Source organism: Ictalurus punctatus, chromosome 16, assembly GCF_001660625.3.
Source record: "Ictalurus punctatus breed USDA103 chromosome 16, Coco_2.0, whole genome shotgun sequence".
NCBI classification, from domain to species: Eukaryota; Metazoa; Chordata; class Actinopteri; order Siluriformes; family Ictaluridae; genus Ictalurus; species Ictalurus punctatus.
Window position 1 is genome coordinate 13,344,937 of NC_030431.2, and position 72,089 is coordinate 13,417,025.

The 72,089-nt window shown below is 38.2% G+C and overlaps 2 protein-coding genes across 3 annotated transcripts; both read right to left on the reverse strand.

The window, feature by feature from the left end:
* Positions 1–25,219: 25,219 nt before the first annotated feature.
* Positions 25,220–31,567, reverse strand: si:ch211-103f14.3 (zona pellucida-like domain-containing protein 1). Of its 2 annotated transcripts, none has more exons than XM_047161040.2 (11): positions 31,470–31,567; positions 31,246–31,362; positions 30,811–31,031; positions 28,862–29,046; positions 28,508–28,580; positions 28,245–28,342; positions 28,031–28,111; positions 26,746–26,914; positions 26,073–26,187; positions 25,934–25,960; positions 25,220–25,756 (listed from the first exon to the last, which is right to left on the reverse strand). In XM_047161040.2, exons 2-11 carry the CDS (start codon positions 31,334–31,336, stop codon positions 25,605–25,607), a joined length of 1,212 nt encoding a protein of 403 aa, XP_047016996.1. In that variant the 5' UTR covers positions 31,337–31,362; positions 31,470–31,567; the 3' UTR covers positions 25,220–25,604. The 2 variants fall into 2 exon arrangements, with proteins under 2 accessions (XP_047016996.1, XP_053542839.1); XM_053686864.1 differs by having other exon boundaries at positions 31,503–31,539.
* A 5,209-nt stretch (positions 31,568–36,776) lies between these two features.
* Positions 36,777–44,607, reverse strand: zpld1a (zona pellucida-like domain containing 1a). The gene is made up of 10 exons (XM_017488480.3): positions 44,252–44,607; positions 43,813–44,033; positions 43,049–43,230; positions 41,820–41,892; positions 41,262–41,359; positions 39,962–40,042; positions 39,651–39,822; positions 39,407–39,509; positions 38,289–38,318; positions 36,777–38,030 (listed from the first exon to the last, which is right to left on the reverse strand). The coding sequence occupies exons 1-10, from the start codon at positions 44,355–44,357 to the stop codon at positions 37,855–37,857; spliced, it is 1,242 nt and encodes a 413-aa protein (XP_017343969.1). The 5' UTR covers positions 44,358–44,607; the 3' UTR covers positions 36,777–37,854.
* Between the last annotated feature and the right edge of the window lie 27,482 nt (positions 44,608–72,089).

Here is a 72,089-nt window from a genome sequence, read left to right on the forward strand (position 1 = left end):
ACCGTGATCAAGTGACGTGGCAATTTAGCATGTCACAGATATGAAGATATGAAAATGGCACCTGTGAACCATGCCATCAGCCTCTATTATCTGAAGCGAAGATGCAATTCACAGGCAGGCCACAGTATGACAAAAGTATGCAACATCTCATTCCCTTGTCAGGGAACAGGGTTATGTGTGTTAACCCAGACATTCCCTTTCAAAGGAAACTCAACTTTATGTGAGCTTCACGCTGTGGAACGAATATACCCCCTCCCTCATACTGAGGGCATGGCCTGTTCAAAAGATCTGAGCCCAAGGGTCACTGCAAGTCACTCGAGTCCAGGGTAGAATTTATATATTGAATGAATGTTTGCAGCGTATACCACCCCACCACAGCACACATACCAACACAGCACCACCTCTACTGTCACTGTCAAAGCAGATCAGCAGCTGCTCTGAGTTACGCCACTGGCTAGAGCAGTAGACGTAAGTACAGAGAGCCCTTACTAGACCCAGAAAGTGGGTCATAGACATAGGCACTTTCGGAATATAATCTGGCCTAGGATATAGGAAGGCCTGTGCTAATCCAGGGGCAAAGTCAAGGCAGGAAGGGTCAACAGAGAGAGCTTGTAGATCTCCTACTTGCTTGAGAGATGTCAGGACCAGCAGAAGAGCTACGTTTAGAGTCAGAAGCTTCTCTGAGGCTGACTCTAAGGGCTCAAATGGGGCACCTGATAGACCTTCCAGGACCACAGAAATGTCCCAGGAAGGTATGCATGGTCTGCAGATGGGTCTCAGCTGCCTGACACCACGCCTAAACCTCAATGTTAGAGGATGTTGCCCCACAGAGGCCCCATCAATAGAGGCATGGCCAGACGAAATGGTGGCCACGTAGACCCTGATTGTAGATGGAGCCAACCCTTCTGAGACAAGTCCTTGCAAGACCTCCAGGACTGTAGCTATTGCACAGTTTACTGGGTCAAGCTGACGTTATTTACAACACGAGACAAAAAGTCACGACTTGACCGCATACAATTTCCTTGTGGATGGTGCTCTGGTGTTCAACGTAGTCTCTACAACCTCAGTTGCAAGACCAGAATCTATGAGCTGGTTCCCCTCAGGGGCCAGACACACAGTTTCCATTGTTCCAGCCAAGGGTGAAAAATCAGCCCTCTGGCTTGATAAAGGAGATCCCTGTGAATGGGACTCTCCCAAGGAGTGCCATCTAGCAGGAATATTATTTCTGAGAACCATATTTGAACTGGCCAATAAGGTGCTACTAGAAGCAGACATAGACAGTCTTAGTGAACTCTCACTAGAACATGTGGGAGCAGAGTGATCGGGGGGAAAGCATATAGATGTGACCTTGGCCACATGTGGACCATGGCGTATAGCCCCAATGGTGCTGGAGGAGCAAGGGCGAACCACAGCGGGCAGTTTGTTGTCTCCTCGGAGATGAACACATCCACTTATGCTTGGTTGAACCTCTGCTATATGTACTCCACCACTTGTTGATGGAGCCTCCAATCCCCAGGCCTCAGCCCCTGCCCCGACAGGATGTCTGCCCACACATTCTGGTTGCCTGAAATGTACATTGCACTCACTGACAAAAAACTTTCCCTCTGCCCAGAGAAAAATTCATTGTGCCTTCCTGAACAGGGGGCATGAACATAACCCTCCCTGGTGGTTGATATGTGAGTCCACATCTGTGTTGTCTGTCACAACTAATACAGGGTGACCTCTCAATTGGGGAAGAAAGAATTTCAGTGCTAGAATTACTGTCTGTCATTACTGTATGCGATAAGGAGACACCCTTAGAGTGTGACCTGAGGCTTGAACCTGGGGGTACCTCCAAATTCTCATAGCACATAGGCATCGCTGCGTGACACTGATTACTCCCACAAATTTCACACATGGACGAACCCCCCGACTTTTCAGCCACCACTGAAATGGTCTCATGTGCAATAGGCCGAACAGTATGGCATTGGCTGCTGCTGCCATAACCCCCACAGTCTCTCGTAGAGACTGGAGGGGATGCCCAAATCTAGGTTTATCTTACTCAATGTTGATAGGATTGACCCTACATATGTTGGGGTATAGAAATGCCCTTATCATTGTGGAATCCCATATAACCCCTAGAAAATTCATACTCTGCACTGGAGAAAGCATACTTTTCTTGAGGTTCAACCTGAGCCCCAAGCTCTTCATGTGAGAGAGAACAACATCTCGATGTTGAATCGCCAGTTCCCTGGATCATGCTAGAATTAACCACTCGTCCGAGTAGTATAGTACATGGATGCCCTGGAGTCACAAGGGAGCCAGAATGGCATCCATGCACTTTGTGATGATGCAAGGGGATAAAGCTAGCCTGAAGGGAAGAACCCAATATTGGTATGCGTTGCCTCTGGAACCTCAGGAACTTTGACGTGGCAATATTTCTATGTGGAAATATATGCCTTTTAGATCTCTCATCACAAACCAGTCCTCGAACTGAATCTGTGGAACGATAAGTTTGAAAGTCTGCATCTTGAACCTGTATGTCCGAAGAGTACGGTTCAGATGACACTGATCTAAAACTGGCCACATACTCCCATCTTTTTTGCAGACCAGGAAATAATGGCTGTAAAAACCTCCCTCTCTCAGGGAACAGGGTACATGCTCTATGGCCTCTTTGTCCAAGAGGGATCTTACTTCCTGCACTAATGTCAGGCTTTCCTCTGTGCTGACTACTATGGTGAGCACCCCTCTGAACCGGGGGGTCGAGCTCTGAACTGGACCTGGTAACCCTTTTCTATGGTAGACAGAACCTATGGAGACACATTTGGCAGTAGTTTCCACATTGCCAGATGATTTTTTAGTGATGTTAACTCTTCCACATTCTGATGGAAAGAAATCATCAGATTTTCGTTGCCCTGTGACAGCTCGCTGACCAGAGAAGACTGTGAACTTGGGATAGCCTTGGCTAGGGGGGGCCCTAATGGTGGCTAACTGCCCTAGCAACCTCACGTACCTTGATACATCCCTATATAGCCACTCAAAACCACTCTTTCTTTGTCTGCTTGGCCTTTATGATAATTCTCAGATCTGGCCTATTAGCAGGCTGTGACTGTGGCCTCCTGGTTCCCCTGGCTCTCCAGGGGGGGAGGCAGACAACCACACTTGTCTTCTGTGCCTCCGTCGCACTAGCACTGGCCCGGGCTCCACTTGTGAATGCCCAGGCGAACTTGACATGGTGGGGAAGGAACTGGCTGAATGCTGCCGTATGTCGAGCTCACTTAGTGGGTCTGCTTGGTAGGCCTGCAACACTGCCATTGTATGCAGTGTCCCACAAGTGAGCCGCACTGCTGCATAGGCCTTGCCCACCAATGCTGAGTTGGCCTTACATGGCTTGGATGGCAAAGCCAGCCCACCTAAATTACCTGCCGTCACTGGAGAGAGGTAGCTCGCAAGCACCTTCTCTACCTTCAACATAGCTAAATAGCCATGTCATTCATTCCCCACAATGGCCCAATAATCCAACATCACGGGGTTATAAATACAGCTAGTGTGTGGTTTTCCCCAGAAGCGTGATATTTCATCATGCATGTCTGGAGAAAAGGGAAGTTTTCTGCGATGTGAGGAAGATTTATTTTCACTGGGAGAAAGCCCGAATCAAGCTTGTTATGAGCACTTCCTCTTCTCCGGGTCAGTCTAGATTTAGTTTTTCAATTGCCTTAGTAATCACTTCAAGCAGCTCTTTATATGCTTGAGAGCTGCTTACCATTTTTGGCACCCTCTTCTGGTCTCTCAGTCAGAGAGGTTTTTTTTTTGGCTATCCATAATGGAAGGAGTAGTCACAACGCGAGCTACAAAGTTTGGCGGAGAGCCGGACCCAGAAGACAGAGCAAAAAATAAAACAGTGCTCGTCTCGACCTCCTCTTCCAGATACATACGAGATCCCCCGGACCTGAACCGGCTGGATGCCTCGGAAGTGGCCAGCCCAGATCTGAGAGGTTCTGAAACCCAACTCCCTTTGGCCAAGAAGAGAGCGAGCCACAAGCGGAACTGCCTAGTTGTAAGGCGTTCACAATGCACACAGTCAGACCTCTCGAAGGCTGCCCTGGCACGCTCCATCCCCAGACACTTCACACAGAAGGTGTGTCCGTCCCCCCAGTGATGGAACGGGAGCAAGGCGTGACACACTTCTTGAATTTTCTCTCACTCCTTTTATTTTTAAAGGGACAGAAAAGTAAAGAGATTTTTTTTCTTTTTGTGAGCATTACACAAACGACCGACATGCAGTCTTGCTGAAAATAATAAGTCTGACGGCACAGTTCACAGGTTTTTATATCACACGATGAGCTTAATTGCCTTGTCACCTGATCATGGCAGGCCTATAAATGGGCATGATGTTACACAAGCTTCAGATACAGGTCACACGTGAGGGCACTTTCTACAGCGTGAAGCTCATGCAATGTTGATTTCCCTTTGAAAGGGAACTAAGGTTGCTGCTGGAAGTAGTATTAGGGAGGCCAGCAGGGGGTGCTCTTCTTGTGGTCTCTGTGGGTCCTAATTTCCCAGTATAGTGACAGGGACACAATACTGTAAAAACAGAACTGTCTTCTGGATGAGATATTAAATCGCAGTCCTGACTCTCTATGGTCATTAAAAATCCCAGGACACTTCTTCTAAAGAGTAGGGGTATAACCACAGTGAACTGGCGAAATTCTTGCATTGGCCCTTATCATGACCCCCTAATAATTTCCATGCCTGAATTGGCTACCTCACTCTCTTCTCCTCTCCAGCAATAGCTGGTGTGTGGTGGGAGTTCTGGCACACTATGACTGCCGTCACATCATCCAGGTGGATGCTACAGACTGGTGGTGGTTGAGGAGTTTTCCCCCATACAATATAAAATGCTTTGAGTGCCTAGAAAAGTGCTATATATATATATATATATATATATATATATATATATATATATATATATATATATATATATATATATATATATATATATATATATACACACACGTGTATATATATATATATATACACATATAATATATACTTGCTACACTACACAGATCGACCGAGGTGCATGCTGGCTATCAGTAAAATGATTTTAACTAGGTTGATTAATTAGAAACCTTGGATGACATAGATGCTTTTCTGAACCAGATTAATTGACAAACCTGAACAAATTGAAGCTGTCATAAAACTCTCCTGAGAAAACATAGATGTAAACCAGACTCAGATATTTTCATGTAAAGTAAGGACAGAACACCACATTTAATAGCTGACGCTTTTGTATGGAATATTGTGGAATATTCTACTTTAGAAACTTTTTAAAGAAGAGTACAATGATTAGCTACACAAAGTCCACAGGAATCTATATACCCCTTCATTTCCCTTAGTCTTTATTAATGTTCTTAACAAGATTTATTTCACCATATGTTCTTACATTATGTTTACTACCACTTTTTTTTTTTTAGCCTATTCAGTTAGGTTTCTGGGCAATTAAACATGGGACTGGGCAGCACACTGGAACTTTTACTTGCTTTATGGGCTAGCAAATGAATTTATGCTTTGTCTACACCCATATAAGCATCAACACTCAAGGCACAGACCTACACAGTGAAACTATTCTGGGTTTAGGTTCTGTTGTGGATGCCAATAATTCCGGACTAGCACCAAGCAACTGATGGGAAGGTTGTGAGTTCAAATCATCCCCAAACTGTTGGCTCCTTGAGCAAATTCACCTGTTCACGTGTATCCTGTCTCAATTGTACATCCCTTTTGTTAAAGGCACTGACCACATGGGTTAAGTGTAAATTTAAGTCACAAAGATAGTTTTCCCCATTATTTCCTCTGTTAAGTGCGTCAGTTCTACTGCTGTTATTTTTTCCCCTCATACCAGCACTGCACTGTAATTTCTGTGAATCAAACCCTAGATTTGGTATAATGGAACTCAGCATGTATTTAGACATAAATGCCTAAGCTGAAGCACACATATACTATCCAGATATTAAACCATGCACCTGCATATTTGCATGGCATCTGTAAATTGTATTTATAAATAAATACATAAATAAACAAATAAATAAACAAATAAATAAATAAGCAATTAGCTTATCATCTTACAGTGATTTATTGTTTTACTTTAGTCAGTTAAGTAAAATATGACCTCTCCTCAATGCCACAGTTGGTCCATATACTTTGGATTGAATATGCATGGCTGGAGATAACTATGTGACAGTATTTAATTTATTCATCTTCACTAGCTGTGAGGCTGGAATGCACACTGGATGGGACACCAGTCCACAACACGGCACCATGCATACACACATTCAAACCTAGGGGCAATTTCGGATAGCCAATCTAGGAAGAACATCTGCAGTGAGAGTAACCTGGGCTTAGGAACAAAGCCAGGACCTGTGCAGCAGTAAAAATTATTATTATTTTTTTTTTTTTTTAAGTAATAAAAATAAGAAAGAACCTCATCTGATGAGCCACTACTGCCACTTGACTAATTCATATATGCTTGTTTACAGAGGCAGTGTACCTTTAAATCACTGAAGAATAATTTTTTAATTCACTTTTATGGCACAGCTTTGCTTTTTAATTATATTTTCCTTGTCATCCATATTCAGACACTCGATGGGTAGAATTGATTTGGGATGGCTCCAGATGGAAATGCCATTATGTGTAGAAATTGGATTTACTCAGTGTTGACCACTCATTGCCCATTTGAGTGACTTTCCATTCACTGCCAAGCCTGAGAGGGAGCATTGAAGACGTGTCTTGGATAAAAACACACCATGTGCGTAATCGGACAGAGAGGGAGACAGAAATTAATAGCGCGCGTGTGTGTGTGTGTGTGTGTGTGTGTGTGTGTGTGTGTGTGTGTGTGTGAGTGTATGATTGACTGATTTTTTTTTGTCCTAGCTGCCACTGAAAGGTTTATAGTCTTTTTTTCTTTTTAATCTAATGAAGTTAACTTTAGAGCCATATAAAATTGCTGATTTACAGCATGTAATTCACTTACCAGAGCGACACTTGGGACATGTGTGAAACCTTGTGATCCTGATTTACTCAAGGGTTCTTTTTTTGATAATACCTAGAGGAAAATGAGAAGGGGTGTGGCCTTTTGGCTTCTTTTTTGATAAACGTGTCTTCACATCTTATTCTCTCAGCATTAATAATTCACCTCTTCTCAATTTCAAATGAGCTTTAGCAGAGGTGACAGTCTGGCCTTTCCACCACTCCTCTGAGTGAGCTTGGATGATATCACCCCTCAATGTCAGCAGCTCTTCAGACAACAAGCACACACTCAGGATTAGATCGTTGGCTGACAAAGTGTTTATATTAGTTCAAGCATTATTCACAAGGAGAACAGGACAAGGGCACCAGGAAAAACAATGTGAGGGAGAGAGCGAGAGAGCGTAGCATTTTCAGTCAGAGAGAATAAAAGTGTGTTCATTTACTGAGGCGTCACTTTGGTCAAAGCGTACAATAAAGCTTTGAATACTGGCTTCATGAGCTATAGGAACACACACAGATAACTTAGCATGTGTATTTTTTTGTGTAAGTTGATTGAAAAAAAGATCATTGTGCTTTGAAAAAATTTTTTTTGTTCTTTTACATTTCCAGTAGGTTGATTTAAAAAAAAAAAAAAAACAACTATGGAATAAGTACTGCATCAGACTTGCAAAAAAGAATTAAAACCTTATCCTGAACACTTTTCCAACAGACTTGTTGTGCTGTGCATGGCTTGGATCAAGAATCATGATTATGGTTAATATTAGCCATGAGCAAATGAAGCACATTGAAAAAAACAACAACTGTGTTATTCTAATTATGGCACAGGCATTTGGAAATTGTGCTGTTAATACAATAACTCTTTTCACGAGAAGCCAAAAAATGGACTTTTCTGCCTGTTTTGCGGTGCCGGTTTCATGATGTTACAATCCGCAGTAGTGGTTCACATGAAAGTAGATACTGAGGGCTTTAAGAATTTACACCTACTTTTTTTTACCTAGCCTACTAGGTTTAAATGCCATAATTTTATTGTAGTAGTGGTATACAGTGTTTTACTATCAAAAACATTTAGTTTTTTTTTGTGTGTGTAGTCCATTTTATCTCTTTACCAATGTTATTGTGGAAAGGTGTGAATTGTTTGCCCAGCAGGGGGCTCACACCCCTCCCATTTCCCATGGCCCTGCTCACCAGCAGCTAAACACAGAGTCATGATTCTCTATACACAGAAACCCTAACAGTGTCCTGATTAATCTTGAAGCAATAAAATAACTTATGTTTATACTGATTGAAAATGTTGGATAAGCTGATTTGGAATGGAACGCCAGTGTACAGGTTAAAGCATTGACATCTTTATTTCTCTTTTCTACTCTCATTCACTATAATCCCAGCAGACTGACATCTCCTCTCTTTGTATTAACCTACATAAACACACATGCAGCCTAGGCCCTACCATACAAAATGGATTTTTGTTCTTTAAATGTCAATGCAATTAGTTTTGAGAAAGGAATCAGGTCAGAGGAAAAGAAAACTTTCTACCAATAGTAATATAGAATGCCTTTAACAAAGTCTACATTCACCATATAGCATATAACAACTTAGATTTATTGAACAAATATATTTGTCTCTATGGATAAATGTAGTACAGTAGCATAACACAATGTTGCTGTGGTAGCCTTGTGTTGTACTCAATCCAGTTGGAAGGGATGACATTTGTTAAAATGACTGTGGCAATAAAATTCCCCCAGTACCCTTAGGAGAAATCTTTTCCTTCACTGTCCTCTCGGTTTTGTGCCTACTCCTGTCACTCTCTCCTTCTCGCTTCCATGCCTGAGTACTTGAGCAAATTACCAATTAAAACTGTTATCCCAGACTGCTTATTACACTGCCAGTGGTAAACACAGAAGTATGTGATAGGTAAATGACTTTATGTGGCCCGTTGGCAGAGATTAATGGGGTGAGTATAAAGGGCCCAGGGCCTTCCAGCCGAGTTCCTGTGGATATGACAGCACAGAGAACAGCGAGGGACCACAGTGCACTCCGCACACATTGCACGGCTCCACTGTGTTTATTAAACCTACAGTTATTCACAGTAAATTATCCTTTCACTCCAAATAGGTGAAAGTGCTATCCAGAAGTTTCACTCACTCACTCACTCACACACAAACACACACACACACACACACACACACACACACACACACACACACACACACACACATTTGTGTCCTTTCTATACTTGTGAAGACTGTCCACAGGCATAATTATTATATGTGCCTAATTAATGCTATGCCTTTACCTAACCTTAACCTCAGAAACCAAAAGATTCTTTTGGATGTCATTTTTTTTTCCAATAAAAGCTGAATTTTTCACAAAAAAATGGAGATTTCCTTGTGAGGACCAGCCAAATGTCCCATGAGGTCAAAATTGTCAAATATTCCTATCTTTATGGGGACATTTGGTCCTCACCAAGATATAAAAAACATGCTCACACAAACACACATACACACACACATGATTTGTTCAATGATCCGGTGATAATACTTCCTATCATTTACTTCGAATTATATAAGTAAATACTTTGAACAGATTTTCATTTGAAATTTCTTTGGCACACTCACACTGTTTTCTGAGAAAAACCATTAAAAAATTTGATTTAATGTAATCTTCAAAGGCTGAGAGAGCATCAAGTATAGGCGTATTGGTTTACTCACGGGAATGTCATTCAGTATTTGCAGAGCTTATTGTTTTTATTATTATTGCAGCTATGTTATATAGAAGTGTAATAATTTTGAATCTCTGGTGCAGGGAGGTAGAGTTTCCTTTACACACCTCATTACTGTAGCATCTCAGCCACAGAGCATCTACTGCATTTGATGACGAACTGGAGGTTAACTATTAATGTGCTAATGGTCAGTGTCTTACTGTCAGCTGTACTCTGCTGTAATTTGCCAAAAACAAAAAGGGGGCTTAATCTTCAGAAGGCCATTGCATAAATACAGTTGGAATGTCTTATAGTCTTACATGTGGGGTTTGTGTGTTGAGCTTTTGTACTGAAGAGATTATACAGTACTTGAACTTGTACTAATTATGCATCACATATTAGCATGTGATTCATCTCTCCTCTCATCTCTCCTCTCTTCTCTCTCTCTCTCTCTCAATTTCTCAGCATCCCACCTTCTTCGGTCATTATATCCCCAGCATTAACCCCCCCCCCCCCCCCCCCCCCCCACCCCTTCCCCGGCAGTACTGCAGTGGTTCATGACTGGCTCCTACTGGTGAAACAGCAGAACTATTGTACTAGTAATCAAAAGTCCTTTATTTCAGCCTTACACTGGCCTTATTCAAGACTACAAAGATAAGTTATTTAGATTTTCTCTGTTTGGAAGTCTGCCTGCATCTAGTTAAATGAATCATGACTGGAATAAAACATGTCAGGGCGTGCTATTATAGGAAAGTAATCAATGATGAATTTGTGTGATTATAAACCTGAAGTACATTAGATTAATTTCTAATAACTTGTCATGTTACAGAGAAACCATAAAGTCCTCTATCATGAAGACTCTGGTGGAAAATTTTACTGACTGTTACAAAGTACTTTCCTAAACATTAAATAATCATCTCCTTACAGAAAGCTTCACGTTATGAATGATTATAGATTTTTCTTTGTTAAATAACAACATTCTTTAAATCTATTTTTAACCTTAGATTATGTGGAACGTCTGCCATATATGCCCTTGTGAAAGAGATGTTACTATAGAAATGACAGTCTTTTAGAACAAGCATATTAATATACCTGTGATTTGAATTACAGCTGGCGCTGCTGTCAAAGCTGTACTGTTTAAAAAAAAAAAAAAATTCAACACCTTCTGATCAATGAGAATTGAGAATTCAAATGAATTGAAGTATGCATTTTAATTTTTAACAATACATTTATGTCTGACTTTCATACAGTACTGATGGTGATGGCTGGAGCTAGCTGCTTTGAAACTCAAAATACAAACAAAAATACTGTACATCCTTTCAAAATCATGCTCCCAAAACAAGGTGGTTACACGAGAACACCTAAGTGAGACAGTAGAAATGCCTTGTTGTCCTGATTTCTTGGATGTTGGTAATCCACAATATTTCATTTTATTCTCATTGGCAGATTGGAGAGTCACAGATACCAGAGTTTATCCTAGAATGTGAAGAATTTACTAAATGTGTTTTGATATAAAAGTTGCTCGCCCTACAATGAGGTGGCGATTCTATTCGGTTATAGGTCGAAATATACTTTAATCCTCGTCACCTTCAGGCATTCACTGATAGACAGATACCCTTAGAGCAGCATTTCAGAAATACCACAGGGGACAAGTATATGGTATCATTTTTATAGGAGAGGGAGAGATGTCTGAGACAAAGTGCAGGACATAATACTGACCAAGTGTTGTAATGAACTCTTACAGTCTCTTCTCTTCTCTTCCAGGTAGAAGCCATCTAATCACACTGAGATTTCTTTCCATTCTGCTCTCTGACAAAACTCAATTCATCTCACGTATGTTCTCTCACTCTGTCTCTCCATCTCTCTCTTTCTGTTTTTCAATCACACTAGATCTGTGTTGATGAAGCTTTTATTTTCACAATAGACTGACCACACTGATAAAGCGTCCACCTAGATAAAGAAGTTCCACCTAGAGTAATATGAAACTGGCTGTCATTTATATCTCTTTCTCTCTCTCTCTCTCTTGCTCACTCTCATCTGTCTCTCTCTCTCTCTTTCTAATTAATAGAATCAGTGTTTTAGTAAAATTAATATTTATTAATATTACTCTGAAAATAATCAATTAAATGCTGACTGGTTGCTGATGCTTGGGTACACTGCTGATGTCTCATAAATACTGCAGTTCTACTAAAAGGTCTAGAAAATCATGTTGTGTTATTGAAGAGCCATTCATGATTCTCAGTGAGTCACCTGTATAATGGCCTACTTTGATGCTCTTACTAGTTTTTATGCTTTGTTAGCCATGCTTGTAGTCGTGTTTTTGAGTAAAGTGGCTTTGAACCACCTAAACGAGTTTTTTTTTTCTCACTGGTGTTACAGACCTTAACAAATGTATGTGTGTGTGTGTGTGTGATAGAGAGAGAGAGAGAGAGAGAGAGAGAGAGAGAGAGAGAGAGAGAGAGAGAGAGAGCTGGTGGGGTTGGGGGGTTGGGGGGTTGGGTTGGGTTGGGTTGGGCTGGAGGGTGATGTAGTGGGTGGATGGGGTTAAGTGTTAGTTGTTAGTGTTTCCAGACTTTGATTGTCTAATTAGCATGGTTCTGCTTGACACGGTGGTGAATCTTCTTTTTTAATGAGTAATATGTTTACATATCTCATTATTCAAAATCAAAGTTTTCCTCTTTGAAGCTTCTGGACACTAAGTGGTGATAAAAGGTATGTGTATTTTCAGCTGAATTCTCAGTGCAACAGTAAATGATGTGTTTTATAGACCATAGATCTCTGTGACATTATGCTATCAGTTTAACTGCTATTAACATAGCTGAATTTTAATTGAATTTTTTATCTGTAGTTAGAAAAATGGCCATTACTTAATGTATTTTTGAGGGCTATCATTGCTAATATAATTTCCTTTTTCAATATCATTCGGTTTATTGCCAGTGAATAAGTCTGGAGTTCTACAGGTTTACAGTAGTATAGGCTACAGTTCTGATGGGCTCAAGTTGTTCATTCATCTTCAACTGCTTTTTCCTGGTCAGTGTCACAGTGGATCCAGAGCACCTACTGGGAACACTGGGAGTGAGACAAGGATACAGATGGGATGGGATGAACACACATTCACACCTAGGGGCAATTTAGTATAACCAATCCATCTATATTCAAATGGCTACACTTTGACAAGCCACAGTCCTGAGAGTAAAACTTTGAATTCTATAAATATTTCACAAGCCTCTCTTTTTCTAAATGAAATATTTATTTGGAAGCACCACTTGCCCCTAAACAAATTAAAAGTATTTCTGAAAGCAATCATTTTTATTTTTAGTAGAGTTGCACTGATACAAAATTTCTCAGCCGATACCAATAACCCGATTATTCATAATTATTCATATGATATCGGCCAGTTCTGATAGTTCTACCTTTTTGTAAATTAATAATAATTAATTCCACAATTCTGAAAGAAATGGAAATAAAAACTTTATTCTCTCCATTTCAACAAGTTGTTTCACAGTAACTGGTCTCAAACAGAAAACACATTACTCAAATTAACATTAACATTAAGAATAAGATTCAATTTATCTTTCTTAAATTATTAAATGTTATTAATTCATATTAACAGAATTAATTGACTGAATACTAAAAACTTCTTGTTAGACTTACATTCACTCACCTCAAACAAAAGCATTTCTACTTCATCACTGAACATCAAACTGGCAACATATAATATAAACTTTTTTTTATATTAACTCATATTAACATTAACTGGATATGAAATGTACTACTCTACAAATATATTTTTCTGTGCAATATATACTTTTTTGTCAACTCATCTTCATTTAAATCTATCAACCGTGTACTGGCGCTTTAATTCAGCACGTGTAGTACGGCAAAAAAATGTTTTGACTTGACTCTGAAACTCCCGCTTCACTGCTGCAGTGTCTGGTGTAAAATTTTAGCAGTGCAGAGCTTACAGAGCTTACAAACTACAGTTTTGTCATCATTCCACACAAGAGGCATCATCTTTACACACAGCACGAAATCGATGTGTTTTTCAGCCCTCTTTTGATTGACAGGATGTAATCGGCCCTGATCATCGGATGTTTTTAAACTATCGGCCGATGGCCCATAGCGGGAAAAATTGCCTTTACATCGGTGCATCTCTAATTTTTAGGATTACTGTTAGGATTAGTGCTCAGAGAACATAACTGTTTTGGAATGTGTTTAATAATAGATTAGGTAACACTAAATACATCCAGACGGACAAATTCTGTTCCTGAAGAATTTTGGGCAATGTGATTTTTAAACCATTTTTGAAATGCAAAAATGAAGAGAAAAAAAAGAAAAAAAAGAAAAGAAAAAAAAAACCTTCAGGCTTTCTTTGAAACAGACCTGATAGGGACATGCCTGCAGGGTTGAACTTATTTACTGCATCTGACTGTGCTCAGACAAAGAACGTTTTTTTCTTTTTTGCAGTTACAAATATTCACTTGAAAAAAATTAATTAAAAGCTTATCAGGAATACTTGTTCCAGTTGGCTTTTTGTGCTGTACATGGTTTCTCTCAAGAATGATCATGATTAATCTTTGGTAGGAACAAAAGACGCACATGAAGAAACCAACAATAGTGTTATTGTAATGATTACATGGGCATTTGGAAATTGAGCAGTGTTTTCGGTTTTCATCTTGCAAGCAATATTTCAACATATTTTGTTTTGCTTGGGGTCATCATTACAGTTCTACCTGATTCTCTCTCTCTCTCTCCCTCCCTACATCACTCTCAGTGGCCTTTTCAATAAAGTTTTCTGGTGTTCTCACCAGGAAATTCCATACTATTGTCTTGACCGTTAGAGACACAGTGACAGAGATTAAAGTATCGGGACTTTTCAACTGAACAGTACATATGACCTACAATCAGGATAAAGTTACTAACATGGCCAAGCTCCCAGTCCCATACAGCAGCACAACTCCTCTACTGTATGTGGAATTATTAGGCAGAATTATGCTGCATGATGCATTAGAACAAACATTTTGTTCATATTGTTAGGTTTTCGGCCCTGTCACTCATGTTTTAAAGTTGTAGCATGTAGATTTGTAGTTCAATAATCAAGTAATTTCACAGGCAACTGTGATGCATGTGTTGTAAGAAATACTGACATGTAGGTGTTGCTAGTTTCTTTCAGAATTCAAATTCAAACCTATAGGATGCAAGTACAGGTAAGAGTGTATTTTATTAAGCAGTCAGACAATTCCAAAACATAAGGCAAAATCAGCATGATAAACAGCTCAAAGTCAAGTGATCACCAAACAGAGAATCCAAGGCAAAACAATAATCCACAACGTGAGCAAAGGCAAAGATCAAAACCAGAAAACAATGAGCAAATCAAACCTCTTGATAATGACAGAATAAAAGGAAACTGGGTAATTAATTTGCAGTGAGACTGTAACAAAAAAGAGGCTTAGAAAGGTGCACAGTGATTAGTTTCTGATTGACAACAGGTGAGTGTCTTTAGAAGTCTGGTGACTGTGAGTGTGGAAGTGTAGGTGTGTTGTGGAGTCCAGGGTGGCCATGTTTGTAGGCCGTTGTGTGTGCTGGGAAATGGAGTTTGTGTTGTGGTTTAACGTAACAATATGTAGTTCTAGATGTTTTCTAAGCATATATAACTGTTTAAGGCCTCAATCATATCTGCAAAGAGCTGGTGTCACTGCAGGTTTTTTTCCCCAGCTAAATATACAGTGCCCTCCACTAATATTGTCATCCTTGGTAAATAGGAGCAAAGAAGGCTGTGAAAATTTGGCTTTATTGTTTAAGCTTTTGAGCTTGTGTTAAAAAATTCACAAAAATATTGAAGTTTTTTTCACTCTGCTCTCATGGATATTAAACAATTGCAAATAAAACACAGGTTTATCAACAAAAAAAAAACAACTTTGTTAAATATTAGTGTCCAACAATTATTGCCACCCCTGTGAATTCATATGAGAAAAATATAGTTGAAGTACATTTCCATTGATATTTTAAATTATTTTAGTACACATGGGTGAGTAGGAACAGGAAATAGTACAACCATGACTTCCTGTTTCACAGGGGTATAAAAATGAGGTAACACATAGACCAAATTCCCTTAATCATTCCTAACAACGGGTAAGACCAAGGATTGTAAACAATGCCGAATGTGAACAATGCTACCAGAGACGCAAGAGTCTCGCTATTTCAAAATGGAAATACATCATAACTCTGAGTGCAAGTAGCCCTTTATGGGGCAGTGGTGGCTTAGTGGTTAAAGGCTTTGTGTTACTGATCAGAAGGTCAGGAGGTCAAGCCCCAGTGCTGCCAAGCTACTGCTCTTGGGCAAGGCCCTTAACCCTCAATTCCTCAGTTGTATAAATGAGATAAATGTAAGTTGCTCTGGATAAGGGTGTCTGCCAAATGCCATAGATGTAGCTGAGGAACTGTAGAAATTCAGGAGTTGACTAAACTTATGTTTTGCAAATCTGCTAATTTCTACAAGCACGTGTTTCCAGCTAAATAAAAAATATGTAGAATCTGTTAAAAAGGGGTAAAGTATTGAATACTGGCCTCCTATCAAGACCTACTGCAATGTATAACTGCATCATTAGACTGCAGAGCATATAAACAGCCAAAAATCCTATGGTTAGCTATAGGAATAAAAACAACAAGGAGAGTATATGAAAGGAGGAATTAGAACTGAAAAGTAGAGGCATGTCTGACATTTGTCAGGAATGCATATGAGGTCACGAGTGCAGGTAGACAGGGCTTTAATAACCTAAGCAAACATAATCAGACATAATCTCTATACAGAGTCAAGGTGCAGGCAAATTAAAGGCAATTAACAAACGGAATAAATTAAATGAGGCAAGAGCGAGTCAAGAAAACCAGAAAGAAGATCAAGAACCAGGGTAACAATCAAATATACAAAAGGCTTGGTAATGACTGGCAAAAACAACAACACAGAGCATGTACTTCACAAATTGAGAGTGCAGTGACAATGCTTATACAACCCCAATTCCAAAAAAGTTGGGATGCTGTGTAAAATATAAATAAAAAAAAGAATGTAATGATTTGCAAATCTCATAAACCCATATGTTATTCACAGTAAAGCATGGAAAACATATTAAATGTTTAGACTGAGCAAATTTTAAGAAATTTTAAGAAAAAAATAAGGTAATTTTGAATTTGATGGCCACAACATGTCTAAAAAAGTTGGGAGGTGGGCAAACAAAAAGTTGGAAAAGTAAGTACTACTAAAAAGAAACAGCTGGAGGGTAATTGGCAACAGGTCAGTATCATGATTGGGTATAAAAAGAGTATCTTAGAGAGGCAGAGTCTTTCAGAAGTAAAGATGGGAAGAGGTTCACCAATCTGCGAAAAACTGCATCTACAATTTGTGGAACAATTTCAGAGTAATGTTCCTCAACGTAAAATTGCAAAGACTACGAATGTCTCATCATTTACAGTACATAATATCATCAAAAGATTCAGAGAATCTGGAGAAATCTCTGCGTGCAAGGGACAAGGGTGAAAATCAATATTGCATGCCTGTGATCTTCTGGCCCTCAGATGGCACTGCATTAAAAACAGGCATGATTCTGTAATGGAAATCACTGCATGGGCTCAGAAACTCCTCCAGAACTCGTTGTCAGTGAACACAGTTCACCATGCCATCCACAAATGCTGGTTAAAGCTCTATCATGCAAAGAAGAAGCCATATATGAACATGATCCAGAAACGCCACCGTCTTCTCTTGGCCAAAGCTCATGTAAAATGGACTGAGGCAAAGTGGGAAACTGTTCTGTGGTCAGACAAATAGAAATGTTTAATTCTTTTTGGAAACCATGGACGCTGTGTCCTCTAACCTAAAGAGAACTAAAGAGGAGAAGGACCATCCAGCTTTTTATCAGCACTCAGTTCAAATGCCTGCATCTCTGATGGTACGAGGGTGCATTAGTGCCTATGGATTGGGCAGCTTGCACATTTGGAAAGGCACCATCAATGCTGAAAGGTATTTACAGGTTTTAGAGCAACATATGCTTCCATCCAGACTCCATCTCATCTTTACTTCTGAGAGACTCTGCCTCTCTAAAATACTCTTTTTATACCCAATCATGTTACTGACGTGTGGTCAATTAACCTAATTAGTTGCAAAATGATTCTCCAGCTGTTTCCTTTTAAAGTAAAGTAAAAGTAATGACTTTACTTTCAGGTTACTTTCAAACCCTTTCAAACCTACAAAAATACACTGCAAAGTGAAACTCATAGTTCTTTCAGTAATTTTAGCACGTGTCAATGTATGACATGATCTGGAAAAGCTGGATTTATCATAAAACCTGCCTCGGGTGCTGTTACTCTTTGTAGGACTACCGGACCAATAAAATATAAAACTTTTCTAACTAGGCTAGTTTGGTGTCGCTAGCCAAATGAAGGCACAACTAAGCTATTGTATGGGTTTAGCTGCTACAAAGCCATTGTCATATATCATGGAGGTAACTCTGGGCTTCATTTCCCAGCAGCCACTGCACCATACTACATCAGTGTCACATGACCACCTGCAGCTGTATCACGTTTCTGTTTAAGGAGCACTCCTATATATAGCCAGTGTTTGCACTGCTTCCTTGTCTCACGTAATTGTCTATCTATGCTTTTGTCCATGCTTCCATGTTTGGTTTTTGCCACGGTATTTTGCCAAGTTGTTTTAGTGTCTTTGTTTTGTTGTTTGTTCATTTAATAAAACGTTGAATATCTGTAATTGCTTCCGCATCTACCTTTGAAACGTGACCGCCATGCAGAGTACTTTATCTTTACTTATGCTCTGCTCATATCATGTTCACATAAACTGGAACTCAAGTCTTTAAACATTTACATACCTTGTTTTCCTGCTCAGCATCAGAGGATGTTAGTGTTTCAGTTTCAACCCCATTACTGGTTTTAAAAAAAAATTGGCAAATATCCATTTTTTCTCACACTGACTGTGAGCAAGCGTTTCGCAGAATTGAGAGCTGTCAGCCAATAAGACACAAGTATTTCCACGTATTTTCCTGTAAACTCTGTCTGATTGGCTTCGCCTCCGTTTCCTGAAGATATAAAATTACAGACGGTGTTCTTTTACTGACATTCAGTTACGTAGTGACAGACTGCTCAAAGTGGAGAAAAGAAAAAATCTTTGGGGCAAAATGATTTACTTTAAAATGCATTTGACTTAATATAGTTTTCTTAACAATACATTTGTAACGCAAGTAACATAATTTTATTGACATCAGTAACTGTAATCAAATTACATAAATTTAAAATGCACATTACTGCATTATCAGAAAAAGTAATTACATTACGTTACTTTGTAATGTGTTATACCCAACTCTGGTTGTTCGCAAGCAGCCAATAAAGACCAAAAGTGGGTTTTTGTTACCACATTATGTAGGTTAGTTCAGGAAGTAAGTCTGGAATTACTATGACTCATTTCAGGTGTTCAGAATCAGTTATTTCTTTTGGGAGTCAATAACTCTACTTGTCGAGCGCTTTTGATTTTTGAAACTTTGCAGACTTTTTACATGCACAAACAGCTATAAAACACACTATATGAAACGTAATATCTGAAAAAGCATAATAGGATAGTATTTTTGCTGCATTACATTTGGCAGTGTTTTTTAACACTTGACTAAATATCAAATGGACTGCAGTCTACATAACAAGAGCAATTATGTTATTCTAGATCCTAGGTGGAGAGAAAGGTTAAAAATTTCATTCAGACTAATAAACTCCCATAGAATGTTGGTATCTCTTTTAAATGTATTATTATTACACATTGACACATTATTATTACACATATCGTAGCATGGAGATACTGCATGGTTCTGCGAAGTGCTGTGAAATAGGACTAAGCTTGATGACTCACAATTCTGTATCATGCAAGGCAACATAATGGCCTATATGGCATACAACATAGCTCTATTCTCAGAGAAATGTGTTACATTCATGACTCCTTCTTTATGATCGAAGAGAGGTGGTTCTTGGTGTGTTTCACTTCCAGTGAGGAGACACAGTTCTATGCATCTTCATCCACAAATGCACATGGCAGTGTGGAGAACTGAAGCAGATAATTGAATATGAATTATGTTTATTCATCATGTACTTCATATCAGTGTTGTTATGCACAACTGGTCAGATATCCTCTGTCCAATCCATCATGTAAAAGTACTACACACTTCTGACCAGATATAATTTGCACTGGTAGTTCCCATGAGGTTTTAAACACAATGTGTAGTTCATGGCCACTTTTTTAGGCACACCTCTCTGTTGGTACACTTTTTGCAGTTCTAGTTACAGTTAGTAATCTTCTAGACCTTCATTAGTGTCAGTTTTGTATCACAGGACTGATGTTAACTGGATATGTTTGTCAACCCAGCAGTCGCACTGAGGTAACCAATATCACCACAACACACCCACTATCAATACTGCATTAAGAATGATCCAGCAGTCAAATATGATCTGTTCAGCAGTGTTCCTAATTAGTTAGTTAGTTAGTTAGTTTACTTTATTATCCACATTGTGGAAAATTTTCTCTGGCTTCACAATACAATACATAACAAACAGTATATAAATATGCATGAAAAGCATACGAGACAAGACAGAAGTCACCAATCATTTGCATTTAAAATTTTAACAGCATTGGGGACAAAAGGTAACTAATAGATTTTCTTCATTGCACGTGGATGCCTATAACATCTCCCTGATGGCAACAGTTGAACCTCACCATGAAGAGGGTGAGACACCTCCCCTACTATCACTAAAGCCTTTTGCTTGACTTTACATGTGTATAGATCATTCAGATGTCTCTGTGTCTTACTGAATATCTTACTGGTTTCATTTACAATCTTAAACAGCTTTGCCCTGTTTTAACACTCAAATTAACATACCATGAGGTCATGTTAAAAGTCAAAATACTTTCAACAAAATTTTTATAGACCATTTCAATTAAATTCTTACTCACAGCAAATTATTTAACCTCCTGATCAAATATAACCTTTGTTGAGCTTTCTTGCAAATGCTGTCAGTATTCTCTATAAGACTAAACTGAGCATCTATTTGTGTCCCTAAGTGCTTAAAATTACAAACAAATTCAACTGGATTCCCACCAAGTATTATAGGTTCCAACTCCAAAATATTCTGCTATCTCCAGTAATTACCAGTTGTTTTGTTTTATCTACATTTATCACAAGTGAGCTCAGCTGATAACACTCAAAAAAGGCTTTTATGTGCTCTTTGTATGTTCGAGTCCTACCCATTTCTCCTGCTTGCAAAAGACCCAAGATCCATATCATTCATCAAAAGACTAAACACATTATTATTTTAATAATTTATATTTTAACATATTATTTTAATTGTAAACTCATTAATATACAAAGAAAAAAGTAACATTGATAAAATTGCTCCTTGTGGGGCTTTTGTGTTTAAAATAATTGTTCCAGTCATGTTGCCATTAAAAACAACTTTTTGTGGACGTGTAGAAAGGAAATTTTTCATCGACCAAATAAGTCTCCCATTAACCCCCATATCAATCAATCGCTGAATACGAATATGGATCTTCATTGTGTTAATAGCTTACATAAAGCCTAAAAACAAAATCCTAGTGTAGTTTGTAGTTTGTTGTAGATGTTCAGCAACCGAATTATGTACTCAGCAAAAAAAGAAACATCCCTTTTTCAGGAGACTGTATTTTAAAGAAAATTTTGTAAAATCCAAATAAACTTTACAAACATTTATTGGAAAGGGTTTAAACAATGTTTTTCATGCTTGTTTAATGAATCATAAACAATTATTGCACATGCACCTGTGGAACAGTCCTTAAGACACTAGCAGTTTACAGGCGGGAAGGTAATTAAGGTCACAATTACAATAACTTTGGATACTAAAGAGACCTTTATACTGACTTTGAAAAACACCAGAAGAAAGATGCCTAGGGTTCCTGCTCATCTGCGTGAACATGCCATAGGCCTTCTGCAGGGAGGCATGAGGACTGCAGATGTGGCCAGAGCAATAAACTGCAAAGTCTGTAATGTAATACGCCTAAGACAGTGCTACAGGGAGATAGGAATGACAGCTGAACGACCTTTATGTCTCAGTTATTGAACGTTTTTATGTTAATACAAATATTTACACATGTTAAGAAACTTGCTAGAAATAAAAGCTGTTGAATGTGAGAGGACGTTTCTTTTTTTGCTGAGTATATAATGTTAACACTACATCATCAGTACCTATAGCTTTCCTATATGAAAATTGCAATGGAGCTAGAACGTCACTCACAGAATTAAATGCCTCATGATTACTCTGATTATACTAGATTAACTGGCTAATTAGTGAAAGAACAAAGTAGAACAAAGTAGCCCAATAAAGTGGTCACTGAGTGTAAAGGTACTGTATATATTGCACCTTCAATAAAATATAATAGATGTGTAATCATACGTGAGTGAGTGTTACTTTTACATACACTGCAAGAAAACCGTTAGAAATAATTATCGTGAATTATATTGAGATGGAGGCACAACACTAGGTACTGCAGCACAGTTGCAAACTCAAGATTATGAAGACCACGTTAGAATAAAATGAAGACTCATTTAAAAAAAAACATTATGCTATATTACTATACCCATATATTAGAGTCATATTGGGTGGTGGGATAAGTAGCAAAGCCGTTGCTGATCTCAAAAAATGGATAATCAGCAGTTTGGTAAAGTTTACTTCCTTAGTAAATGACTAACTGACTGATAGCAGTCACATCAAACCAGTGACTACAATTCCCATCCAGCACTGCGGCCTACAAACATGGCCGCCATGGACCGCAATTCCCAGAACACACCTTCATTCTAATCACGCACTCCTACATCCAATTTACACTTACAATCACACCACACATATAAGAGACTGTTCAAACCCTTAATCTTTGCGAAGTATTACGCTCAGTTGCTTAGTTTCTGTCATTATTCCAAGCCTTATATCATGTTTGCTTTTCTGGTTCTTGACTTTGTTTACTCTGTTGACCTCGATTCTCTGCCTTGCCTATATTAGCCTGTTTGCCTGATCGTTTGACCCTTACCTGTCTATGTACATTGATTTGTTCCTGATCCTTTAGACTTCTTGTTGTTTGATTAAACTGCCATACCTGCACTTGCTTCCGTCTCAGCCTCCATTACGTGACAGGGAAGCTGAAGGAACATTTTCAAGCTCTTGGCCATTCTGTGTATATGAACAAGAAACTAAATAAAAAATTTAGGAGCATCCAGAAAAATAATCTTACAGTAATAGTCAAATCCTGAGCACAAATACACTATATATATATATATATATATATATATATATATATATATATATATATATATATATATATATATATATATATATATATATAATATGTATGTGTATATATATATATATATATATATATATATATATATATATATATATATATATATATATATATATATATATATATGTGTGTGTGTGTGTGTCACAGACAAGAAGCAGACAAAAGAAAGCAAAAGTAGTAGATTGAAGAAAAAAAAAGCCAAACATAAAGGATGACACACACACACACACACACATATATATATATATATATATATATATATATATATATATATATATATATATATATATATATATATATATATATATATATATATATATATATACATATATATATATATATGTATATATGTATATATGTATATATATACACGTGTATATATATATATATATATATATATATGTATATATATATATATATATATATATATATATAATGATGCTAATAATGTCTATTTTTCAGTGTATCGAACTTTTGAACACTATTAAATTAAGACCAATGTGGGGTTTCCAGTTCCCTTCCACCTCTCAAAAAACATGCAAGTAGGTTGACTGGCTAGTACATTTCCCGTAGGAAATGTATTTCCTTTATGTTTAACTTATAACTACAAAATCTAACCAAAAAATCTCTTACTGTTGCTAATAGTCCTAGGTGAATTGGTAAATGGTATATAGCCATTATGTTTGTTTGCTTTGTTACTAAACCTACTGTGTTTTGTGTTGATTTTTTTGTGTCAGTCATACTGTCACGTAACGAGACTGGAGCAGAAGCAAGTGCAGATTAAAGTCTTTATTCACTCCAAAATCAGGTCAGTAGACATTAAACGAGATACACGGTCTTAAGACGGTCTTACACGGTTGCATGAAATGAGATTCGAGGCATGAAACATAAAACAAGAACAGGACGCAAGAACACGACCACTTAGCTTAAGGCTAACTTCCGTATACACATCTATACTGATACTTATTTAATATTGTGTGAAGTGCACAGCAGCACGAGGGGTTTAAATCACAAATGTAATTAAGCTTGAACGCAGACAGCTGGAAACAATCATGACACACCCTCGATCACCAACCAATATCTGAACAGGGAGGAGACAGAACAAAAACCAAAACAAATTCACGTGTGCATAGTAAAGAAAGTCACCATCATCCATAATCGAAGAGCGTGTGCTTGCTGAGCGCTCACACACTCTGGCTTGTGCACGCGTGCGCCCTCCGGCCTTGAGTGCACATCGCATGATGCAGCGCCGGCTGCAGGGGAGACCGTGACCCATACTGTATTTTCCATGGTTAACCTTCCTATTTTTGCTTATGATCTGGTCTGTTGGAAACACTAATACATTGAGGAAATGCTATATAAACTTACAACTTACATTTGCATCCTACCACCATTACCTTCTTGGTCTTAACAAAGACTTTGCTTAACTTGGTTGGAGGAAGTATGTCTAACATCCAGGAAGACATGCTAGCTCAATGTCTGTGACCAGTACAAGCTCAGTGTAGTGAAGTGGAATTAGCGCATTATCTCAAGAACGAGTGGTTGAATGTTTTTTTTGTTTGTTTTTGTTGTTTTAGGATTCATGTGGTATTATAATTGTAGCCAGCAGATTGGATTGTGGAACTGATCCAAATGGGGGTCAAGGTCACAGCAAGGTCAAATGTCTGAAATATTTGTTCCGTAATAGCTTCCTATGTGTTTGATATATATTTAAGGGCATAACTAAATTATACATACACACACTTGATAAATGAGACCCCAGAATCTGAAGTATTTGCTGTTTTTTACCAACACGAAGAAAGAAAACATCAGTTACAATCCTTACTCTTGTATTAAACCAGATAGTCTGCAATTTCACATTATAGTATTTGATTCATTTCATATGTTCTGGAAGACAGATCCAAAAACAACAAACAACAAAAAAATGTACAGCTGCTTACAGAATGCACTAACCTGTACATCTAGGCTACATTTGCTGTATTCTTTTTAGTGCATATAAAATTTGGTACAAGAATTTGTTGCTTTAGATAATCTTTATTCATGTTGCATGCATCAATTAACGAATCACATATATATATATATATATATATATATATATATATATATATATATATATATATATATATATATATTAACAATTAAGACAACAATGTATAATTAGAAACATAATAAAGATCCTTTACAATGTGCAAGTGCGTTTTATATAATATGTCAGAAACAATATTATTTCTTGGAAAAATCCCTTCACATAGCATTGATTTATATTTATATGTGGGTTTTATAATGTGTTATTTTATTAGGCATGGTCCATACTTTTTACAAAGTAGCTTTGTTTCAATAAATAACACAGTGTTACTTGCAACGACTTAGTGCTATGCCACATCCATTATGCAGAGTTATTTTTCTTTTCTCCGAATCTCAAACAATGAATGAAACTCATATTATAGAAACCAAAGACATTTTTGCCCATCTAAATGTGAGTATGAATAACAGAAGCTACAGTTATTGTTCTGGAGGAAGGTCACTTCAGTCCACTTAATGAAGGATTTTGGAGGCGCCAGAAATAATGAGCTTCTTGTAGAATATTGCAGCTACAATAATAATTCCAACACAGCCAAACGCCAGTATGCCCACTGCCACACCCAGGCCTACAGAGGAGTCTGAACCAACCTTACTGGTTGATACAGCTAAGACAGAGGACATACAAACAGAGAGGACATACATATTTGTGAAAGTTATCTTGGTAGCTACAAAGAAATATAATCAGAAAAGCATCCTCCTTAATAAAATATATGCATTTATCAGATATGTATACCCAGTCTGTCTGTTAAATTTATATGGTGGTTCATACAGATGTAGATTACCTTGCTCTTTTGTTCCTGAAGCTGTGTCTGCAATGAAACAATGAGAAGTTACATTATCAGATTTTATCAAATAGGTTTATGTCTTGTCATATTATATCATATCATTTGTATATGTGTGGATATAATTTGAAGTTCATACTGATGGCAGGTCTGGTAATGATGAGGGGTGAGGTGAGAGTAGTGGAGTCTGTGATTCCATCTTGAGGTAAAACAGTAGGCTGCACCTCTCTTCTCCTTCTGCCTGAAGAACATGTCTGATGGACAGTAAAAGAACAAGAAACATAAGTGTATATGTAGACAAGTTTTTGTACACAAATTGCTATCCAGATCCTAGGACAGCAATTCTCAAGTATTGTTATAAAGAATGATATGTGTTTAAAAATAGTAGCCAGAACAGATCCATGCATTGTATGTGAAGGCCAGCGATACCCACAAAGGAAACTTGAGAACTGCTGTCCTAGGATATTTGCTTTATATCACCAAACCAGATTTACCAAAGTTAAATTGACAAAGCAAATGCAGCTTATGCAACCACCCTGACACCTTTTTACAGACCCCTCCCCCCATTATAACCTTTGATTGTTTGCATATGATATTAATAAATACTGCCTTAACCCACATAGTAATCTCACATTTTAGGGTTCTCTTAAATATTTTATTTATCATTTTAAGTAATTTATTTATACTTTATATCTTATTTATTATAATGTTAAAGCAAGTCTTAGCTAACTTCTTTTTCTTAATAGTATAGGTTGACCAGTATATATGTATGTGTATATGGGTGTGTATTATTGATGCAAGTTGATACTCACCCTAAAGTTAACACAGGCAGAGCTCTCACACAGTCGTGTGATGCAGTGCAGATAGTAGCTAGAGATAGTTAGGTTTTGTTGCTCTGTAAATCGGAAGGCCGGGAAGTAAAAGCGAGCATTTTGACTTATACCATTCTCAGTGATGTTGGTCATCTGATCCTTGACACACCTGGTGAAGATTAAGAGCAGTGCATGTTAATGAAAATAATGGTTATTTTGACATTACTAATGCCCTCACATTCAAAACTAAATAGTTTAGTTTACCGATTGTCTGAAATTTCATTTTATGAACATACTAATGCATTTTGGTTATTCATACCCTTAACAATTTCAGAATGATCTTTGATTATTATGAGTAATTTAGAGTAATTACTAGTATTACTCCAAATTATTTGATCATAAATCTATAACAAAATAGAACTAATAAGAGATGCCAGTATGTTTGTTCATGCTACAATCAGGTATTTCCACAGAGATTTTAACAGAGATTAAAAGTTTCAAGGTCCATCTCTCAGTTTTTTTCCAAAAATGACCAAAAAAATGTATTTTAAGACATATTTATAATTCAATAAATACATAAATACTGCAGTTTTACTTTACATCACACAACACAGTACACAGCCTAGGTTGCAGCTTTCAATAAAGCTCTGGAGTCTATAGAATGTACTATTTTAATATTGTATGTGAAAAATACTGTATACAATGCCATTTATTATCATTCAATCGACCTGGAACTTTTCAGCATTTTGTAACATGGAACCGAAATTAATTTGGATTATATTGTATGTCATGAATCTACACAAAATAGTCCATAATAGTGGAGTGTCTCTCTTGGTTGCTTCTGTGACTAATGCCCGCTTTAGACATTCCATGAATTGTTCACAGTGTGGTATATAAATTTTATTAAAAAGCCCTGATTGATACTTTTTCAGAAATTTGTACTGAACCAGTGGACTCCTTTCAACAAATTATGTGACTTCTGATGATAACTGGCTGCACCAGAACTAATATAGTGACTACAACTTTGATGAATGGGGATCCCCCTCTACACAATTATGTACTAATTTGTGTAGATTCCTGACACATAATCTTAATTAAGTGCATTTTATTTCCAGGTTGTAACACTACAAAATGTGGAAAAATTCACCAGGGTAAAAACTTATGCAATAGATTCTATTCATATTTTGAATTTTGTTGATATATCAACAAGAAATCTATTCAAGACAACACCTACCACATATAAGGAGTAGTATTTATGCCTAATTTTCAAATTTGTAGAACCTACCCCACAAATAGATTATAGAAGGTAGAGTTGGATGGGTTACGGGACACAGAAGCATAGCACCTGTCCAACAGCACGTAGTACCTGTAGTCAAACAGAATCTTCATTACTAATCTCTCTGATAAAAATAAGGCAAGACAAAAGGAGTCAGGAGCAATATTCAATAGATACATAGATTTTTTTTTTTTTTTTTTTTTTTTTTTTTTAATTATCTTACTGAGAAGTGAGGCCGGTGGCTTGAACCAGAACAAACACATTTGACTTCAGTTGAATCCCCTGAGTGGGAACTAGAAGAGGTGTGGTATAGTTTGCATCCTAAAAGAAAAAAATATATATTTAAAGTTTTCACAGTTTTATAAACAACCAAAAAAGAAACTTTCACATATAGAGGTAGGTCACTGTAATGCATTCATAAAATTTTCAGCTCTATATAGCAAACATGCAGATATGCAAAGATACTGTGTTGCTGAAATGCCTTACACTGTACAGCTTGAGGCTGAGAGTGCTGATGAAGCTGCCATTTTTGTCCTTCACTGCAATGGCAGAAGATGACCTGTGTGTAGAGAGGGTTTGTATTTTATTAGCAAATAAAGATTAGGGCTTAATTATTATGCCGACTATAATATTTTCATGAAGTATTTTCAGTAACATTTCAGTATTTTATATCTAAAACAGGTGAGTGGAGGATTCTTAGAGATCACCACTATAGCACTGTTATCTTAATGAAGACATTTATCAGTGTGACTTGTATATTGTATACTAATCTCCTAATAGAAGAATATAATTTATTCCCGAACCATGTCTATGTATCTATTAACTAAGGGAAATACCTACACATCAAGTCGTGTGTTGTTGATCATGTACTCCAGAGGATAGGCACAAGAGTAAAAGTACTTCAGGTCAGTGTTGTAGGTTACCACACTTGCTGAGGTGTCAACTGATCGCACCAGGCCACTGAGGTTTAGTGACTGAATGTTGGAAAAGTCTGAGAATATTCCGGTGCCTGGAGCACTAATAGTCTGGGGAGCAGAGCAGAGCTTCTATTATATTCTGTTATTGTAAAATATAGAATACAATAACAATTTAAGCGATTACACTGAGCAGGGTAACTCTGTTGTTAGCCTCATCTACTGTATATATCCAGGGCCACATTACAGAAAAGTCCACATTGCAGAAAATATCCTAAGTCAAGATCTCGTAAGTGGATTTTTAAAAATCATATTACAGAAGGAAATCATATCTTAATTTTGGAATAATATCTTTTCTTGCACATTAGGGGTATAACTTTAGTGGTCCAAATGGCAAGAAAATATATTAGTGAAAACTAATAGGAGGTATGAAGGAGGTTTGAGAAGGTCCATCTCAAACAATAGCGAAAGAATGTATTTTAAGGGACATTTTAATCTCTTTTTTTTTTTTTGTAATTACTGGGATTACTACAAAATTATTTGATCATAAATCTATAACAAAATAGAACTAATAAGAAATGTCAGTATATTTGTTCATGCCACAAGCAGGTATTTCCACAGTGATTTTAATAGAGATTTTAAAAATCTCTCAGTTTTTCCAAAAATGACCAAAGAATATATTTTAATATACAAGGCATTATACAATTATAGACATTATACTGTATGTCATGAATCTACACAAAATAGCCCATAATATTGGAATGTCTCTCTTGGTTGCTTCTGTGACAAATGCCCTCTTTACTCATTCCATGGATTGTTCACAGTGTGGGATATAAATTTTATAAACAAGTACTTTAAGGCACATTTTAGGCACATTTTAATAATTCAACAATAGTGTCAGCTCATGCACATTATGTTATGTTATTCTTTTTATTATTATTAATAGAGATGTGTGTAAGACTCTTTTTTTTCTTGGTCATGCTATTATTATATTTGTTTGGGCCTGGCCACAACTTTTATATACGTATTTAGTTGGTTCTATTTCCCAAAATATAAACAAACTAGTAGCCTAATTTAAACCACTGACACTGACCAGGTATTTACTAAGGATGAATGAATGGACACTGTAAATGCATCTCTATAAATGCATCATTCACATTCATGTTAATGAATATGGTCTTTCTTTGTCCCGTGAGCTTCATGTCTGACCACTCAACAACATGAAAGTAAAAATCTCTGTTCATTCCAAATAATGTATCTCATTTAATTACATGCTTATTAGACATTATATCTCAGGTTACGAAATTAAACTAGTAGATAATCAATTGTCATATTTATTAGCTAGCAACCAAATATGCATGCACAGCTACAAATTTAAGTTATGGTTAATTTGAAATGGCTCCCTATTTTCTATATGAAAGACATCAAAGCCACTATTTCTCACACTGTACTGACTCATGGAAGCCATAATTCACATCATTTTAGTCAGCATTTACAAATTTGTCTATTTTTTTTTTTATTTTTTTTTTACATCTTGCAATATACAGGTAAAGGTGCCAGCATTATGCTAGTTGTTATTGGTAAGCAAGCTAATGTTGGCTATGCAAAGAAAAATCCTGTCATTTGGTAAAAGTCACCATTAGAACACTTTTTATGAGATTTGTGCAAGTTAGGATGTTTCTATAATACAGCCCCAGCATAGAATATCAAATTGTTTGATCTGTACATTTATATTGACAAAATCTTTAATAAATTTTTGTTTTAAGATTATTTGCATTTGTGAGATTTTTTCATGAGTCATTTATTGAGGCATCCCATATAAAAGCTGTAACTGATGCACTTTTTGTATATTGTGTTGAAGTGCTATTTTCTTACATTGAGGTTGCTGCCACAGCTGTTGTTTGCACCCATTGGAAAGGTGAAGCGTACCACAGGAGGAACGACGGTATTGTCCAAGGTGCCTTTGCAACTGGGGTCATTAGTAATGCCATTGATAAAAAGTGATGACTCGTTGTAGCCGGCATAGATAGCTGGGCAGATTTGTATGGATAGATTAATGTAGCTTGTGCCACAATCAACAGAGATGTCACTGTTGTCTAAAGGAGGAAGAAAAATATGATTACAAAATGCAGCTACCAATTTTGATTACGTTGTCTGATTATTAGATGTAAAATCTCTAAAGCAGCTAATTTAACAAGAGAGTATGAGTTACAAAGCATTACACATATTTCTAAAGCTGTGGATCAAAAATATTGGATAATATTTTTTTTTTTTTTAAAAAGAAAGAAAGTGCATTTCATTAAAAAGTACCTGGTAATCTGAGGAAGCCTGCACAATTGGGAATTGCCTGACTGCTAACAGCAGTCACAGCAATGGAGATGAGGTAAACCTGGAGGAACATTTTCCACTTCTTGGTTGTGCTCAAACCTGTGCATAAAGAAGACATATTCAAGTCAGACACCGCAATGTCCCGAAGTTTAGTTTTAACCATCCTTAGAAGATACAACGATATGAAGAAGATATGAAGAGATGACCTAAAATGACAGATCCAGAGCACAGGTATGCACCTTGTATCAGATACTTCAGCTCTGCCCTTTGGTTGGATGTTCTCTGGCTTAATGCTTAAAGGGGTTTAATGGTGCATTTTTATAAGGAATGTTCTTTGGCTGGATTCACCCAAAATAAGGTCACTGCAATTTTGTGTGTCCCTTGTGTTCAGCTTATGAGAATAGCCTTTATGTGAATACTTTGCAATGGAACCTTCTCTGAGTGAAATGACACACCTAAAAGTTTCAAAGATACACAACTTTCAATGACCCGTTTCCTTTGTATGCCTTTTTAGCTGCATAATCCCTTCACACAACAGTAGGAAAGTTCATTAAGTATGTCGTGAGCCCCCAGGTACTGAAGACAATGCTTTGAAGGGCCTTTTCAGGATAAGTTAACATTGAAAAATATGTCAAGAGCCTTTATGGTGACTGATAGAAGATCCTTAGAACACACAATGTACTAGTCCAAAAGTTAAAGTACCACAAGAAGTAACATTATCCTTGAGATATAAAAAATAAAAAAAAAATTTAAAAAAAAAAAGGTAGACTGGACATAAGTGGCATATTTGCAGTAATCATTGTCAACCTGATATCTGCATCAAGTGTTTTCCCATGATACAATAAAAAAGCCATTACAAAGGCACTTAACAACAGCCTGTGCAAATGTTCAGAAAAAGTATAAGGTGAACAATACATCCTTTCTAAATGTTCTATTTTGTTTGTTATTTCTATGGAAACATGTTGAATACATTTCAAATGACTAAAGGCTAAATTAGATTGCTAATATTTTATGTCATTTTATGACAGTTCTACAGAGTCAGGTTTGATTTTTTTTTTAATTACGTGAAAGTTTATACACCAATTTACCCCATTATTAGATTCCTTTCTATTTATCCTCGGGCCACTTCACTAGGCAGGATGAAAAATAAATGAGTAAATGATATTTCCTCTTGACATACATTTCTCAGTGAGCCTGTTGTGGTAAAATTAATACAAGTAGAACATTCACTCGCTTACAGTGGATATAAAAAGTCTACACACCCCTTTTAAAATGGCAGATTTTTGTGATGTAAAAAATTAAACCAAGATAAATCATGTCAGAACATTTTTCACCCTTAATGTGAAATTACAATGTAGAGAAATTAAGTGGAAAGCAATCATAATTTTTTTTTTTTTTTTTTTTTGGGGGGGGGTAGGGAAAATAAAGTTTCAATAACCAGGTTGCATAAGTGTGCACACCCTTTTATAATTGGGGATATGGCCGTGTTCAGCATGAACCAATTACATTCACTCTGTTGTTCAAGAGTAATTATCATACATCATGTCATCAATGAAATTATTCTTATTAACCCCAAATAATGACCAGTTGTTTCTGTAGAATTTTATTGGCATCTCCTTGGTTTCTTCTGACTCCTGAAGCCATGTTCCACAAAGATCTTACAAAGCATCTATGGTATCTCACTTGTTAAAAGATATTGAACAGGAGAGGGGTATAAAATAATTTCCAAAACATTAAATATACCATGGAATACTGTTAAGGCCATCATCAACAAGTGGAGAAAATGGGGTACCACAGTGACATCACCAAGAACAGGATGTCCCTTCAAAATTTACAAAAGGACAAGAAAAAAACATACGAGGGAGGCTGCCAATAGACCTATGACAACATTAAAGGAGCTGCAGGAATATCTGACAAGTACTGATTACTCTCTGCATGTGACATCTCTCATATTCTCTACATGTCTGGGCTGTGGGGTAGGGTGGCTAGATGGAAGCCTTTTCTCCCAAAATACAAGCTCAACTAAATAATCCAAACCATGTGGCAAAATGTATTATGGTCTGATGAGACCAATTCCAAAGGGTATATAATTCCATAATCCCAAAAGACATGTTGGTGCAAAAAAAAAAAAAAAAAAAAAAAAGCACATCACCAAAAGCCAACCCATATCACCAACACCATACTTACATTGAAGCATGTTGGTGCTAGCACCATGCTATAGGGCTGCTTTTTTTCAGCCAGAACTGGGGCTATTATCAAGGTGGAGGGAATCATGAATAGCTACAAATACCAGTCAATTTTAGTACATAACCTTCAGGTGTCTACTAGTAAGCTGAATATGAAAAGGAATTTTACCTAGAAATCAAATTTCAGTCTTGATTTAAGTCTAGCTTCTACCTAGAACCTACAGCTATAACATGATGTCAATTATACACTAAAGATGTGAATTTGAATGATTGATAAGCTCAATAATTTGCATAACAAGGGCATTTAATCATTTATCACAACTAATGTGATTATGGCAGTTATTAGTCATTTTCACTCAACAGATCCCCAATTATGAACCAAAAGTGTTTAGAAAGTCTAGTGAATACTGAATACATCACTTACAAGTGTCTAATGGAACATGTACTGTATTATGGCTTTTTTGTTTGTTTATTTTTTGTTTTTGTGCACACACAATATGGACAAATGTTTGGGAATGAATGAAGTATCTAATATAGTAACTTTATGCTGTACAGTTAGTTGAATGATTCATTATTCATTGCTCATAAGTAGTTCAGTGAATGTGTTTTGACTTGATCAGACAATGCTATAGGTGTGGCATTCTATCCAATTACATTATATTATATATAAACTTTTAGAAATATAATATTTCTTATTCTATACTGTTATGTTTTTGTTTCCTACTGGTCATTATAACATGTATGTTACTACTTTTATGTTTTACTAAATAGATTTGCATTTCAGCATGTGTTATTAAAAATTAAGAATATTTTAACATCATATTCACAACACTGTTATTGAATAACACCTTGTTCTTCTTCATATAAAGACTAGAAAGCAGCAGGTTTCATTGCCTCTTTGGCAATAACAAAATACAGTTTATGGTGTTCATAAGCCTGGCCTTTATCCTCCAGGGGATTATCTTGTCCTTGCTAGAAATGTTGTGTATAGACACTGATGTCAGAGGACTGAGGTTTGTGTAACCTCATACGAGGGAAGCCCATAGGCGTGGCCCATTCTACAATTTTTTACATAAGACACATGAGACTATGTCACCAGTAGCAACTGCAAATATTTTGGGTCAGCCCAGGTTTCAATATGTCAGTGTTTCTGCAGAAATACAATAGTCACAATTAACTTACACAAATTCAATTAAAATGAACTCACGGTTCCTTATTATCAACTGCTTTCTTCTCTGCTAATTACTCATCACTGGATTAATCTTTTATTGTGATGCAAGGGTATGTAAAAGACAAAATGGCAACATGATCTATGAGCTTTATTTAAGCTAGTAATTTAGTGTATTTTTGATAAATGAGATTTGTTTATCCTTTTTGTGTATCTCAGAACTAAATTCCAGGCTCACAGGCTCCATTCTGGCTCAGGTGAATAAGCATTGGTATAGGTCTAGTTGTTTCTGACAGTTGCTGTGTGTGGATGCAATGGAGCAACAAAGCATAGCACATCACATTCAGTCACACTATGATCAATATCTCTTCAGTTCAGACAGGGCCATGAAAGCTTCTTCTACAGGCAAATCACAGTGCATTTACTCTCACCCTGCATGAAGATAAGAGATCAAATCACAGTAATTATAACAATGTAATACTAATTAGTCAGCTGTTCAGGAGCAGGAGACAGATCAGAGGCAGTTCAGAGTAGCTGCCTAAAGATGGATTTTGATGTGATAGCAGGTTGTGGTACACCTTAGAAAGTCACCTTAGTGGTGTGCATGAGGACTGGAATTTCAACAAAGCATTCATCAGAAAAAAATATAGCATCTAGTTAATAATTAGCAGTAGGAATAGTACTTTCCTTGTCAGTAGGGTGGTATGCTCAAGAGTGTACCTTTAGTTTGCATCTTCTACATACATATAGTGTACCTTTTAAAGCATTATTCTGTAGTAAAGAAACAGTATAGATTTTTAAGGACCAATTGTGTATCCAAAATCATTTTAAAGGTATGAGCAATACATTCATATTACCATGCAAAAGATACACACTAAAGGTACAAAAGATGTACTCTTGAGGACGCCACCCCAGTGACAAGGAAAGGTACAATTTAGTTGTTTTCTCTGAGTGTTTATTTAACAATTCTGAGGGCAGGTAGAAATAGAAACGTGCACAGACAGGCAATATATTCATAGTATCTGAAGTTGCAAGGTTGTCTGCTGACATGGATGGGCACGATCAGAACTAATAATGAGTGGAAATTATGTTGCACTCTAAGATCTCTTTCTTACTCATTGATCCATCAACTGAAGTCCAGCTCTGACGTGAGTATCATGAAAATTACCACCACTATATAAAGCCTCCACTGAAGATTAATGACTTTTTATGCTTACCATATATACTATAAGTATTTCTTCTTAATCACATACACAAAAACACACAAGTCCTGACTTGGAATGCAGCACCTCTCAAGAACATTAAACCCTTCTGTTTTTCTTTGTCGCTCATTTGACTCTGTAGTGTATGGTATGTAAGGATATTTTTCTTTCATTCTGAAATCAGAAAACATTCATTTATCACACTACATTTCAGGAGCTCACTTTTAACCTACGTAGGTGCCATAACTAAGTAAAATGTAGTTTGTGGTCTGTAATAAAATTCACATTATCTGTCACTGTGGTATTGCTAAAAAAAAAATAAAAAATAATAATAATAATAATAATAATAATAATAATAATAAGAAACTGCTGAGAGTGGTAATGCATAAACCTTAAATGACCCTTGCTATTTATGTGTGCAGTAATATTATAATGTCTGCTTTGACCAAACAGATTCTTTTTCAGCTTCACTGCAGTGCAAAATTCATCGCTGTCCCTGACTTATTATCTATTATTACCTTACTTTAATAATCAAAAAGACAAGGCTTTAGGACTACTCAAGGTGCAAGGAAATTGCTTTTTTGCCATCTGTCATAGAAGTGCAATCATTTTGTTCCCTTCGAAATTCTGAACATGTACTTGAACAATCATTTTTCATGCATGATTTAAATTAGATGTCACATTGTCCTTAAACGAATATGGAAATATTTATGCATTTGCATATATTTTTACTCAAATATTGTCCCATATGTTCATTGTGTTCTACAAACCTTTCCCTAACTTTTTCATACTGAGTTTCAACATTACTGTAGGATAACCTCATTATAGACATTTATTATTCATTGTTCAAATACATTTAAAAAAAAAAACATATGAAAAATACATTCAAATGAACATTTTAGTTTATTGTAACATTTGCAGAACCATACATTTTAAAATTGATAACAGAAGGGAAGGTGAAAGTGAGAAACATGGTTGTCATTGGCATTAAAAATAGTAATAAAAGTTCTAATCACTAAAATCAAAATTGAAACAAAGATAATTATAAAATAAACCGAAAGGTACTAATAAATAAGGAAAGGTACAATTTCATACAGCTATATAGTAACATTGTTATTCATGTCAACCACATCAATTAGGCTTCAAGTCTCCTTCTGACTTCATAATGTGTTATACCCAGTCTCTCTTTTCCTCTTCCTCATATCTTGCACCTTGACTTTATTTCAGCCTAATAATTGTGGCACAATGTGATAACTGAAATGTAAAATATACCTGTGTCTATGCACGCAAATGTAATAGATCCTACACCCTGCAATCAGATGGTGAGAGACTGAGGTATTGACTTTAAGTTAAGATTCACTCTCACAGATTTGGATCCATGCTGTTACTTAAATACATGTATAAACAGAGCTGTAGGTTTGCTTACATATTTAAACAAATCTACAACAAATATGATACATAGAAAAATCTATTCTCTATTTCAGAATGTGTTATACAATAGAATATGTCTAGTTTTATCAGTAGAATCCAGGAATTAACTGCAGTGTGCGCTGCTTACACAGCTGATGAAGGGCATTTGTCTGAAATGTCCTGTTTCACTGGAATCTTTCTGTACTACACTCAAACTTTTACTACATCCTCTAAATTATAGGTAGATATGCATCCTAATAGTGGTGTAAATGTCTCACGTGGAGCGCTATTAGGATTGGATTGCTCTGAGAAGTGAAATTTAGTCGAAATGGATGCATTTGTAGCTACAGTATGTGACTGTTCAAAGTGCATTGTTTATGTTGGTTCAATAGGTTATATTCTGTATAATCTCTGTATAATGTTTATGACTGTAGGCAGTGTCAGTTTCTAACACTTATTTAATGCGTTTATTTAGTTTATTTTGTCAAAAATCACAATAACTATTATGACACATTTCCATATGAGACTCTTGTTCAATAATATAAAACGAAATTCATCATATTTGCCAACTTAAATGCAACATTTCTATATAATGCACCAGTAAGCTGGTGTGGGGTGTGAATGTTTAGCTGAAAGCAGGATTGTGAGCCCCAGACAATGGCATCGGAGGTGGACGTTTCCTCTTCAGGAGGGTCAGAGAGAAGATGAAGAAGCACATGCTCATTACAGCCAGGATGATGATGCCAGATACAAGAGCACTCGTTACTGAGTTCATCTTGAATGGACCACTGTTTAGTAGAGCTGAAACACACACACACACACACACACACACACAAAACACTTATGTAATTCTGCTGTTCCTTTCATGCAGGTGCTTTCTGCGTGTATTCATTATTTACTTGTAGTCTGCTCACTTTATAACAGGCTCTTCATATTTCTCATAGATGCTTCTTAAGAACCTCGCATTTACACTGAGCAGTGAGTAAAGCTCAGCTTATCCTTCATCAGTACTGTATCTGAGTTAAAAGTAAAGAGAGATAAAAAATAAAAAAAACTTACCCAGCTGAGAGTTGTTGGTTGGCGTTTCATCTATAGGAAGGAAAGAAAGGATTATGTATGAGGTGAGAGAAAAGTCTTCACAGAGCTCTTCAGACCTAATGAACAAAATCTATATTACTGTCTTTGGTGTTATTCTATATACACTCAGCAAAAAAAAGAAATATCCTCTCACATTCAACAGCTTTTATTTCCAGCAAATTTCTTAACATGTATAAGTATTTGTATTAACATAAACACATTCAACAACTGAGACATAAACTGAACAAGTTTCACAGACATTTGACGAACAGAAATGGTATAATGAGTCCCTGAACAAGGGGGGGGGGGGGGGGGGGTCCAATATCAAAAGTAATGGTCAGTATGTGGTGACCACCAACTGCTTTAAATACTACAGTGAGTCTCATCCTCATGGAGTGCACCAGATTTGTCAGTTCTTGCTGTGATATGTTACTCCACTCTTCCACCAAGGCATTTGCAAGTTCTCGATCTTATCTGGGGGGACACACGGTTACATGTAATTTTCCACTGCAAGGATGATCAGCTGTCCTTCCTGTCTCCCTGTAGCACCGTCTTAGGCGTATTACATTACAGACATTGCAGTTTATTGCTCTGGCCATGATCTGCAGTCCTCATGTCTCCCTGCAGCAGGCCGATGGCATGTTCACACATGTGAGCAGGAACCCTGGACATCTTTCTTCTGGTGTTTTTCAGAGTCAGTATAAAGGTCTCTTTAGTGTCCTAAGTTATTGTAACTGTGACCTAAATTGCCTACCGCCTGTAAATTGCTAGTGTCTTGAGGAGTGTTCCACAGGTGCTTGTTCAATAATTGTTTACGGTTCATTGAATAAGCATGAAAAACATTGTTTAAACCCTTTCCAATAAATATCTATAAAGCCTACTTGGATTTTACAAAATTATCTTTAAAATACAGTCTCCTGAAAAAGGGATGTTTCTTTTTTTGCTGAGTATATATGATATATGAACATTGTATACATAATACCAGAAGGGAACATAAAAAGCTATTATAAAATAAGATTACATTTAACTGATTAGAAGCATTACAGTGCATGTGGTTATGCAGACAGAATGAGCATAAAAAGATGGTGAGGATTTCTTACCACTCCTAGTGATGATGGGTCCAGCAGTTATAACAGCATTCCCAGAAACTGCATGAGACTCCATACTCTCGGACACATCCCGTTTCTTACGCATTCCACAAATCTGTTTCAAAGCAAGATGTTAATTATTCTTGAATGCACTCTTCCAGCTGACATTACACAATATTTTCTTTTGTTTCAATTGATTGCAGTTGTTACTTTTTAAGGTGATTAGCACATATTGTGCCGAACTAAAAAGTGTCACCGGCACAAGCATGGGGCAGTCATCTGCGCGGCACAGCTTGGTCACACAGTGCAGGAAGACAGTAGACATCTTCTGATTCTTGTGCTTGACGAAGCGGAACACCTCAAAGGAGAAACGACCCATCTGACTCTTTCCATTTTCAAACACTGTCGTCTGCGGGTCCTTGTCACACCTTCCCCAGAGGACAAGAAGTGGGATACGAGATGTTCAGATTCAGTTTACATAGACACACTATCATATTCACTAAACCACAAGTACAAATGCTAACAAGCACACTACTGTTCATGAGATGACATAGAACACATAATTACCCAACGAAAAGATCGTATCTGAGCTTGTCATTAGGATTCCCAGATGGAGTGGTGTAACAGTAATCCATCAGCACATTCCACCTGTGCAGGGTAGTAAGCATGGGATACATTCATTAACTCACAAAAATCCATCTTACAGAAATGAGGGGGGAAAAAAATAAGACTTGGACATGGAAAGTGACATGAACTTTATTTTTAATTAAGAAGCCAATCTTTTCTTTTCTGTGCCAATTTCCAATTTCCAAGAAAAGCCAGTAGTAAATCACTTCACATGATTGTGTTCTATTTTTATATAATAAGCATCAGAACAAAGGCTTAGAGATTAGGCATGTAATATCCAGCTGGCACATACAGTACTGTGCAAACGTTTTAGGCACCCTATTTTTTTTTTAGTACAAACTGTGTTTATCATTAGATTGTTTATCATATGACTCCTACATTATCAAGTCATTACAAAAACATTTTAGATTCCCAAACATTAGTTTTCTAACACAAAATTTAATGTTACAGAAAAATGTTTCTGTATGTCATTAAAAGAAAGGAGCATATTATGTAAGAGATACTTTTCAGACAAAAAAAAAACACAAAATAACAAAGGCTGCTGGGTTTTTCTGCAAAAATAAAACGTAAGTGTGACAGTCAGAGTCTCCAGAGGAACCGTGGCTGGTTCTGCAAGATGCTCAATAAAACTTACAGCTAATTTCCTAATAAAACTGCACTAATTGTACCGAAGACTACTATTTGTATTTATATTTTTATTTTTTGTCACACCAAATATTGACCAAATATTGTTTCATTAACTACTGTTTACTGATCTTTACATTATTTTATTTTTTTTTTAATGTAGAAACATTTACGGTATTTTCATTATTTTGAAGGCATTTTTGCTCTACAGCATTTCTTTGCATGTGCCTAAAAGTTGCACAGTACTGTGTATTGTTACATTGTTATGCACCTGTGTTGCTGTTATTTTACTTGGCTGAGACAAATGGAAGTTGAAAAGATGAAGGCAGAAAGCAAGGTGAAGTGATGAGCACAAAGAAGTGCTAGAAAAGATTAGGAAAAAGGAAAGAAGTGAAATACTTTGGGAAAAACAAAGGAGAATGTGAGATGCTATTTTATTGATGGAAAGGTAGAGAAGGAGGATAGAGAATAGGAAAAAAGGCCATAGATAAAAAGTGGGGGAGAGAAACTTTGAAAGTAATACAGTTTTGAAAATTATGGCAAAAGAATTGAATTTGTTGAGAATATTTGTAAATTGTATTTTATTCTGTATTTTTATGAAATCTGTTTAATTAACCTCCTGTCCAAGTTTGTAGCTTTGACGGCAGCAAACACACGAGTTTTCAGAGTGAGGCCTGCCATTGGGATGGACAGATGCTGGACGTATGTGGAGTCCTACAGAGCAAGAAAAACATACTAATGATTGAGCATTTATGCACAGGCATGGCTACACACATCCATGACTATTTACAAAGCACAAAATAAAGTGCTCTCATGGGGCTACCACGTTTTTTTAATTCATTATTCTGAAACCTAGCAACTCACTCTATTGTTTATTGTCTATAATGTTTGAAAACAGCATATCGAAACAGATATTCTACACCAGGAGTTACCATCTCCACAAAGGGCCGGCATGGCTGAAGGTTTTATTTCTACCCAAGCCGAAACTACACCTGATTCCACTTTTTTCATCAGTTAATGTTCATCTTTAAACAACTATTAGCAACTAACCTGCAGCCACACCAACCCTTTGTGGATAAGATTAGTAACCCATGTTCTAAAAAACAAATAAACAAAATGCAGTTACATTTTAAAAATTAAATCACAGTATAAGAGAATGAATGGAGCTACTTACATTGTACAGCAGTAAGTTCAGTGTGCTTATAAATGTACCATTGCTGTCCTTTACTGAAATTGCTGCGGCAGACCTTTAAGGGAGAAAATGGCCAGATTTATAATAGCTATAATAGGATCATCCAAAATAGAAATCATTACACTCCTGGTACTCCAAATAACTATTCCCTCTGACTCCGGTCTAAAGCCTCTGTTGTACTTCACACAGTCTTCTCTCTGCATGTGTACTACTGTTTGTCTTGTCAAAATATTAACATAATCTTAAGATCTTACAGTTTTATACAATCGGAGGCATCTCAAAAACCACAGAGACCTGAAACTGGCCCAAAAATTCAGGTATAGAAAAAGCGTTTTTCTACCCAAGCCGGATAAGCATTTTTCTCAGTCACTGCATGTGAAACAAGATCACTGTGGTGCATATGCATTTCTAATTTGCAGTATCTGCAATATGCTTTTATATCATCACCTGGTATAGCCATTATCCACTCCATAATCATCCATAAAGGTTCTGCATATAGTAGATTTATGTTGTTTATGTATATTTGTGGAAACTAGTTAGATTTAATTCCAAGTATTTACTTTAAACAAGATCATGGTAGTCACAGATAATTTTTCCCCCCATGCTAGCACCAAAAAAATAAAATGCCACCAGATGACTTGCTTTTTCAGCTGCAACCTTGTTCCAAAACTAGCCCAATTTGGTATAAAAACTATGACCTGAAGGGAGATCAATGAAAAATAAATAAGTAAGTAAGTAAGAACGTAAGTAAGTAAGTAAGTAAGTGAATACATACAAACATAAAGAAAGAAAGAAAGAAAGAAAGAAAGAGTAAAAGAAATAAAGAACAAAAGAATGAAAGAACGAAAGAAAGAAAGAGAGAAAGAAAGAACGATAGGGAGTGTTTTCAGTCTTTAGAATTGCCTCTGCACATAATTAGGAGTTTCTAATGTTGATTTGTTCCTTATCATGCTGTGATCAAAGCATACTGATGTCTAGTGGGACATATACACAAAGTTAACCGTTAGACGTATTGACTTTTTATAAGCTGTCTGGATGCTTTAGAAAACTGATTCTCTATGCCATCTTGTGCATTGAGAATGCATACTGTGTGTCATGTAAAAAAAATACTGGCACCCATATGAAGGCTTGCCAGGACGTTATGGGTCACAATGCTATATCAGAGTGTTTTACAAGGACTGTAAGAGTCGTTGGTAAAGAGAAGCACTTACGATGCCAGCTGTGTGTTGTTCACCAGGTACTCCAGTGGATAGCTGCAACTGAACTTATAGAGCAGTCCAGGCAGGTAGCTGATGACAGTAGGAGGGTCAGGCGTGTCGATGTACCCTGATATATTCCCAATCTGCACCAATGAAAGGTTCCCATATGCATTGGGCCCTTGAGCTGTGGACACCTGCAAACACATACACACAAACACACCAGCACTAATCTCTGAATCAGAGCTTTTATCAAACATGAGTGTTAATTATCACTTAACTGAGTGCAAAGCAAATCTTCTATTGTAATGGTGTAAACTGAATAACATTTATATGGTTGCATTTATATGGATGCATTGAACTATGAGACATTTTAGCAATGTTTAGCAATATATCCAAGCATATTCATGTCTATATTGTCTGTATATTTTTCATTTAAACCAAAGAACATATATTTTTATGATTTTTAGTAAATAACCAAAAGCTGCTTGACTCTTGCTGTGTTTCAGAAATGGCAATGGTAATCATTTCTGATAAGCACATTATAACCTGCTGTTTACACCATGATTAGTTCCATCAATCTTGTCTAAATCTTCAACGAAGCTATCATTTTTGAGAAGCATGTTCGGATCTTACACACCGACTAAACCTGATTAACACTCCCACACTCTTGCTTCAAGAGTTTTAGAAACAGCACAAGGTTGCTGTTTCTAAGTCAATAGTCAAAGGCTAGACTAGCAGATTTAGTCAGATTTCCTGCTGCTAGAGCAATGTCATACCACTAGCAAATTGCTGCAGGCCTCCAATGTGCTAAGGCTGATGCTGAACAACACCACTGTAGGAAAGGTGTTGTTGTTAATGAACCCTCTGCAATGGGCATCACCATGGCGCCCGTTCAGGGCCAGGTCAGTGTCAGTGTAGCCAGAGAAAAGCACCGGGCAGAAGTTAATCTTTAGAGTGATAGTTTGTACTCCACAGTACACGCTGATGTCCCGCTCAGCTATAGAAAAGAAAAAAAAAAGAAAGGAAAAACATTCCACATTCAGTGCATTTCAATGCAGTTTCATTTCAAATGAAACTTAATGGACTTAATAGTGTTAGATGCAATACATCCTTTCATTATTATATACTTAATATTCACATATTTAATAACAGAGGAATGGTTATGAAAAATGTAATAGGCTGGTGAGCTCATATTTATTTCTTTGACATACTCACCAGGAAAACGGCTGTGAAAGTTGGCATCACAGTTGTATCCATTGAACTGTGCTTTAACTATTAATAATTTATATAACAGCAAAAGAATCAAACATATACGTTCCATGTCAGCACCTGAGAAAAACAACTTGTTAGCAATTCCTTCTGACTCTCTGAAAATAAAAGACAAGAACAACAAAATATTTTTTTACTCCCAAAAGGCAATTCATTATCTCATATTTGTATCAAATGGCCGTTCTGGATTTTGTGAAAAAATAAACATGCCAAGACTTATTTTGTTGTCTCTTCGGACAATCTATCTTATAATTAATAATGTTCAAGGAATAAGTGAACCAAATAATTTTTACAGCATTCTCAGTCCTGTAATATGCAGGTATTAAAAGCAGCCTCGCTATTGTCTCATTATTACAGTATTCTGTTAATCCAAAGAGCTTGTCTAAAATTATTAGCTTGCCTGTTAAAATTATTAACCACTCAGTTTAACCTTCATGGCTGTGCAATTCCCCCTGCACTCACCCGATTCCCTGGCAGCCGAGGAGTTAGCGGTACTCCATGTGCTCCCACCTGCTGCATGAGACTGACTGACCTCACACTGGCCAGCATCGCTGCAAAACAAGCTCACCCATAGCTTTTACTTTCTCCAAAAAAAAAGATTCATCATAAGAGTTACTTTATTCAAACATGTCCACAAAAAGGGCTGTCCAGGGAAACATGGGAAAATCCATCAAAAAATGAATGTGTTATACAAATCCTTTCACGGACCCAGAAATATGAGCGGGTTTTGAAGTTTCCCACTCATATCCTTTCTGCTTGATCTCTCTCTGTCGGGGTTCGCAAACGGGCCCCAGCATTGCATGAGGTCTGCGCGGGGGGAATTATCTTTTCATCGATTGAGTGGACCGCTGACTGAGACGGCCTTTTTCTGTGCCAGCATGAGCCAACCTAAGTCCAGGATCGTCTGGCCACTTTGGAGGCTTTGTTTCAGGCTGCCTCAGTCAGCACTTCCACAGCCACCTCACATGATGGCTGCTGAGGCCGTTATCCCACCTGTCCATGCCCTCCCACTCTCTCTATTCATCTTTTCCCAGTTCTGCACACCAGCGGAAGGCTTCATGCCAAGCAGACATATGTGCCGTACTCTATTTTAAAGGCTATTGTGAAACTAGACCAGATAAAAGACATATTCATGGTCTCACATCGTCCTTATTTTTAACCAACATATTCTCATGCACTGCATGACCCTCTTTAAAGACAAGGCTGCACTTGTTCCTGCTTTTTTCTCCCTCCTCTGTGTCTAATATTACAGTAGATTAACACAAACAAAACATTACTGTTCAATATTTCTTTATTTTTAATTTATTTCACTTATGAGTAATGAAGCATTCAGTGATTTGAAAATGAATGCCTGAATATGTTTATGATACAAAAGTAGAGGAAAAGTGACTCCGTGAATGAATTAATAAATAAAGAATGAATCATAGAAAGGAAGGAATTAATATCATAATTTACCTGTGAAATCAATTGTATTATTTGTTCTGTGAAGCTAGTTCTTGGCCAGAGCTCAAGACATAATATTTGCTTTCAGAAATTGCAACAATGTGTGAAATATATACAGATAGCCAAAAGTTCACTGCATATTCTAGTTAACTGGCCTCCTTAAATCCTTAATCCATCCCCATTTTAGCTTAGTCACAGAGGACAGATTTGGCTCTATTTCCCTCTGCTTGGACTTAACTGGTCTTTTCTAGGAGATAACCATCTCCATTTATGCAGCTCCAGCAAATGTCATCTTTCATTTTTCACACATTTATCTCACCTAGCATTAGGTCACATGTATCATGCTATATGTTTGATGTGCTTTTTATCAGTGCAATGCAATCATATTCAACCATGCTATACTTAAGGGCCTGGCCTAGACTCTATTCTGGAGGTCCCCTCAATTTGCCAACCACAAAATACCTTGTGCAGAATTTACAACCAATTTAACAAAAAAAAAAAAAAAATCCCTGCTGTTATTCTGAAATAAATGTATAAACAAACAAAAATTGAAAATGAAGAAAAAAAAAGAAATCACTACAGCTACACCTCTATATAAGAAATAGGTGTTTATTACTAAAAAGAAATTATTTTATCAAAAATAAAAAGAACTACCAATATGTATTCCTTTTTATAGACAAATCTCACAACAAATACAATACCACTAACCAAGCATAAATGAGATGCTGCAAACACAAGTGTAAGTGATTCATGACTTGTCTTTAATGGGAGATAAGCAAAGTTTGTTATAGAAATAAACTGAATAATCAATAACAGATCCATATAAAATATTAATTCTGGTTCCAAACACTCTGTTCACAGATAAATTTGTATTTACAGTACAGCATTTTGGCAGAGTGACTTACATAGTGTACATCCCATTTATACAAAAAAAGCAGGGTCTTGCTCAAGGGCCTAGGGGTGGCAGCTTGGTGGTGCTGGGATGTAAAATCAACTCTTTGATTAGTGGTCCAACACCTTAACCACTGAGCTACCATTACCACTTTAACCTAGAAGAAAGCTGAATAACCAGCACTAATCCTACCTGACTAATAATAATTATTATATTTATTAGGCCAATTTAATACGAATGCCTACAGAACTGCTCACTGGATTCACAAATTGGAAGAAAAAAAAAACAAAACAAAAACATTGCCTGGTATTTTTCCTATCTTTAGCTGTCCAGGTTTGGTGTGCTCACTGTAGCCTCAGATTCCCAGAGTGTACCCTGACCAGAGTGGAACCTGATGTAGTAACCTGTTGTAGCCTGTCACGGAACGAGACTGGAGGCGGATGCAGGTGCAGGTCAAAGTCTTTATTACTCAGCATATAAACAAACACAGGGAGCGCGGTCTCTACTGACTATACAAACTCTGGGCATTTAGCTACGACCGCTAGCATGCTACACACTAGCACATACCGTTACACTTCCTTGACTTGACGAACGTAAACCAACTATAATACTGCGCGATGTGCGCAGTCACACGGGGGGTTTAACTAACAAACCTAATTAACTCAAAACATGGGCACCTGTGGCAAGTCAGAGACATGCTCAAACTTAACTCAGTGTCCAAGCGGGAAGTGAACGAAAACAAAAGAGTCACGTGACCAGTCAGCGGCCGTACCGCAGTGCCCTCTGCTGGCCGTGGTATAACAGAACCCCCCTCCAAAGGGTGCTCCTCCCAGAGCACCAAGAACCCCCCTCCAACGGGGGTCCCGGGCCCCTGTGCGAACTGTCGGGCAGCAGAGGAGCAGAGCAACATCCCCACCAGGGTTGAAAGTCAGAGCACCGCCCCCAGCGGCGCTGGGACACTGGGCACCGCCCCTGGGATGCTGGGCACCACCCCCGGCGGCTCTAGAACTCTGGGTGCCACCCTCGGCGGCACTGGAGAGCGGGGCGGCCTCCTCGGCCGGGCTGGGCAGCGGGACGGCCTCCTCTGCTGTCCCTCTGAGGTCGCCATGCAGCAAGGTGTACCTCCCCTGCAGTGGTTTAACTAACAAACCTAATTAACTCAAAACATGGGCACCTGTGACAAATCAGAGACATGCTCAAACTTAACTCAGTGTCCAAGCGGGAAGTGAACGAAAACAAAAGAGTCACGTGACCAGTCAGCGGCCGTACCGCAGTGCCCTCTGCTGGCCGTGGCGTAACATAGCCCATCTCCCTCAATGTTCCATGTGTTTGCTTTGGCTGTCCAAACAACTGAATCAGTGGCTGACTTCACACGAAGATTAAAGATGACTTTACCAAGCACTTAAATTAGCAAACTGTACTAACCTCCCTAACAGAGTTTTTAGATTGATGGTATTTTAGTCCCTCACCTAGTGATGTGCATGATGATGTGTTTTTTATATAGGCTATCAAAGCACTTGGCTATTGTAAACAGTGGTTATTTGAGTTACAGTAGCCTTTCTGTAAGCTCGAACTAGCCAGGTCATTCTCCTCCAGCATATAGAGTCCCCTCCGAAACTACTGGAACGGCAAAGCCAGTTCATTTGTTTGTTCTATACACCAAAGACATTTGGGTTTGATCTCAACAAATGGGTATGAGACAAGCTTTCAGGATTTCAACTTTTATTTCCTAGTATTTACACCTAGATGTGTTAAACAACATAAACCTTTATGTTTCAGACTACCCAATTTTTAGGCGAGCAAAAGTATAGGCACAGATAAGTCCTGAAGTAAATTAAAGTAAATGACACTTAATATTTGTTTGCATATCCCTTGCATCATGCCTGCAATTAATTAGAATCATTAAATTGTTGGTTTCTTCTTTTGTGATACTTGTTGAGGTTTTTACCACAGATTCTTTTAGTTGCTGTTTCTGGGGGATTTCTCCCTTCAGTCTCCTGAAGAGGTGAAATGCTGCTCAACTGAGTTAAGGTCTAGTGACTGACTTGGCCAGTCTAAAACCACTCTTTCCCCCTCCTAAAGTCCTATGTTTATTGCTGCATGATAAAGTTCCTCCTGATTAATTTCTCTGTAAACTGGCAAACTAAATTTTCCTGTAAACTTATGAATTAATTCTGCTGCTACTGTTATGAGTTACATCATCAATAAAGATTAGTGAGCCTGTTCCAGAAGCAGACATGCAAGCCCAAGCCATGACAATAAATCCACCATGTTTCACAAATGAGCTCGTATGTTACAGATCAAGAGCAAATCCTTTCTTTCTCCACAATTTGGCCTTTCCCTCACTTTGGTAGTGGTTAATCTTGGCTCCAGAACTTTTGTGGCTCATCATTGTATTTTATTTTGTAAATTCCTATCTGGCCTTCTGATTTTTACTGCTGATGAGTGGAGTGCATCTTGTGGTTTGGCCTCTATATTTTTGCTCTCAAAGTCTTCTTCAAAAGGTGGATTGTGATACCTTCACCCCTGCCTTGTGTAGGTTGTTGGTGATGCCATTGACTGCTATTTTTGACTTTTTTCTTCACAGTTCTCACAATGTTTCCAATGTTTCTGTCATTTTCTGTCATGATGTTGTTTTATTTGGCTGCCCCATTCAAAATGGCTTGCCTTTCTCTGGTCTTCATGTTGGTTCATCCTTTGCAACAGCAAATGCTGTCTTCACATGTGAAACTGAAGGCTAAAACCAAGAGTAGATGTTCAGAGCTTTTTATTGTTTAAACAGTCTATCTAGCAGGACACGTCTGGGTAACAAGAAACACTGTCAGTCACATGTTCCAATATTTTTGTTTGCTTACAAATATGCTATGTTCTATTTCGTTTAACACATCTACCAGGTGGGAAAATGAAATTCTAAACTCTCTTCTCATATTTATCTTTTGATGTCAAACCCAAATGTCTTCAGTCTACAGCAAAAAATAAATAAAAAATTATTGACCCTGCCATTCCAATAGTTTCGGCACGTTAGCAAGCAAAGCAGGGAAAAGTGTCTTGGACAACACATGGAATATTTGTTCCACATCATATAGTCCATCCATCCATCCTCAACCGCTTATCCGTTATTGGGTCGCGGGGGCAGCAGCTCCAGCAGGGGACCCCAAACTTCCCTTTCCCAAGACACATTAACCAGCTCCTGGACATGCCTGGAACACCTCCCTAGGTTGGCGCCCAGGGGGCATCCTTACCAGGTACCCGAAGCACCTCAACTGGCTCCTCTCAACGCAAAGGAGCAGCGGCTCTACTCTGAGTTCCTCTCGGATAATCGAGCTTCTCACCCTATCTCTAAGGGAGAGGCCAGCCACCCTCCTGAGAAAACCCATTTCGGCCACTTGTACCCGCAATCTAGTTCTTTCGGTCACTACCCAGTCTTCATGTCCATAGGTGAGGGTAGGAACGAAGATTGCCCAGTAGATCGAGAGCTTTGCTTTCTGGCTCAGCTCTCTTTTCGTCACAACAGTGCGGTAAAGCGATTACAATACCGCTCCTGCTGCTCCAATTCTCCGGCCAATCTCCTGCTCCAGTGTCCCCTCACTCATGAACAAGACCCCGAGGTACTTGAACTTCTTCAGTGGGGTTAAGTACTCATTCTCCACCCGGAGTAGGTACTCCATCGGTTTCTTGCTGAGAACCATGGCCTCAGATTTAGAGGTGCTAATCCTCATCCCAGCCGCTTCACACTCAGCTACGAACTGACAGAATCCGCATTGTTCTTCTTCAATCCGAGGTTCGACTATTGGCCGAACCCTCCATTCCAGCACCCTGGAGTAGACTTTATCAGGGAGCCTGAGAAGTGTGATACCCCTATAGTTGGCGCACACTCTCTGGTCCCCCTTTTTGAACAGGGGAACTACCACCGCGGTCTACCACTCCTTGGGCACTGTCCCTGACTTCCACACAGTGTTAAAGAGGCGTGTCATCCAAGACATCCCCTCCACACCCAGAGCTTTCAGAATTTCTGGACGGATCTCATCAATCCAGGGGCTTTGCCACTGTGTAGTTGTTTGATTACCTCAGTGACCTCCACCAGGGAAATTGACGATGATCCCCCATCATCCTCCACCTCTGCCTCTACCATAGAGGGCATGTTAGTCGGATTCAGGAGTTCCTCAAAGTGTTCCTTCCACCGTGCAATTACTTCCTCAGTTGAGGTCAACAGCGTCCCATCCTTACTGTACACAGCTTGGATGGTTCCCCATTTCCCGCTCCTGAGGTGGCGGATGGTTTTCCTGAAACACCTTGGTGCCGACCAATAGTCCTTCTCCATGTCATCTCCGAACTTCTCCCACACCCCCTGCTTTGCCTCTTTGAAGGCAGAGGCTGCAGCCCTTCGGGCCTGTCAGTACCTTGCAACTGTCTCCATAGTCTTCCAGGATAACACATCCCGGAAGGCCTCCTTCTTCAGTCGGATGGCCTCCCTGACCACCGGTGTCCACCACGATGTTTGAGGATTACCGCCCCTTGAGGCACCTAAGACCTTGAGACCACAGCTCTCCGCTGCAGCTTCAGCAATGGAGGCTTTGAACATTGCCCACTCAGGATCAATGTCCCCAACCTCCTCAGGGGTGCCAGAAAAACTCCGCCGGAGGTGTGAGTTGAAGATCTCACGGATAGGGGCCTCCTCCAGATGTTCCCAGTTCACCCGCACTACCCATTTGGGCTTTCCAAGTCTGTCCAGAGTCTTCCCCCACCTCTTGACCCAACTCATCACCAGATGGTGATCAGTTGACAGCTCTGCCCCTCTCTTCACCCGAGCGTCCAGAACATGCCGCCACAGATCAGATGATATGATTACAAAATCGATCATCGACCTTCGGCCTAGGGTGCTCTGGTACCACATACACTTATGAGCCTCCTTATGTTTGAACATGGTATTCGTTATAGATAGTCCATGACTAGCACAGAAGTCCAACAACAAACGCCCGCTCGGGTTTAGATCAGGGAGGCCGTTCCTCCCAATCACGCCTCTCCAGGTATCTCCATCATTGCCCACGTGCGCGTTGAAGTCGCCCAGCAGAACTATGGAATCCCCTACTGGTGCCCCATACAGGACTCCGTGCGGGGTCTCCAAGAAGGCTGAGTACTCTGAACTGGTGTTCGGTGCATATGCACAGACAACAGTCAGAGTTTTCCCCCCACAACCCGTAGGCGTAAGGACGCGACCCTCTCGTCCACTGGTGTAAACTCCAATGTAACGGCACTCAACCGTGAATTTGTGAGTATCCCCACCCGGCGCCTCACACACTGGTCAATTCCAGAGTAGAATAGAGTCCATCCCCTATCCAGGAGTACAGTTCCAGAACCGAGACTGTGCGTTGAGGTAAGCCCCACCAGATCTAACTGGTAGCACTCCACCTCCCGCACAAGTTCCAGTTCCTTCCCCCACAGAGAGGTGACGTTCCATGTCCCCAGAGCCAGCCTGTGCCACCTGAGTCTGGTCCGTCAAGGCCCCTGACCTTCACTGCTACAAATGTAGCAGCGCACCCGACCCCCACAGTTCACCCCATGAGTGTAGGGCCCATAGGATAGAGAGGGGGGTGCCACGTTGCTTTTTGGGCTTTGCCTGGCTGGGCTCTGTGGCAAACCCAACCACCAGGCGTTCGCTGTCGGGCCCTCCCTCTGGGCCTGGCTCCATACGGGGGCCCCGGGCTTCCGGTAACTCCTCCTCTCTTCGTTTTCTTCATGAGGGTGTCTTTTGAACCATTTTTAGTCTGGCCCTTCCCCTGAGACCACTTTGCCTTGAGAGACCCTACCAGGAGCACAAGGCTCCTGAAAACACAGCCCTCAGGTTCGTAGGGACACACAAACCTCTCCACCACGATAAGGTAATGGGTCCCAGAGAGGACATATTATAGTACTCCAAGCAATTTTATTCTAGCAATATTTTAGAATATTATTTCTTACTCAAAACACAGCAGTGGTGCCAGGCATCCTAACTCATTGGCAACAAACGTAATGCCTGCATTTTAGATAAAAAATAAAAGAGACCTATCATTAATGATAGGAAAAATGTGTCAGCAAATGGCGAGTAGGCTTTTCTAAGAGGTAGGTGTATATGACCAATAATGCAGGCGTTGGATTTGATAATATTCACAGGCTCCAAAATTAAATCCACAGTGCAAGAATCAAATATAGAAAGATGTGAACTAGGCAGCATTAGGAGAGAGAGAGAGAGTTCTTCCAAGAGAAACACTAACTCTAATAATGCTGTGTTCTCAATTCTGCTCACGAAATAATTAGAAAACATATTGCACTGTTCAGGTAAAATAGAAAAAAAGACCATATGAATGCATTATTACTTGTTCTCAAGCTCAAACTTTTGAAGTCAATACTCAATCTAAAACATATGGTTACTGAGCGCTTATTTAACCCCAGAAATGCTGAATAAGATTAATCCAAATATTTCACGTACAAGATTGATGATAAGTGGGTTGACCTCTTTTTGTGTCTTGCCCTTCAGGTGCACCATAGTAATGGTATGTTAATACTATAGGTACAAGTGTCCTTAACCACAAATGGCATGCCTATTTTCTAAATGTTATTAAATAATGAGTTAGTAATTGTAGCAGTTATAGGTTAAGAAAATGGCAGCATAGGTCTTTTGATAACAAGGTGAACCTATCCATAAATCATGTGTCTTGTTTTCCCAGTTCTTACTAAATACATAAAATAAGCCATTACTCAGTAATGTGCCCATTAACCATGCTATTTACTGATGGCATTTTTAGTCTCCAAGGAAAGGCAAACAGGTTGTAGAAAGACATCTGTGGTGCAATGGACTGTTTTCTAATCCATTTTTCCAAGATATGTTATTTGTACTAAGGTAACAGTGTCTTGTTACCAGGGAAGGGTTGATGGAACCAGAAAAAGAAAGGCAACATGTGCCATAGTTTATTACCTTATCTATTCCTGGATCTGTAGGCAGACCTACATGTAAAAATTACAAGAACAACACTGGATGATCATAATGTACAATTAGTCATATTTTCACATATTTTGTAAATCTCTAATGATATCACCTGAAACAAGATGCAGTGACAGAGAAAGAAGAGAGAAAGAAGCACATTTGCATGATACAGCTTCACTACAAACAGTTTTAATATAATTACAGTCAATTTGTGGGTATGTACATAATACTTGACCATTTAAAACTATAACAGCTAAGATGCTACAAAAAAGTATTTAAAGTTAAATGTGTTTTTACTACATTTCATACCTGCATAATTTAAGTATTTAACTGTAATAATTTGAACAAATTTGTGTGATATGTCAATTAAACAGAGGTGCCTTGATTGTACTTGTCACTTGAACTGTACTTGAGGCTACTTCCGTTTTTTGTTGTTGTGTGTTTATGAGACCACCAAAAGATCAAGACAGCAGGCCAGTAAAGGTTTCTACCATTTTCGTATATTTTTGTGTTTAATTTAACAATGATAAAATGCACTAATTTTAATCAAGTTATTTGTTTTTTTTAAGTAGTGGAAAGGGGATGTTGGGTTTTAGTAACTTATTAATCATTGAAAACAGGGCTCTAGGGTTACCACAGATGTCTTTAATCATTTCAGAACAGTAACAGGATCTTAGCTTGACAGTATTATCCATTCTAGGGTTGCGCATAGAATTGTGCATGAACAATGTGAATTTTTTTATAATGCCCTTAAGGTCAGCAACTTTTTGGTTTACAAAGACAGAAGTCTTTTGGGGTTAATGGAGATTATTTTGAAAAGATCATATCATGCTGCTCAATAGTGGCAATCTGATCCAAAGGGCAAGGTCATATTTCTATACTATATAGTAAATTTGATGGAGAAGCAAGACACAATGCAGCTACAGACCGTTTCTTAACATTTGGGGTCCCTAAGCAACAGCTTACTCAGGGGCCCCCTACCCACAACAATCATATTATTTTTATGCAAGAATGAACAGAATCAATACTTAAAAAACAGTTTAATAAACATTCAACCGATATGACGATTACAGATAATCTGCTCATTTTAGAACTAAAATAATTGCTAGCTTTAAAATTATTTTTAACCTTAGCTAGTTTAAGCATGACTGGGGGAAATTAATTGGTTATAAAATAATTAATAAAGTTGAATTAACAAAAAAAAAAATGCATCACATTCAGTTGGTTCTAATACTGAAGATACCCCCAAAATATTCTATTATGCAGCCTGAAAAATGACTATTAAACCATTAGGCTACTTAGTATGGTGAAAACCTCAGGAAAATCATTTCTTTATTGCTTGTGATTGTCTGAGTTATTAAAGTTCTGAAAAGGACTGTAGGTGATTGACATTTAAACCACATGAACAGTGATTATCTTTATATTTAATAGGCTAATGTTGGCATAGCTAGTAAAAAGGAACTAGCAACTTAACGTGTGCCAGCCTAACACTTCTTACTCTATACACTAGCTATTAGGCACTGTTGTTTTCTATTTCAAATACATCAACAAGTAGAATCTAGAAAGCAGACAAATTGACTAAATCTTATTAATTGGGATTAATTTCTTACATGTATTTTGGGTTTTGGGAGTTCTCTTCTTCTGCTTTGTTCTTTTTGCATGTCTCCGGACCAGACAGATAGGAACCACAACTTTGTCAGCTTATAACATTAGTTATACTAGTTATTTAATTTAGTTGAGTAAATTGCAGTTTCTATTCTTTTACACCACAGAGGTTCCTGTAATTACCCAATACTAAAACTTTACCCTCAAATGATGTGCTTTTATTGCTAATCTATTTTTTTTTAAATCATGGGGTCCTAAGCTTGAGGCTTATACCACTTATAGTAAGAAACTGCCTTGGCAAAATAGCTTCATTTTGTGTTAAATGATAAATAAATAACTTTGTCTTAAATAAGTATGTAGCAGTTTTAAAATGTGTCCTTTGTTGTTTTTTTGGCAAAGGCAACAAGTTAGACAAAACTATAACTGAACCATCTACAGTACTATGCAAAACTCTTAGACACCCTGTTAAAATAAATAAATCAATAAAAAAAAATTCTCTTGGATGTATGTTTTATCACGTCTGCATTATTGGGTCAGAAAAAAAATTATATTTCCAAACATAATACTGGGAACAGTTAATAATACAGTCTCTAAATAGAACATGACAGGTGGAAGGTAAAGTGAATAATTCAAGCCAGGTGCTAAATACTGATTTAGATTTTGTTTATTTTACATTAATGCAATGTTTTGCTGAGAACAAGGATTTGTTAGTAAGGATATGTTTGATATATTAAGATTAAATGTAGAATGTAGAAAAAACTGAGAGACTGAAGAAGAAGCACTTACTGGTCACATATACATTACAGCATAATGAAATTATTTTCTTCGTATATCCAAGTTAGAGGGTTGGGGTCAGAGCACGGGTCAGCCATGATATGGCACCCCTGGAGCAGGGAGGGTTAAGGGCCTTGTGCAAGGGCCCAACTGTGGCGGCTGGGCAGTGCTGGGGCTTGAACCCCCAACCTTCTGATTAGGTAACCCAGAGCCTTTAACTGTTGAGCCAGTTCAGAGAACTCCCTTGACTAATAACGAGTCTAGAGACTGATAAACAGTATAGAGACTGATGATGCCACATCATTGATGGTCATTGATAGTAGTCAGGACATTTTCCCCATGCCAGAACAAGTATATGAAGACTTCGTTCTAAATTCAGTTTAAGTTTACTACACTGCCAAATATGAATAACAGTATTACAGCTCATACATCTTAAGTTCATCCTAAATTTCATAAACTGAAGTTTATGTGCTTCTGTCATTGCACTGTTAAAAATTCATAGATTGTGCTCTGCTTTTTCACTGCTTCTATTTTTCATTTCTTTATATTGCAAAGGTAAAAAATAAAATAAATAAATAAATAAAACCTAAAAAGTTAATAAGGAAAGTAATCCATGGACGTTATTATGGGCTGTTACAATAGCATGCCAAGAAGCCACAATAGGAGTGAATAGGGTACAGTAATAACAACAGTGTGAGACTTTCATTGATTCTCATATTAGTATAATCCCAGGCAACAATAGCTCAGTCACACACTTTTTGTCAGCCTATTGCTATCACGTATCCAAGATAAAATCAGTCTCGATATAGAGCTCACAGTACAAACAGACAGTACAAGTCTCCTTCGAGAAGTTTCTTCTACTTTTTCTTCCACACAGTTGTCCCAGAAACTTATATAAATGATGCTGGTAACATGAAATTACAGGGGAGTAATTTCCTACTAAGCAGAGTAAGAGAGAGAGGGAGAGAGACAGAGAGAGAGAGAGAGAGAGAGAGAGAGAGAGAGACAGCGATTTTACTGGTTTTATAAACCAATCGATTTTAATGATTTTATAAACAGCAGGTTTATTTATTTAATGATACAGTATGTACATTATGTAAGGAAAAAAAGGTTAAAACACAATTTGCCCAGACACAAAAAGGATGGCATTCACAGAATAGAATTTTCTCCTTCCTCTTTATTGAATAAATTGTCACCAAATATACCACCAAATGTAATAGCTTAATGGTATGATTTTTTTTTTCATCCAAAAAATGTGAATGTGTGGTTAAAAATATGTTGAGTTTGTCATTGGATAATATTGATGATTATTAACTTAATAAAAACCAGCCCATTTGTTTTTCATGTCATTTACAGTTTTGTATTACATTATATGTTTAAATATTATTAGCAATGTTGTTAGAAGTAATGAGGCTCAAATACAATGTTAGTGAACCATTGTGGATGGATAGAGCTTGTTGAATGACTCGGTTGTTTTGAGGAGAGTGCTATTGTCTGTGTGTGAGAGAAAGTTTTCAGTCTGGGCCGACAGGGACGCTGCACTCATCTCCATTGTGGCAGAAATCTACAGGATGCCTTATTGTTTATATATGAAACAGAAACCACGCGTATTCAGACCACAGGAATACACCTTCTCTCTCTCACTCACTCACTCACTCTCTCTCCCTCTCTCTCTCTCTCTCTCTCTCTCTCTCTCTCTCTCTCTCTCTCACACACACACACACACACACACACACACACACACACACACACTACCCAGTGATCTCTATAATACACAGCTTAGCTTGCAGCAAATTTTGTATGCAGCGGAGAGCAGTATAAAGTTAGCAGAGAGAATTTGAGTGACATATATTAAATACGTATTCATGCTAGTCATTTTTATTCATGAACTTCAGTGTCTGAAAATTAAATATGGACAGAGATTCATTTTATTAGGATTCAGTGGACCTGTGGACTTGGCTTTTATCTGATTCAGTAATATTTACCTTTGCCTTTCCTGGACTGCTAAGTGACTCAGCCAAGAATAAATGTCTTTAACTGTCTGACTCACCTCATACTGTTTAAATGTCCATTTTCAACCATTTAAGAAATATAGGGGGGAAAAAAATTGGGTGCATGTGTATGTAAATGTACACACAGATGCACACATAATTAAAGGTTCCACTTTAATAAAAGGACCTGTACAATTGTTCATTTATGCAGTTATCTAATCATCCAAGCATATGTCAGCAGCACTATGCAAAAAATCATACAGATACAGGTCAAGAGCTTCAGTTAATGTTCACATCAAACATCAGAATGGGGAAGTGTGATCTCTGTGACTATAACCATGGCATGGTTGTTTGTACCAGATGGGCTGGTTTGAGTATTTCAGAAACTGCTGATCACCTGGGATTTTCACACACAGCAGTCTCTAGAGTTTACAAAGAATGGTGCGAAAAACAATAAACACCCTGTGAGCAGAGGGTATCCAGATTGAAACACCTTGTTGATGAGAGAGATCAGAGGAGAATAACCAGACTGGTCAGAACTGACAAGAAATCTATAGTAACTCAAATATTATTTCTTTACAACTGTGGTGAGCAGAAAAGCATAAATAATTGAAGACAGGAAAAAGACCAGGTGACTGTCCAGTTAGGGTGAGTCTGTGCCATGATAGCCTCAGATTCCTGTTCTCGGCTGAGAGGAGTGGATCCTGATGTGGTCTTCCTCTGTGCTAGCCCATCCACCTCAAAGTTTGATGTTTTGTGCATGCTGAGAGGTTTTTCTGCTCACCACATCTGCAAAGAGTGATTATTTGAGTTACTATAGATTTCCATTCAGCTCAAACCAGTCAGGTCATTCTCCTCTGATCTCTCTCAACAAGGTGTTTCGACCTACAGAACTGTCACACAGTCAATGTTTTTTGTTTTTTTGCACCATTCTGTGTAAACTCTAGTGACTGTTGTGTGTGAAAATCCAAGGAGATCAGCAGTTTCTGAAATACTCAAACCAGCTCATCTGGCACCAACGACCATGCCACAGTTAAAGTCACTGAGATCACTTTTTTTATTATTCATTCTGATGATTGATTGAACATTAACTGACGCTCTTGATCTGTATCTGCATGATTTAATGCATTGTGCTGCTGCCATATGACTGGCTGATTAGATAACTACATAAATGAGCTGGTGTACAGGTGTTCCTATTAAAGTGGATGGTGAGTGTACATATACAATTTTTTGTGCTTAGGAATACATACATTTTTGTTCATATTTATAAGTACAACATTTTTTAAAAAAAAATTATGTCTGTTGAAGTGGATATAATGTTGGGTCCGAATCCACCTTTGTCGAGTCCGAGTCCAAAAGGGGCTGAGTTGGACTCAAGTCTGAGTACTTAATGGCTGAGTACGAGTCGAGTCTGGCCGAGTCCAGAAAGTAATTAAATTGAAAAAAGATTTGAAATTGCAATTGTAAACTCAACACTGAGCTGTTAAATTAATATTTTAACCTTCACAAACCAATGGCAACAAAAAATACCACTATTACATCTTGCCATTGCCATTTAATATTTTTATTTCATTATTTCATGTCATCAGCATCTCAACTGGTTTCCTATCAAAAAATGTTTTCAAAGAAAAAAAGGGATATAGAGGAATGTGTAGAACTTGTATTATATTACAAGTGTATGAAAACACAAATTAACCTGTTTTGTTATTGTATCACACTATATTGTGTCCACCAGTTCAAGTTGACATTTCAATTATTTGATGTGTCTCCCCCACAGTTATATAGGCTGAGAGAGAGAGAGTACAGAGTAGAGTTACATTTAGCAGTATGTCATAACAACAAGCTTCATGCTTTATTACTGCTTTTAATCTGTCTATGAATGACAAACTAATTTCTGAATACAGATCTGTTCTGTAACTTTTTTCATTTTAATTCCTAAAACTAAAAAAAAAATATTATTATGATATTTACTACATTAAGAAGTACATTTCACATTTTACATGAAATTCAAGACTGGAATCACCAAATGCTAAGTTTAGGGGTGGGCAATATGACAATCTTATTTCATGATAACGATACGTTTTCATGATAACGATACATTTTCTCAGGTAGGTCTATCAGTAGTATTCAAGTAAGAAATACTGCGGAGATTGAATAAAGCAATTAAATGTAAAATAAAGTAGACTTCACTGTATGACATACAGTGATTCTTATTAAATTTACTGAAGTTATTCAGTCAAATGAGTGAGTGAGTGATTTTCTCTTTGTCTTTTGTTGTTTGATTAACATTAATGACACAGACAGCAGCAGGTTTATTAGACTGCTGTCACTTTAAGACCTAATGCACCGATCCAATATATTGTATTGACACACCTCGATTTTTTTCCCCAACTGTTTACATTCACTTAAGACATAACCGACGGTGTTTAAATGAATAATCGGCCAGACCTGCATTTTGACATGATGTGTGTGTGTATTTATTTGACCATCCAATCATAATACACTACTAAAGAGAACTCAATTCAGTACTCACACGATGAGGTGGCTTTCTGTGCATGCGTTCCAAGTATGTATGCAAGAAAGCCCCTGGTCAGGCAGGGAGATATGAATTAACTTCTTGTTATCTTAATTTTATGTTGTTATATATTTTTTATCTTACTTTTCATGTTACATACAGGGGTGTTAGCTGAAATGTTAATCATCCAGGGCTGAGCCCAGATGCTTCTCCATTTAAAAAAAAAAAAAAAAGTTTGAAAATGTATTTCTAAATAGACTGTTTGCATGCATTGTTTTCTTGGATGTAAGGGCTAATTGCTTAAAAAATGTGAAAATTGGACAAAAATGTGGATTTATCATAGAACTTACCTCGGGTGTTATTACTGCTTGCAGGACTACCAGACCGATAAAATGTCAAACTTTTTGGCTATCTAACTCTAGACTAGGCTAGTTTGGTGTCGCTAGCCAAGGGGTGGCACAACTAAGCTATCATTGTATGGGTTTAGCTGCTACAGTGCCATTAGCTGTCATTATGCTCTGCTCATATCATATTCACGTAACTTATAGATATTCACAAACTCATATCGACATTTACACACCTTGGTTTCCTGATCAGCATGAGAGGATGTTTCTGTTTCAGTTTCAACCCATTTGCTGGTTTTAGAAAACAGCATATATATCCATTTCTCCTCACACTAACTGTGTGAGCTAGCGTTTGGTAGTGATGTGTTGTTCACGAACGAGTTGGCTCTATGAGCTGGCTCATTTAAGTGAACGATGGAAGCCGCCTCCCATCTGAGAGCCGATTTATTTTTTTTGTAAATTAATAGAAGACAGAATAATCGGATGACCTTTTCGTCACACTGCTCAGCCACGTGCACTCCATGCACTGATTGAATGTAGTATTGACATATATGTGCCTGTGACAAATCACGTGTGATGACTTTCTCCATTTTAAAACATTTAATACATGCATTTTAATAACGTAGACAACATAAAGGCAGAATGCAGAATATGCAAGGTAAAAATATCACATGGAGCATGGTCTACTGGCAACCTTCACAGCCATATTAGAATTGTACATCCAACAGTACAGTTTTGGATAGTTCAATATAAACCAAACGTTCAATACGCATATGTAATAATGATTTGATGTTTTTACATCATTTAAGGTTTTTACACTAAACAGAATTCTAAATTATGTACAATTAAAGGTTTAGTAAAATTACATTGAATAATTTAAGTTATACATGTGCACACATACTAATCATAGGTGAAATATTGCTAAATTTGGTTTAATTATAAAAGCCAGAAGTAGTACTAAATGAAGAGCCATTTGGGAGGCGAAAGAGACAGCTCTTATTGCTGAGCTGAGCCAAATGATCTGGCTCAATAAAAAGAGCTGGAATTCCCATCACTAGTTTGGCAGAATTAAGAGCTGTCAGCCAATAAGACATGAGTATTTCCACGTGTTTTCCAGTAAACCCTGTCTGATTGGTCTCGCCTCTGTTCACTGAAGATACAAAATTACAGGCGGTCTTCTTTTACTGATGTTCAGTTAGTGACAAACCACTCCAAGTGGAGAATTATTCGGGGCTAAAGAAAAGATCTTCAGGGCTACAACCCAGAATGCTCAGGACAGGTTACACCCCTGGTTACACATGTCAAGTTCGAGTATAAATGTACCTGAGTGCGTGACGAGTCCGAGTTCATTGATAATTGGACTCGAGTCCAATTATGGGCTCGAGTACCCCAACTCTAAGTGGATGTATGCACATGAATTATATTAAATAACTGTCCAAATACTTATCACCCCTCACTGTATATAACTACAGTGCCCTCCACTAATATTGCCACCCTTGGTAAATATGAGCAAAGAAGGCTGTGAAAAATTGCCTTTTCTTTTAAAACAAATGACAAAAAATACTCTGCTCTCATGGATATCAAACAATTGCAAACAAAACACAGGTTTATACAAAAAATATATATCTTTGTTTAATATATAGTGTGCAACAATTATTGTCACCTTTTTAGTGAATACTTTTTGCTGCTTCCCTTTGCAAAGACAGCTCTGAATCTTCTCCTATAACGCCTGATGACATTGGAGAATACATGGCAAGGGGTCTGAGACAATTCCTATATACAGAATCTCTCCAGATCCTTCAAATTTCAAGGTTGACACTGGTGGACTCTCCTCTTCAATTCACCCCAGGACCTTGATTTTATGGTCAGTAAACCATGTTTGTGTTGATTTTGATGCATGTTTTGGATCATTGTCCTGCAGGAAGATCCGACCATGGCCCATTTTCAGCTTTCTGGCAGAGGCAGTCAGGTTTTCATTTAATATCTGTTGATATTTGATAGTCCATGATGCCATGTATCCTAACAAAATGTCCAGATCCTCTGGCAGAAAAACAGCCCTAAAACATTAAAGATCCACCACCATATTTAACCGTGGGCATGAGGTACTTTTCCATATGGTGCGCCAAAACCACCTCTGGTGTTTACTGGCAAAAAAAATTTGGTTTCATCTGACCATAGAACCCGATCCTATTTGAAGTTCCAGTAGTGTCTGGCAAACTGAAGATGCTTGAGATTGTTTTTGGATGAGAGTAGAGGCTTTATTCTTGAAAGCCTTCCAAACAACTTGTGGTGATATAGGTGACTTTGGATTGTAGTTTTGGAGACTTTCTGACCCCAAAACGCAACTAACTTCTACAATTCTCCAGCTGTTATCCTTGGAGATTTTTTGGCACTCTTCACATTTATTGTAATTTTTGTAATTTATAATAATAATAATAATAATAATCTATCTATCTATGCTCTATGGGCAAAAGTACGTGGATCCCTGACCATCATATATGGGTCCCCAAACTGTTGCTGCAAAGTTGAAATCACACAAATGTATTTGTAAGCTGTAGCTTTAAGATTTCCCTCTAAGAATTAGACTGTGAAATCGACTGTCCTCGCCCAACATGAGTGCCCAACCATCACTAATGCTCTTCTGGATGAGTGCGCAGAAATTCCTTCAGCCATGCTCCAAAACCTAGTGGAAAGCCTTCCCAAAGGAGTGGAGGCTGTGCATCTATGATTTCAGTACATCCCTAGGATGCCTTTCATTTTTACTTCAGCTTTTATTTATTATATCAGATTTTCTGTGGGTCAAAGTTTACATGCACTTTGTAACTATCTGATGGCCTTTTAATTGTTTGACCTTGAATCAAATGCTTGAGGTAGCCTTCCCAAGCTTCTCACTATACTTTTACTGTTGTAGCTCAGTCACGTTTGTGAGCCTCCTTGCTCAGTTCAGTCCTATGGGATTCAGGTCAGGGCTTTTTGATGGCTATTCCAACACTTTCAGTTTGTTGTCTTTAAACCATTTTATTAAAACTTTGGAAGTATGCTTAGGATCACTTTCCTGCTAGGGGAAAGTAAATGCTTGGCCTAAACTTTATCTATCTATCTATCATTTTAAATATATTATTATTGAAATATTACATTAACTATTCGATTACTATAGTAATAATGTAAAAAATATATATATAGGTGTTATTATTATTATTATTATTATTATTATTATTATTATTCATTGTTTTTGAGTCTGGCTTATGTGTCTTTTCTGTTCTGTTATTATTGCTATTTTTATTAGTAGTAATTTGTATGTTTATTTTTACTTAAATTGGATTGTATTTTATTTTGTTTGCTTTTAAAATCTTTGACCTAGCCTCCTCTGTACAGGCACTTTGATGTAATCTTTGATCTGATTTAAATGTGTTTTATAAATATATTTGAATTGACTATAAATCAATTCTTGCATTTTTAAGCTGAGACTGTGGTTTTGGAAATTTCTCAAAACACCTAAGAACTAGATACAGCAAAACCCTCAGCGTCAGCCTGACTAGTCTCATGTTGGCATGGATACAAATGAATGGTCTTCTATAACGCCATCTGTTCGTAAAGAATTAGTCAGATGTGATAGTAGCATATTGCCCCCTAGTGGAGGTGTTCATTGAGGCACTGACTGCCTCTGAAAAGATGCTTCTAATATTTGACCCATTTACTCTAATTCAGCTTTACTCTTTACTGGAAGAAATCACTCTTCATTGTGCTTTAGTCTCTTATCTGTTATACTCATGCCATGGTTTTTACTTTCTGTCATTCTCAGTTACAAAACAAGGTGCCATTTTCTGTGTTCTGTCTCAGCTTGGATTCGAGAAAATTATGATTTTTTTTAGTAGACTAGTCTATTTCCTTGAAGCTGGCTACATAATGTTACAGAAAAGCACTGTGCATATTCTGTTGACCTCAGTTCAGTCTAATCAAATTACACATGATGTGCTGAAATTATCATAAATCAGTACGTGGCCTACCACATTGCTCACAGTATAGTAGATTCAGTGAAAATGCACTAGGCAGATTTCAATATTTTGCTTCTATATACAGTGGATATAAAAAGCCTCCAAACCCCTGTTAAAAAGGTTTTTTTTTTTAGGAAAAAATGATCATGACAGATCCCTCAATGTGAAATTACAATGTATAAAAAATTAAGTGAAAAACAATCAGAACCATTTTAGGGAAAATGGGATCTCACTTGTCAAACCGTATCAATCAGGAGAGGGGTACAACTGAATTTCCAAAGCATTCGATATACCATGGAACACCATAAAGGCCATTATCAACAAGTGAAGAAAATGGGGTACCACAGTAACATCACCAAGAACAGGACGTCCCTCCAAAATTGGAAAAAAGGGCAAGACAAAAACTTAACAGGCTGGCTGCCAAGAGCCCTATGGTAACATTAAAGGAACTGCAGGAATATCTGACAAGTACTGATTACTCTCTGAATGTGACAACAATCTCTCATGTTCTTCACATGTCTGGGCTGTGGGGTTGGGGGGCTAGATGGAAGCCTTTTCTCACAAAAAAAACTAAAGCTCAACTAAATCACCTAAACCATGTACCAAAATGTGTTAAGGTCTGATGAGATAAATCCCAAAAGGTATCATAATTCCATAATTCCAAAAGGTATGTTTGCTGCAGAAAAAAGCACATCACTAAAAGAACACCACACCCACAGTGATGCATGCTGGTGGCAGCATCCTTGCAAAATGTTCTGGTATCTGCTAGTAAGCAGAAGATGATAAGGAATTTCACCTTTGAGCAGGACAATGACCCAAAGCATACAGCAACAAAGGAATGGCTTAACCAAACGAGATCAATGTATTCATTGACCTAGCCAGAGCCCAGACCTGAATCCAACTATACAACTGTGGGCTGACCTGTAGCAGGCTGTGCATAGGAGATGGCCTTACAATTTGATGGATCTGAATTTGAAGTTTCTGATAAAAAAACAAAACAAACAAAAAAACATTTATTTGTATACTTGCAATTTCACATTAAAGGTGGGCAAAGATCTGACAATTTATCTTAGTCATTCTTTTAATTCACAAAAAAACGATGTTTTAACAGGGGTGTGTAGACTTTTTATGTCCACTGTACAAAAATACTAAGACATGTATGCATCAATAATTACATTATTTTAATTATTATCATTATCATTAGAGTGACATCAGAAATGTTTCCGAGAAATTAATAACTAATGACAATTTTTTTTTTTTTTCAGATAAAGCAGGGTGTAGGTCTGTCATGAGTAAATAAATAATGATTGGTGATTTAAGTTGCACTTTAAAGGTAGTGTTTATAGTGTAGCTTCACACAAGAAATTTCAGGTTTCATCATTGCTTTACAAATAACAGCTACTCACCTGGTGTTTATGTATAACAGTATACGTCAGTGTGTGTAGTTGTCTTTGTCAAGAAATAAGGGTTATGAAAATAAATATTAAGGATTTACATTTAAGGGATGTTTGTTTCTTCCTGTGGGGGAACGGTGGCTTAGTGGTTAGCACATTTGCCTTGCACATATGGGGTTGGGGGTTTGAGGTCCACTGGCACCCTGAATGCACTCCCCGTGCTTCAGGGGTTTTCTCCAGGTACTCCAATTTCCTAGGCTGATTGGCATCTCTAAAATTACCCCTAGTATGTGAGTGTGTGTGCAATTGTACCCTGAGGTGGGTAGGAACCTCATCCAGGGTGTCCCCTGCCCTGTGCCTTGAGTCCCCTGGTATAGACTCTAGGCTCCCCGTGACACAGTGTAAGATAAGTAGTGCAGAAAATCGATGGATGGATGCTTCTTCATATCTCCATTCCTCAGGCTGTGAGTCATGTTTGTTTGCTTGCTCAGCATTCAAATAATTTCAATGCTAGTGTAATTGTAGTTGTATAATTGTGTATCCTGGACTGCAGCTTTCTTGTATGGCTATTGAAGTTACTTCATGCAATTTCCCTAGTGCAGTGATTCTAAAATTGAGGACCGCAAGGGGGCGCCATGGGACTGCAAGCTGAGTCCGTTTAGCCGATTTTAATTTGGTCAATTTATTAAATCTGTTTGTCCAAATCTAAAAGGATGGTAAGTTTTTTAAAAATACGGACGTTATTAAACATTATTAAAATTATACATAGTTACCTGTAATGTAATAAGAACAGCATTAGCTGTACAAAGTTGACCTCAAACGAAAAAAGATTAAAAACCGCTGTTGTGACGCTTTGCCAGTGATGCTTCATGTGAGGTTTTGTAGAAAATGTACCATTAGACATACAAAGCATGTTTAGTACAAAATGAAATTCAACAGGTAAAAGCAAAATTTTCATGTGCATACGAAACTGTCAAATTTACCTTTTTTGACAGCCAACGTCATACCATTGGGCCTATTGAAAATGAGACGGTTTGACAGTTGTTGTCAAATGGATTGACATTTCCTGTGTGTTCATATTAAAGTGCAGGTGCATGTAAAAAAAAATGTATATCGTGGAGAAAAAAAAAATTTCCGTAATTTAATTTAAAAAGTGGAACTTTCATATATTCTAGATTCATTCCACATAAAGTGAAATATTTAGAGCCTTTTTTTTTGTTTTGTATTAATCTTGATGATTACGGCTTATAGCTCATGGAAATCAAAAATCCAGTATCTCAAAATATTATAATAAAGAACGAATTCTCTCCCATAGCTGTTAAAGCTATCTTTTTCTTCACAAGCAGCACGTTGTGGTGAGTTTAGGTTGTCTTTTACATTATGCCGACTGCTAGTTCTGCAGGTGGTGGAGTGAAGATGAAAGACGCCTCACGTCTGTGCACATGTGGCTGTATGATTCCGGGCAATCATATGCCTGGGGGTGAAACATACTTAGGTGGCATTCATCAACCCCGAGTGTTGTCCTTAGTATACTCTATTCCGCTCAAGTGTGAAAAGTTGAAATGTGTTAAGTTAAATAGTCAAATGTTTAAAATAAGAGAGTTGAGTGTTTATTTTTCACTGTTATTCTATTTTATTGTGTTAATACATTGATAAGTCAAGTAAGTATAACGCTGATCAGTCATCTATTAGGATGGTCTGAATCCTGCACTCTGGGATCGATTGCTTTAGTCTCCACCCACATACCTGGAGGAAAATGTGTTTTTTTCCCATTCGAGTAAAGCTCCCATGGAAGTAATACCGACCGTAATGCTTGTGACTTATTTCTCCTCTATATAGATAGGGGGACAACACAAGGGTGTTTGAGAAAAGAGTGCGAGTCTTGGCCTCTAATAAAGGACACCCTTGCATCCATGTCACCCATGGAGAAGGAGACAAAACAGCCCCCTGTGTCATGCAGTTGGGGCGAATTAATGGACAAAGTCTCCCCTGAGCTGCCTCTCCTCTTCGGACTGAACACCTTAGCTGGTGTAGCCGAGGAGGAGGATGAAGATGATGAGGCTATAGCTTGTCTGTTATAGAGGACGGAGAGGAGGACGAAGACAATGCGATTCTCCCATCGGATATCTCTTGGCCAGGCAGCACGTTAAGTGAAGGGTCCCCATCCCCACTTCAGGTGAAGCTCAATCTTATTGAAATGTGCTGGAGGGGAGTGGAAAGACTCTCTTTTGATTGGCCGTCACAACAGACGCCCCAGGGAGCGGAGAGAGATCTTTACGTTGGCAATTGCCGTTGCGTCCCCCGACCATCAAGCAACTCATTCCTGCAGTCTCCCCATGCTTTTCGGAGAGATGTTTCTGGGATAAAGCCTTTTCACACAGGGTTCCTGTTAAAGGGCTCAGCAGACTGGACGTCCACAATATGGAGGACTTAGGGATGTCAAATCCTCGTCCGGTTGAGTAGTTAGTGGCTCATCATCTCTACCCTAACTGTAGGGCAGTGTTTTCTTTTGCCTCAGCTTCATTGCCAGGGCGTACCGAGCATTTAACAGCCTCAGTTTTCCAGAAGATCTTCCAAGCTTCAGCCTTGGAAGAAAGGACTCTTAATGCCACCTCTCTCCTCACCACTTATCAAGCAGAGCTCTTGGAGGAGATGGGGATTTCTTAGATGCTGCTCTGGAGCCCAAAGCCCTATTTTAAAAATGTGGCAACAATGTGATCTGAGGAAACAGCAGGGTGAGGCCTTCCAGATTTGACTCCCACGTAAATCCACTGCTAGGGCTCCTCAGTTAGCTTGGCCCAGTTTCACACCACCTCCTAGGAGTGGGCAGTCAGGCTTTAGGAGCCCCAGACTTCCTGCCCCACCTCAACAGTCAGAGACTCTGTCTAAGCCATCTCAGCGGAGAGGGAAACCTTCCATTGCGGAAGCAGCAGCTAGACACTGGTCGGCAAACCCTCAGGGAGGGAAGAAACGGCGAGTTACCTAGTTCACTCTTCTGCGTGGGAGGAAGGGACGAGCAACAGCACTCGCGGAGTATCTGTTGTTATCCTCCCTCAAAGAGAGTGGGCATTTTCTCCCCCTCCTGGCAAAAGGCTTGGGACAGGGGAATCATTCAGTAAATTGTCCGAATGTTCTCTTCTGACCAGTTCAGTGGCCGTGTTCGCACCAGTTCCCCCAGTGCCCTACAGAGAAATTCTCCCCCCTCCACCCATGGGGTTGCAACAGATGGAAAGGGACAGTTTTCATAGAAGGATGTGGGGTGTGAAAATAATTAAATAATTTCCAGTGCATCCAGGCAGTGGGCTGAGGGCATAGCCAGGTTTGAAGATAAAAACACCCACAAAAACAACATTTACCAAACCAGAGCCAAATCCCCAGCTCTGCTGCTAGATGGTGCCACTGCGCCTTCAGTGAGCAAGAGCTGCAGCGGTCCGCTCACTGCGCAAGAGGAGAATTGGCACACGTGTGCAGTACACCCGTGGGTTTTCTCCACAATAAGATGGGGTTATCATCTCTAATTTGCTGTAAAATGTCTGGGTTACCCTGTTCCCTGAGAAGGGAACGAGACGGTGTGTTAGCTTAACACTTTGGGAGTGCCCTTGTTCGTGACCAGTATATGAAGCTTGTGTAACATCAAGTCGTGAACTGGTGACATGGCATTTAAGTGCGTCACGTGATATATAAATGACACCTGTGAACCGTGCCGTCAGCCTCTATTATCTGAAGCGAAGACGCAATTCATAGGCATGCCCGAGTATGACAAAGCTACGTAACCCAGATGTTCCCTTTCAAAGAGAACTTTGAAATACCCACTCCGTCATACTGAAGGTACGGCCTGTTCAAAAAGATCTAAGCCTGAGGGTCACTGCAAGACACTCCTGTTTGGCCAAACCTCCACCATATGGACTCCACCACTTGTGGATGGAGCCACCAATCCCTGGGCCTCAGCCCCTGCCTCAACAGGATGTCTGCACCCACATTCCAGCTGCCCAGAATGTACACTGCACTCACTGAGAAAACTTTCCCTCTGCCCAAAGAAGAATTAGCTGCGCTTGCCTGAACTGGGGGCATGAACATAATCCTCCATGGTAGTCAATATATGATACCACCGCTATGTTGTCTGTAAATAAATTGTGACCTCTCAATTGAGGAAGAAAGAATTTCAGTGCTAGAAATATGGCCCGCATTTCTAGGCAATTTATATGCCAATCCAGATGAGGCCACTCCACAGACCGTGAGGGAGGTGTCTGTCATTACCATCTTGCAATAAGGAGACACTCCTAGAGTGTGACCCAAGGCTAGAAACCGGGGACACTTCCAAATTCTCAGAGCACGTAGGCGTGACACTGATTACTCTCCTATGCAATAGGCCCAATGGTATGATGTTGGCTGTTGCTGGCATAAGCTCCAACAGTCTCTCATAGAGACTGGAGGGGATGCCAAGGTCCAGCTTTATCTTGCTCAATGTTGATAGGATTAACCCTATGCATGTTGGGGATAGAAACGCCCTCATCGAAATAGAATCCTTATAACCCCTAGAAAAGTTGTCCAATGCACTGGAGAAAGAATAATCTTCTGAGGTTCAACCTGAGCCCCAAGCTCTTCACATGGGTGAAAACAACATCTCGATGTTGAACCGGCAGTTCCCTGGATCATGCTAGAATTAACCAGTCACCCAGGTAGCTTAGTACACGGATGCCCTGGAGTCACAATGGAGCCAGAATGACATCCATGCACTTTGTGAAGGTGCGAGGGTATAAAGCTAGACCAAAGGGAAGAACCCGATCTTGGTATGTGTTGCATCCGATGCAAACCCCAGGAACTTCCTGTGACTGGGTGATATTTCTATGTGGAAATATTCACCTTTTAGAGCTATCATCACAAACCAGTCCTCAAACTGAATCTGTGGAATGATAAGTTTGGGCCTCAGCATCTTGAACCTGTATGTCCGAAGAGTACAGTTCAGATGACGCAGATCTAAAATTGGCCGCATACTATTTTTTGCGGACCAGGAAATAATGGCTGTAAAAACCTCCCTCCCTCAGGGAATGGGATACATGTTCTATGGCCCCTTTGTCCAAGAGGGATCTTACTTCCTGCACTAATGTCTGGCTCTGGTCTGTGCTGACTTCTGTGATGAGCACACCTCTGAACCGGGGGGGCTGAGCTCTGAACTGGACCCGGTAACCCTTTTTTATTGTAGGCAGAACCCATGGAGACACATTTGGCAGTAGTTTCCACGTTGCCAGACCGTCTTTTAGTGATGATAATTTTTCCACATTCTATTGGAGGGAAAGCATCAGATTTTCGTTGTCCTGTGACACCTCATTGAGCAGAGAACACTGAAAACTTGGGACAGCCTTGGCTAGGGGAGGCCCTACAGTAGCACTGGGGGCTAACTGCCCTAACAACCTCATGTCAAGAAATTGGCCGGAGAGCTTATGGCTATGGGAGATAATTCTGCTCTTGTATGACAAGCCCTGACCTCTCCCGTTACTCAGGGATCTTCTATCACAAGTGCAAGGGGAGATTTTTCACCCACTCCAGCCAAAGTAGCTCTCTGGGGCTGGCCCATAAGAGGCTGTTTCGGGCTTGCCACCGAGGGTGATTGAACTTATCCAGAGTGAGAGATCAGCTTCAACACGCTCTGCATATGATCGGAAATGGAGTATATTTGAACAGTGGTGTGCGGAAAGACGCATTGTTCCTTTCCTTTGTTCTGTCTATGAAGGGTACGTGCCATTTAAACAGGGTTTCTAAACCACTGATTCCACCATGGGACCTGTCTGTGAACATGAGCACACTTTCCCAGCCCCCCTTTGGGCCTTTAGAAAGTATTGATTTAAAGCTTCTATTGCTGAAGTCTGCTT

What these genes read in the sequence shown, in the direction of transcription:
- si:ch211-103f14.3 (XM_047161040.2), bottom strand. Translation starts at nt 31,336, where the DNA reads ATGTTCCTCCAGGTTTACCTCATCTCCATTGCTGTGACTGCTGTTAGC. An exon ending in AGGCTTCCTCAGATTACCAG is followed by an intron (nt 31,032 to 31,245) that starts GTACTTTTTAAT and finishes TTCCTCCTTTAG; the next exon opens with ACAACAGTGACATCTCTGTT. An exon ending in CTGCCTGTGTTAACTTTAGG is followed by an intron (nt 26,188 to 26,745) that starts GTGAGTATCAAC and finishes ACTGTCCATCAG; the next exon opens with ACATGTTCTTCAGGCAGAAG.
- zpld1a (XM_017488480.3), bottom strand. Translation starts at nt 44,357, where the DNA reads ATGGAACGTATATGTTTGATTCTTTTGCTGTTATATAAATTATTAATA. An exon ending in ACTGCCCCATGCTTGTGCCG is followed by an intron (nt 39,510 to 39,650) that starts GTGACACTTTTT and finishes GCTTTGAAACAG; the next exon opens with ATTTGTGGAATGCGTAAGAA. An exon ending in AACCAACAACTCTCAGCTGG is followed by an intron (nt 38,031 to 38,288) that starts GTAAGTTTTTTT and finishes TGTGTGTTTCAG; the next exon opens with CTCTACTAAACAGTGGTCCA.